General features: G+C 47.2%; 1 protein-coding gene across 1 annotated transcript; it reads left to right on the top strand.

Annotated features, from left to right (window-relative positions):
* Positions 1–25,716: 25,716 nt before the first annotated feature.
* Positions 25,717–57,715, top strand: LOC136610287 (NXPE family member 3-like). Its single transcript, XM_066589519.1, has 9 exons — positions 25,717–25,750; positions 28,995–29,238; positions 36,178–36,352; positions 41,702–41,800; positions 45,830–46,345; positions 47,558–47,778; positions 50,715–50,785; positions 52,785–53,000; positions 57,141–57,715. Exons 1-9 carry the CDS (start codon positions 25,717–25,719, stop codon positions 57,713–57,715), a joined length of 2,151 nt encoding a protein of 716 aa, XP_066445616.1.
* The last annotated feature ends 14,374 nt before the right edge of the window (positions 57,716–72,089 follow it).

Genomic DNA, 72,089 nt, shown 5'->3' with positions numbered 1-72,089 from the left:
CTCATCTTCCTCCTCCTCCTCCTCCTCACCGCGCTGAGATATAGACAGGAGGGTGCTCTGACTATCCAGCGACATACTGTCTTCCCCCGGCTCTGTTTCCGAGCGCAAAGCGTCTGCCTTTATGCTTTGCAGGGAACTTCTCAAGAGGCATAGCAGAGGAATGGTGACGCTAATGATTGCAGCATTGCCGCTCACCACCTGGGTAGACTGCTCAAACTTTCCAAGGACCTGGCAGATGTCTGCCAACCAGGCCCACTCTTCTGAAAAGAATTGAGGAGGCTGACTCCCACTGCGCCGCCCATGTTGGAGTTGGTATTCCACTATAGCTCTACGCTGCTCATAGAGCCTGGCCAACATGTGGAGCGTAGAGTTCCACCGTGTGGGCACGTCGCACAGCAGTCGGTGCACTGGCAGATTAAACCGATGTTGCAGGGTGCGCAGGGTGGCAGCGTCCGTGTGGGACTTGCGGAAATGTGCGCAGAGCTGGCGCACCTTTCCGAGCAGGTTTGACAAGCGTGGGTAGCTTTTCAGAAAGCGCTGAACCACCAAATTAAAGACGTGGGCCAGGCATGGCACGTGCGTGAGGCTGCCGAGCTGCAGAGCCGCCACCAGGTTACGGCCGTTGTCACACACGACCATGCCCGGTTGAAGGCTCAGTGGCGCAAGCCAGCGGTCGGTCTGCTCTGTCAGACCCTGCAGCAGTTCGTGGGCCGTGTGCCTCTTATCTCCTAAGCTGAGTAGTTTCAGCACGACCTGCTGACGCTTGCCCACCGCTGTGCTGCCACGCCGCGCGACACCGACTGCTGGCGACGTGCTGCTGCTGTTCACACATCTTGATTGCGAGACAGAGGTTGCGTTGGAGGAGGAGGAGGGTGCTTTAGTGGAGGAAGCATACACCGCCGCAGATACCACCACCGAGCTGGGGCCCGCAATTCTGGGGGTGGGTAGGACGTGAGCGGTCCCAGGCTCTGACTCTGTCCCAGCCTCCACTAAATTCACCCAATGTGCCGTCAGGGAGATATAGTGGCCCTGCCCGCCTGTGCTTGTCCACGTGTCCGTTGTTAAGTGGACCTTGCCAGTAACCGCGTTGGTGAGGGCGCGTACAATGTTGCGGGAGACGTGGTCGTGCAGGGCTGGGACGGCACATCGGGAAAAGTAGTGGCGACTGGGAACTGAGTAGCGCGGGGCCGCCGCCGCCGCCATCATACTTTTGAAGGACTCCGTTTCCACAACCCTATACGGCAGCATCTCCAGGCTGATAAATTCGGCTATGTGCACGTTTAAAGGGGTTGTCCCGCGCCGAAACGGGTTTTTTTTTTTTTCAACCCCCCCCCCGGTCGGCGCGAGACAACCCCGATGCAGGGAGGTAAAGAAAGCTTACCGGAGCGCTTACCTTAATCCCCGCGCTCCGGTGACTTCAATACTTACCGCTGAAGATGGCCGCCGGGATCCTCTTTCTCCGTGGACCGCAGCTCTTCTGTGCGGTCCATTGCCGATTCCAGCCTCCTGTTTGGCTGGAATCGGCACGTGACGGGGCGGAGCTACACGGAGCCTGCATTCTGCACGAGCGGCTCCATAGAAGACTGCAGAAGACCCGGACTGCGCAAGCGCGGCTAATTTGGCCATCGGAGGGCGAAAATTAGTCGGCTCCATGGGAACGAGGACGCTAGCAACGGAGCAGGTAAGTAAAAAACTTTTTATAACTTCTGTATGGCTCATAATTAATGCACAATGTATATTACAAAGTGCATTATTATGGCCATACAGAAGTGTATAGACCCACTTGCTGCCGCGGGACAACCCCTTTAACGCTTGAGCGTGCGGGTGCGTGGCGGCATACTTGCGCTTGCGCTCAAACACTTGCGCTAGCGACGGCTGGACGCTGCGCTGACAGACATTGGTGGATGGGGCCGAGGACAGCGGAGTTGAGGGTGTGGGTGCAGGCCAGGAGACGGTAGTGCCTGTGTCCTCAGAGCGGGGTTGGATCTCAGTGGCGGGTTGGGGCACAGGGGGAGAGGCAGCGGTGTAAACCGGAGGCGGTGAACGGCCTTCGTCCCACCTTTGAGCACCTCGGCCTCTGCAGGGTGGCATGGCGCGAGGGGCGCTTTGGGAAACAGTTGGTGGATTATTCGGTCTGGCCCTGCCTCTACCCCTGGACACCGCACTGCCTCTTGCAACCTGCCCTGCTGCTGCCCTTGCCTCCCCCTCTGAAGACCTGTCCTCAGTAGGCGTAGCAAACCAGGTGGGGTCAGTCACCTCATTGTCCTGCTGCTCTTCCTCTGAATCCTCTGTGCGCTCCTCCCTCGGACTTACTGCCCTTACTACTACCTCACTGATAGACAACTGTGTCTCATCGTCATCGGCCTCCTCACCCACTGAAAGGTCTGGAGACAGTTGCCGCAAGTCCCCAGGCTCATCCCCCGGACCCCGGGAACTTTCCAATGGTTGGGCATCAGTCACGATAAACTCCTCTGGTGGGAGAGGAACCACTGCTGCCCAATCTGAGCAGGGGCCCGAGAACAGTTCCTGGGAGTCTGCCCGCTCCTCAGAATGTGTCATTTTCATGGAGTGAGGAGGCTGGGAGGAAGGAGGAGGAGCAGCAGCCAGAGGATTCTGAGTTGCAGCAGTGGACGGCGCAGAACTGTGGGTGGACGATAGATTGCTGGAAGCACTTTCTGCCATCCACGACAGGACCTGCTCACACTGCTCATTTTCTAATAAAGGTCTACCGCGTGGACCCATTAAATGTGCGATGAATGTGGGGACGCCAGAAACGTGCCTCTCTCCTAATCCCGCAGCAGTCGGCTGCGATACACCTGGATCAGGAGCTCGGCCTGTCCCCACACCCTGACTAGGGCCTCCGCGTCCTCGGCCGCGCCCACGTCCTCTAGGCCTACCCCTACCCCTCAGCATGCTGTATTACCAGTAATGCAGAAACAGAACGATGTAATTAAATGTGCCGCTTATTGGCCTGTGATTGGAGGCTGACTTCGCTTACGGAACGCCAGGAAATAATTTGGCGCAAGCCTGCTGTAACACTTAGCTGGCTGCGTATGATTTTGTAGAACTACTACACCCAGCACACACAGACCCAGAACACTGAGCACAGTGACAGGCAGGCCAAATAGATTTTTTGCCCAATATTTTTTAGAAAAGGTCCACTGCCTATATTCAATGAATATGTCTACTGTCCTTGCCTCCACACTTCTGGCCCTGGAGTATGTCACAGAACTGCAGAGTGTTGCACTGTGGACTGCAATACAGCAGTGATTTCACAGCCCAGACAGAGCCAGGAAATAATTTGGCGCAAGCCTGCTGTAACACTTAGCTGGCTGCGTATGATTTTGTAGAACTACTACACCCAGCACACACAGACCCAGAACACTGAGCACAGTGACAGGCAGGCCAAATAGATAATTTTCCCACAAATTTTTTTGCAAAGGACCACTGCCTATATTCAATCTATAAGATGTCTTCTGGCCCTGCCTCCACACTTCTGTCCCTGGAGTATTACTGCAGGGCGCAATGCTCTGCACGGCCGATATACCAAAAAAAAAAAAAAAAGTGCAACACTGCAAAAAGCAGCCTCCACAGTACTGCACACGGTTAGATGTGGCCCTAAGAAGGACCGTTGGGGTTCTTGAAGCCTACAATAACTCCTAACACTCTCCCTATAGCAGCTCCAACACGACAGCACTTTCCCTCAGCTATGTCACAACGCATCTGAGGCGAGCCGCGGGAGGGGCCAATTTTTATACTTGGGTGACACCTGATCTCGCCAGCCACTCACTGCAGGGGGGTGGTATAGGGCTTGAACGTCACAGGGGGAAGTTGTAATGCCTTCCCTGTCTTTCAATTGGCCAGAAAAGCGCGCTAACGTCTCAGAGATGAAAGTGAAAGTACCCGAACATCGCGTGGTACTCGTTATGAGTAATGAGCATCTCAAACACGCTAATACTCGAACGAGTATCAAGCTCGGACGAGTACGTTCGCTCATCTCTAATTATAACAGATCAATTGGTTAACTTATATTATAGACTAATTATATGAAATTATGCTTTTGCCATTTATGATATATATACGTTAGACAAATATAGAATAACGCTTCATTGTCAATAATACAGCCACTATTTCTGTGTAATGATAATTTATTGATGTATTCTGTATTATATATATCTGCATAAATTTAGGTATCCATTTGTAATATAATTAAGTGCATTTCAAATGAAGTAACTCTCACCCGTGGGCTGCATTCACACAAACGTATATCGGCTCGGTTTTCACGCCAAGCCGATATACGTCGTCCTCATCTGCAGGGGGGGGGGAGGATGGAAGAGCCAGGAGCAGGAACTGAGCTCCCGCCCCCTCTCTGCCTCCTCTCCACCCCTCCGCACTATTTGCAATGGGGAGAGGCAGAACGGGGCGGGGCTATTTTGCGTAACTTAGCCCCACCCCGTCCCACCTCCTTTCATTGCAAATAGTGCAGAGGGGCGGAGAGGAGTCAGAGAGGGGGCGGGAGCTCAGTTCCTGCTCCTGGCTCTTCCATCCTCCCCACCTGGCAGATGAGGGCAACGTATATCGGCTCGGCGTGAAAACCGAGCCGATATACGTTTGTGTGAATGCAGCCTTAGGGAACGGGGTGATAGATCCTTGAAAAAGTTAATAAGGGCTTAATGATCAGGTGATGTTTTTAATTAGTTTAGTTATTTAAATAGATTAGTAATGTTATTTGTGAGAGGTGATCAAGGCTCAAGGCGGGCTGAAATGCGTCCTCTGGACCTGTCATTTTTATATGCACGGATTACAATAAAAAGGAGTTTTTTTATTCACTACACTTCAAGTTTCCACCTGTTTGAAGTTGTTTTTCCCCAGAAAGGGCTCGAAACATACAATGAAAAAGGGGCAGAGACTGGAATGCAGCTATGTACATATTCCAGCACATTGTCCAAGGCTGTCAGGAAGGCACGTTCTTGTTTCCACAGTAATATTTACCCATAGTAAATGGCGGACTCTTAGCTACATTATTTTTGAAAGACTCTGATGGGCGCGCCCATGGGGCAGTCGTGTCACTTCTGGCTTTATGAATTGCTTCATACACACTCCATGGCGTTCCAGCCTTCACACTCCGTGCTACAGAGTTCAAGATACAAGTCAGCATCAGTATGTCCCTGTTGCTAAAGTGTAAATTCTATGTGTTTCCAATAGCGCTTATAGGCGCATTAGCCACGCCCAAAATGTACGCAGCATCGGGCGTTTAAAACAAACCATGCGCATTTAGCCACGCCCAACATCAATATGTGCAATCCCTTTCAGCTCAAACCCAAACTCACACTCGGCTTACCTCCTTCCCGACAATGAAGTTCTTGCCGGAGCACCTGCGGACAACGAGGGTCCTTTAGTTTGAGGTCGCTCCACCTCTTTTGCAGTTGGATCCGGTTCTGCACAATCCCATACTTCCTGGCCATCGGCCGTCGGATCTTGCGTAAAATATTTTTTTTTGTGCTTGTATGGGTGCAGGTAGGGCTCAGGTTTCCCATCATAATCCAGCCGGTCCATCATCTGGACCAGGAGACGGGTTTCACGACGCCCCAGAGATGATGTTCGTCCGCTCATGTTTTTTTTTCATTTTGAAGAAAACAAAATGGCGCTGCCCAGCCACTATACTGCGTAACAGGCACACAGGGGACGCAGGTTTGTGCGTGGGGTGGGGCACGCACATATGACGCGAGATGCACATTACTCTTTACAAAAAAAAATATGAGCGGAGAAGATAAGGGCGAATAGCCTACAAGGCGAAAAGTTCCAAACAAACGTGACTCAACAGTTGGCACCAAAAAAAAAACAAATAGCCTTCATGTGCGGGCACGTGCATAGACGCAGGTGAATAACACCGGCGGACCACAACAGCCTTGAATAATGGGATTTGTGTTTGTTTAAAAAAAGCTGAGTATTGGACCATGTGCAAAGTATCCCACAGCTCTGCATACAAGACTGATCACTCTGGTTTGTTGTGTGAACATAATATATTGTTGGCCCCATATGCCTAAACTGTTGCAGTAGGAAAGTTTGTCCAAGGTTTGTGAGCAAACATTCATGTAAGGCTTGCTTCTTACACATAACACAATGACTGTAGGTGTGCGTTAACCACTGCGCCCCCACCTGCTGCTAGGAAAGACAAAGAACTAGAGATGAGCGAGCGTACTCGTCCGAGCTGGATGCTCGTTCGAGCATTAGGATGTTCGAGATGCTCGTTACTCGAGGCGAGCTCCATGTTCGAGTCACTTCCATTTCCTTCCCTTAAAGTTTTGCGCCATTTTCTGGCCAATAGAAACGCAGGGAAGGCATTACAACTTCCTCCTGTGACGTTCAAGCCCTATCCCACCCCCCTGCAGTGAGTGGCTGGCGAGATCAAGTGACCCCTGAGTATTTAAAGTGGGGCCGCCCGCGGCTCGCCACAATCACACACTGGGAGAGATCAGGGACAGTGCTGGTGCTGCTATAGGGAAAGTGTTAGTGTAGGATCCTGTGTACAAGAACCCCAATGGTCCTTCTTAGGGCCACATCTGACCATGTGCATTACTGTTGTGGCTGCTGGTAGCAGTTTTGCAAATTTTTTTTTTTGTATATCGGGCGTGCAGCCCCATTACAGCTATAGCGTTCTCAGGCTGCAGTCTGTACTACATAATATAGGGACAGTGTTGCTGAGATAGGGAGAGTGGTGGTGTAGGATCCTGTGTACAAGAACCCCAACGGTCCTTCTTAGGGCTACCTGTGACCGTGTGAATTTTACAGGTTGTCTGATGGGAGTTGTAGTCCATCACTATTGCACAGCTAGGCCGGTTTGCAGCCTTCCGTATAACTTTTTTCTGGCTGCAGTTGATGTTACATAACCGCTGTCAGCCTCCAACTGTACGCCAATAATTTCAAAAATTTTTACACCGCTCTGTGTCTGCCGTCAACTTCACGCACAGCGTACGGCCACAGCCCCTGATAGAGGGAAAGTCATATACACGCTAGATAGCCGGTATTCTTTTGCAAAAAAAAAAAAAGCTCTTTTCTAGGGCTACCTGTGACCGTGTGCATTTTACAGGTTGTCTGATGGGAGTTGTAGTCCATCACTATTGCACAGCTAGGCCTGTTTGCAGCCTTCCGTATAATTTCTTTCTGGCTGCAGTTTGCGTTACATAACCGCTGTCAGCCTCTGACTGTACGCCAATAATTCCATAATTTTTTACACCGCTCTGTGTCTGCAGTGAATATAACGCACAGCATACGGCGACAGCCCCTGATAGAGGGAAAGTTAGATACACGCTGTATAGCCGGTATTCTTTTTCAAAAATTTTTAAAATAAAAGCTCCTTCTTACAGCTACCTATGACCGTGTGCATTTTACAGGTTGTCTGATGGGAGTTGTAGTCCATCACTATTGCACTTAGGCCTGTTTGCGGCCTTCCTGAATATTTTTTCTGCCTGGAGTTTGCCTTACTATACCGCTCTCAGCGACAAAGTCTACGCACATAATTCCAAGATTATTTACACCGGCCTGTGTCTGCAGTGAATTTGACACTTAGCGTACGGCCAACACAGGTACTTATAGAGGGAAAGTGATATACACAGTATACAGCCTGTATTCTTTTTCAAAAAAACCCCAAGAAACTCCTTCGTTGGGTTACCTCTGACCGTCTGCATTTTACTGGGTGCCTGGTGGGAGTTTTGGTGCATCACTATTGCATTGCTAGGCCTGTTTGCGGCCTTCCTTCCATTTTTTTCTGCCTGGAGTTAGCGTTACGATTCCGCTCTCTGCGTGAAAGTGTACGCATATAATTTCATAATTTACAGCGGTCTGTGTCTGCTCTATTTGTAATCCACCATGCTGAGGGGTAGGGGTTGAGGATGTTGAGTCAGCTCTATGCTCACGATTGCTGAGGGTGTGTGCAGAGGCCTATGTACTCGGCACAGTGAAAGTCTGGCATGTTTGGCACTACCATTTCTTCATGTTTATTACTGTCTTTGGGTTCCTTCAGCTCGCCTATGCTGTGGGTGCACAAAGACTTCCCATAGTGGTGATTTACCTGGCCGGCACAAAGTCACTAACTAACTTGGGTAGGGTGCATAGTGCAGATGGCTTTCCATTTGCGGTGTCGATAGAGCTATCCGACACCTAGACAAGATGAATACTGTGTGGGCACATGGACTTCCCATTGCTATGTCAGTCACAGCACCTTGGTTCGCACAAGGTGTTTGCTGGGACCAAGCCTGGCCAAGGGCCCGTTCACATCTTTCCCACACAGGCTACAGCGGGCCCTGGTCATGGTGTTTTGGCCTTGTAAGGCCACCTCCTCCTCCTGCTTGGGGTCAGGGGATCAGCAATGCGCATCATGAATTTTCTGTCGTGTTACCACAGTTATCTGAGAAACTCGTTTGGGCCAAAGGAGAGGAGCGTAACTGTATTAATGCGCATCTGAGTCCGATCTATGCCCGCGATTGCTAAGGGTGTGGGCAGAGACCTATGGCCTTGGCGCACTTTAAGTCTGCCATGTTTGGGCAGTCTGATTCCTTCATATTTAATGCTGTCTTTGGGTTCCTTCGACTCGCCTATGCTGTGGGTGCACACAGACTTCCCATAGCGGTGATTTACCTGTCCTGCACAAACTGACTGACTGACTGACTTGGGTAGGGTGCATAGTGCAGATGGCTTTCCCCTTGCGGTGTCGATAGAGCTATCCGACACCTAGACAGAATGAATACTGTGTGGGCACATGGACTGCCCATTGCTGTCAGTCGCAGCACCTTGGGTCTCACAGGGTATTTGCTGGGACCGAGACAGGCTAAGGGCCCGCTCACATCCTTTCAACACAGGCTACAGCGGGTCCTGGTCATGGTTTCTTGGCCTTGTAAAGCCACCTCCGTCTCCTGCTTGGGGACAGGTGATCAGCAATGCGCATCATGTATTTTCTCTCGTGTTACCACAGTTATCTGAGAAACTTGTTTGGGCCAAAGGAGAGGAGCGTAACTGTATTAATGTTACTGGGGTCTGCCTATACTTCAGGTGCAGAAATGTTACAGGGGTCTGCCTATACTTCAGCTGCAGAAATGTTACCGGGGCCTTTCTATACTTCAGCTGCAGAAATGTTACAGGGGTCTGCCTATACTGCTGCTACACAAATGTTACAGGGGTCTGCTTATACTGCTGGTACACAAATGTTACTGGGGTCTGCCTATACTGTTACTACAGAAATATTACTGGGGTCTGTCTATACTGTTACTACTGAAATGTTACTGGGGTCTCCCTAGACTCCTGCAACATAACTGTTACTGGGGTCAGCTTATACATTTGCTACAGGAATATTACAGGGGTCTGTGCATACTATGGGTGCACTAAGTTTTCCCATCGCGGTGTTCTACCTATCTGGCCCCCAAAAAAACACTGACTGACTAGAGCATGGAGTGTGGGCCGAAGCCAACATGTATTTTCTCTCACGTTACCACAGCTATCCGGGGCATTGGCATTGGGACAAACTAGAGGATCGATACAGCACTAATGAGATGTTCACAGCTACGCTAGCATTGGAGTCCGCTCTATGCCCGCGATTCCTGAGGGTTTGTGCAGGTTTGGGCGCAGTGAAAGTCTGCCATGTTTGGGCACTCTGATTTCTTTATGTGTACTGTCTTTAAGTTCCTTGGGCCCACCCATGCTGCGGGTGCAAACGGACTTCCCATAGAGATGTTTTACCTGTCTGTCCTCAAAAGACTGACAGACTCGGGTAGGGTGCAGAGTGCAGATGGTTTACCCCTTGCGTTGTCGATCAGGTATCCGACACCCAAACAGAATAAGTAGTGTGTGGACGCATAGATTCCCCATTGCTATGTCACTCGCAGCACATTGGGCCACACAAGGTGTTTGCTGGGACCGAGCCTGGCCAAGGGTCCGCTCACATCCTTTCAGCACAGGCTACAGCGGGTCCTGGTCATGGTTTCTTGGCCTTGTGAGGCCACCTCCTCCTCCTGCTTGGGTCAGGGGGTCAGCATTGCGCATCATGTATTTTCTCTCGTGTTACCACAGTTATCTGAGAAACTCGTTTGGGCCACAGGAGAGGAGCGTAACTGCATTAACGAAATCTTCACAGGTGTACTAGCATCGAAGTCCGCTTCCTGCCTACGATTGCTGAAGCTGTTGGCCGAGGCCTATGTCCCGGGGGAACTGCAACAGCGCCATGTTGGGCCTGTGGAACTTTTTCCTAGCTAATCCAGTCTTTGGAGTGGTGAAAGAAAACGTAACGGATTTACTGAGACCTTCACAGGTGTACTAGCATCGAAGTCCACTTCCTGCCTACGATTGCTGAGGCTGTTGGCCGAGGCCTATGTCCCGGGGGAACTGCAACGGCACCAGGTTGGGCCTGTGGTACTTTTTCCTGGCTAATGCAGTCTTTGGAGCGGTGAAAGAAAACGTAATGGATTTACTGAGACCTTCACAGGCGTACTAGCATCGAAGTCCGCTTCCTGCCTACGATTGCTGAAGCTGTTGGCCGAGGCCTATGTCCCGGGGGAACTGCAACGGCACCAGGTTGGGCCCGTGGAACTTTTTCCTGGCTAATGCAGTCTTTGGAGCGGTGAAAGAAAGCGTAAGTGATTTAATGAGACCTTCACTGGTGTACTAGCATTGAAGTCCGCTTCATGCCTACGATTGCTGAAGCTGTGGCCCGAGGCCTATGTCGTCGGTGCAGTGTAAGTCTACCATGTTTGGCCACTCTGATTTCTTTATTATTCATGTCTTGCGTTGCGTTGAACCCACCTATACTGTTGGTGCACAGAAACTTCCCATCGCGGTGTTTGACCTGTCTGGCACAAAGACACTGACTGACTTGCGGTTCCTCCTCATGGCAGACACACTTAAAATAGACATGAGGGTGGTGTGGCTATGCAGCCAGCGTGTGGCATGAGGGCAGCTGAAGGCTGCACAGGGACACTTTGGTGTGCGCTGCGGACGCAGGGTCGTGCGGGGGGTGGGGGTGGGGGGTTGGGCAGCATGTAACCCAGGAGAGGAGGCAGCGGTGTGTCCCGCAGGCAGTGCTTATGCTTAGTTGGAGGTAGTGTGGTGCTTAGCTAAGGTGTGCCTTGCTAATGAGGGTTTGTCCGAAGTAAAAATTGTTAGGGGGGGGGCCCGCTCTTGCCGCTATTGTGGCTTAATAGTGGGACCTGGAAACCTGAGATGCAGCCCAGCATGTTGCCCCTCGCCTGCCCTATCCGTTTCTGTGTCGTTTCCATCACTTTCTTGGGTTTTCCAGATTTTCACAAATGAAAACCTTAGCGGAGCATGGGTCATATACAAAAATGCTCGAGTCGCCCATTGACTTCAATAGGGTTCGTTACTTGAAACGAACCCTCGAGCATCGCGGAAAGTTCGACTCGAGTAATGAGCACCCGAGCATTTTGGTGCTCGCTCATCTCTACAAAGAACCCTTGATTAGAGCCCTGAACTCAACTAACATTCACATGATGAAGGCTATTGTCCGCTTGGACCCTCATCTTTAATTTACTTTTACTATTGAGAGTATGAAAAGCAAACAAGACCAGAAACTTCCTTCAAGGAAAGTATTCAAGCTGGGCTCACTCTCTGCCGTGGACCCTTGCTACATAAGTGCTGAATTCTCCAACTTTAAATATGAGACCTGAATTGAACACACAATACAACCACGTAGACTTGGAAACATAATTATAATTTTTTTTAATTATTTAAAGTATAACAAACCAAAAATGCAGACAAAATTTTGAAAATCAGGTTCTACTGCGGCCTGTTTTTTTTCGCCTTGTGGCCGAAGCGCTCTCAGCCTGCGGAGGGTGGCCACGGTGCCTGGTCGGCCCCGAAGAGGGAGGAGATATGGTTTCTGGGGTCCACTGACCCTCCAAATGTGTGGACCTGGAGCCTTCTGGTGGCCCAACAGGCGATGTTGTAGTGGGAGTGTGGCGGTGTCGGCCCGAAGGGGATCCGACCCGGGCAGCCTGCCCTCCAGAAGACTGCCTTGGGAATAAGTGGCTGCTGCCTTCTCCTGTAGATAATTCAGCCTCACTAGGTACCCTAGGGGGGGGGGGGGCTGCCTGCAGAACCCTGCGGCTGAGAGACAGGCTCAGTGGTAGGGACTTGAGGGGAAGTCACTATATTTGCGGGCTCTCCCCTCGACGGCCGCCTCCACTCTGGCAAGCTGCAGAATTGGGGAAAACGGGACCCAGCCCTCGGATATTCCATCCTGCTCTCATAAATAGCACTATCGGGGTGCCTCCTCCTACCATGGAGACGCCAGTGGTCTGAAAATCAAAAAACCTCCATAGCTGGACACTAATCGAGCGTGGCATCAAGCACCATCTCCACAGCAACCCTCACTCTGCCCTGTAGCCGCGTGGGCACCTGCCGCAAGCGGCAGGCGATCAAATGACCAAGTACATCTGCACAATCATAATCTGCCCGAGATCGCTAGTATTGCAATGCTGCACGCTCAATATCACCAGGCAGATAACGAGGGGGATGGTGTGATCACCGATGCTCAGGGGTAGTCGGAGGGGGATTCCTTTGGGGCCTACTACGCCTCCACCTAGGGGAATTCTGTCATGAGTGACGACTGGAATACCAAGGTGGTGTCAAAGCAGGAGATCTAATGGGACTCATGGATTGACGGCTAGGCGGAACCATAGGGGGCCGTCCAGAGGAATCCCCAGGGGGAGTCCAACCAGGAGACGTAAGGGGTCTTCAGGTTGTCTCCTTGGGGGATCCTGAGGGGGCCCTCTAGAGGAATCCGCAGGGGAAGTTTAACCAGGAGACCTATGGGGACTCCGGGTTGGACTCCTTGGGGGATGCCTCCGAGGCGCACTCCGTCGGGGAGAATTGGATGCAATATGCGAGGCTTGCCGCTGAGTCTGCCTCTCAGGCACAGGGTGCTGCTGCTCCCGAGACGGAGGTGGGTGAGGTGGGGTTGAGTTGCTATACAATTAGCCTGCCCCAGACTATTGTGTCTCCTCTATAAAGCTATCTGCCTGGTGGCACCATATAAGGTTAAAATGGGAAGTGAGCATTTTCTAGAGTTAATGCAGACTGGCAAGAAAGTTGGAATTGGGATTACTATTTTGAAAACACCACAAAAGACCGCTAGGGTGTGATATGTAGTCTGTGGCTGTTTTTTTTTTTCCAATTGTAAGTGGGACGTTCTAATGTTAAAAACGCAACGTGACGCAATGCAACTTGCGTTTTTGGTGTGTTGCATTTTTAACATCAGAAAGTCCCAATTGACAATTGGAAAAAAAAAAACGCAGCAAATTTGCAGTGGAAAAAAACGCTAGTGCGAGCCCCGCACAGAAATAGAGCATGCCGCGATTTGTTTGCCGAAATCGCGGCCGTCTGCATGGGATTGTATTTGTTAATGCAATCCTATGGCAGCTTCCAGCGGCGGAAATCCCACGGGAAATCCCGCCGCGGAATTTCCGCCCGTCTGAAGGCGGCCTAAGACACATAAAAAAACCTGCATGCAGTATTTAAAGACCACGTAAATTATAAAGGAGCTGTAGACACTATTAAAAACTGCATGTGGTTTAGATGCGTTTTTTTATTGTGTGTAAAGTGTGAATACAGTAAATCCAGGGAGATGTATGATGATAGATAGGTAGATAGATTACATAGATACACACATACACTTACCTGGGGGCCCGGACGACTTCTCCATGTACCAGCAGCAGGTGAGGCAGACACTGCAGCTCCCCGTTCAGCAGGAAGCAGGGGGCAGCACATGATCACAGTTCCGGTCCATGTGACTTCCTCCCTCCTTCTCCTCTCCCCTCCTTTGCCGGGCTTGCACTTAGGCTGGCCGTTCTGCCTGCAGCGTGATGGGAATCTTGCTGCACACAGAACAGCCAGCCATTAATGCACTGAATGTGCAGATGGGAATGGCAGAGGGCTACGCCTATGACTGGACCTCTTCCGGACACCCCCAGCATGCGGATGGCCAATAAAAATTTGGACAGGTAAAAGAGTTGTCACGAGTGATGCCACCATTCCAGTTCCCACCGGCATGAACTTGGGCGAGGAAATAAATGAGCCACAGACATTAGTATAGTATCCCAGCCCTTGGGAATAGTCAGGGCTTGGAATAACTTTTAATTGAAAATTCAATAGTACAAGGCACAAATGACACGTTTAGACCGTGCAGGAATGAGCTGAATTCAAGTACCTCCACATGGTAGACCCAGACTTTAGGCCACTGTGTGTGATTTAAATAAGGATGCGTAACTCCACTCAGCAGAACTCTGACTTTTGAATGCTTGAATGTGAACAATGAGACTGAATTACCTCCACCAAGCGATCCCAGATTGTAGGACACGCGGGTGTGAATTAATTAGATAAGAGTACCTCTGCACTAGGCCTTGCTACAACAACACATACACTTAACTCACGCTCTCTCTTTCTCTTTTGGGGGGCCTCACTCCTCTAGCAGCATTTCTGGTGGTGTGCGGGAAATCTCTCTTCCTCTTCCATTTTTTACTACATGAGGGCCAGGAAAGCATGTACTGGGCCACTACAGTTCCCCCCTTCTTAAAAATAAGCCAACCCTGAAGCCTCCAAAGCATTTTGCCTTACGAAAAAACGCAATAAAAGGGATCAAATAAGCCGTATGTACCCCAAAATGGTACCAAAAAAAAACTTCAGCTCATCTCTCACAGAGCTCCGTCCATGGAAAAATAATTTATTTAAAAAAAAGGATTTTCAAAAAAAGGGGTTTTATTGCAGAAAAATGGAAAAACCTAAAAAAAAAAAGTATTTTGGCATCATTGTAATCATACTGACCCACATAAAAAATGTATTGTGTCATTTATGCTGCATGATTAATGCTGTAAAAAATATATAAAAATCTATGGCAAAATGTATGCGTTTTCTCTCCGTGTTATCATAAAAAAAATAATAAAACTTTTTACAATATAGTCTATGTACCCAAAAATGGCATCAATAAAAACAACAGTTTGCTGCGCAAAAAACAAGCCCTTATACGGCCCTGTTGATAAAAAAATAAAAAAGGTTATGGCTTTTGAAAAATAGAGATGAAAGTCCTCCAAAAATCATTGCGTCCTTAAGCCCAAAATAGGCCGTGTTCTTATGGGGTTAAAGTCCTTTTCTTTTATAAGAGCTTAACTGGGAAGAAAAGCATGTCTCTTACAAAAAGAGTCTCTGATTTAAAGTTCAGTTTGGGAAGTGAACAATAGGCAACAACAGTCTGCAAACTGGGAACCTCTCACTCCCCCCGCTGACACGGAACTGACAGACGGGGATCAGGTACTCACTGGAACCTCCACTACGGACCCTTCTGACAAGCCACAGCGCAGGGTTGGGTTACTTTCCTCATCTGATACTGCCAAGGAAGGAGGAACTTGAGTGGAGCTTCCACTACAGGATGAAGTGTCCACAAGGGTAATAGGAGACGTGGCAGGTCTTCTCAGAGGTGACCACAATGATGGGCCGGGCGCCTGACGCTTGCCAGTGAAGTGGAAGGCAAAGTCGGAGTCTCCATCCTCTATATTAAAAGCCCTTAAGAGTTCTGGCATACAGTCTCTCACGAAAGAGTTCCGGTGGTGGATCAATATCCACGGCGGGTATTCCGCTTGGGCAGTCACATTGTCTCTCCTGAACGTGTAGAGAAGGTGCGGGGACTCTGCGGCATCCCAGGTAGATACATTAGGTCCCTGAGCGGTAGTGGCAGAAGACGTAGAATTGGTGGGCAACCAGATTACCGATCTTCCTCCCAAAAGAACGGTTGTCTCCGGGTAGACGGTCCAGCTGCAGCCTCAGGGGTAGGGTATTGCTCTAGGTGCCTGTGCACTGAATTCATCTTGTTCCCTTGTAGGTTTTTGAAAGTCTGGCATAAGAAGTCTGCAGCCGCAGGTAACTCCTCACCTTTTGGGTTATTGCAAGTCACTTTAGTGAAGGGGGGTCCTCCCCTACTTTGCGCTTGGCCAAGATGTCTTTTTTTCGTGCAAATACTTGGCGGGAGTGAGCTGGAGAACGGAGAGCTTTTGGGTGCCATTTACGGCAGTCCCGGGTGGAACATACAGTGAAAACACCCGAAAACTATTAACACATTTCTTCTTTCTTGTTAGTACCTCTGCATCATCGCAGGCATGTCTATGTGGCACAGGAGATTCAATCCTGTTTCTAGTGATGACCAAAAAGAGTAGGCTGCAGCGTCCCTTAGGGTGATCCTGGACACATGGCATACGCTGAGGAGCTGGGAGAGCAAGATGTTGGCTTGTCACGGTGGCACTTACCACGCTCCCTCCCGGCGGGACACACGCAGCCAAGGCCAGGGCAACGCTGGGCCTCTTCTGGACGCCTCGGCGTGGGGATGCCCAATAAACATTAGGACAGGTGAAAGGGTTGTCACGGGTGACGCCACCATTCCAGTTCCCATCGGCATGAACTTGAGCGAGGAAATAAACGAGCCACAGACATTAGTATAGTACCTCTGGTCTCCGGGAATGTTCAGGGCCTGGAATAACTTTTTCTTGAAACCTTAATAGTACAAACCACAAATGACAAGTTTAGAACGTGCAAGAATGAGATGAATCCAAGTATCTCCACATGGCAGACCCAGACTTTAGGCCGCCCGTGTGTGCTTAAATTAAGATGCGTACCTCCACTCAGCAGAACTCTGACTTTTGGACGCTTGAGTGTGAACAATGAAATTGAAGTACCTCCACATAGAGATCCCAGATTATAGGACACTCGGGTGGGAATTGATTAGATAAGTGTACCTCTGCACTAGGCCTTGCTACAAGAACACGCACACTTAACTCACGCTCTTTCTCTTTTGGGGGGTGCTCACTCCTCTAGCAGCATTTCTGGTGGTGTGTGGGGAATCTCTCTTCCTCCTCCATTCTTTACTACAAGGTGCCCCCATGTAGCCGGGGGTCTTTGACAGGAACCCAGAAGACATGGCCCTTTTCCCGCTCTCAGGCAATCTCATTTATACCTTCTCTCACTCCACGTGACAGAACAGAATAGTTACATTTGCAGATAGTCTTTGCAGACACTTAACCCATTGTACGCTGCAGCTGTGCAATACTCATAACAGAATAACATGACAGTTTTTCACACAGCATCAACACTAGGCATACATGTATGACATTAATGGAGGGGGCCAGAAAAGCTTGTACTGGGCCACTACAATGTAGTCCGCAGACAACCCGAGCGCACGCAAGGTATTATGAATGTTCCTCTAGAAGCTCTCTGTTGACGAGTTCTGATCCGCACTGGTATCAGATATAACTGCTTATAGTCCTGTTGTATTAATAGATCTCACAGCGCAGACCAAACACAGTAGGACTATAAGCAGTTACTGTATATACTTGAGTATAAGCTGAGTTTTTCAGCACAAAAAAATGGCTTATACTCGAGTGAGGTTAAAAAAAAAAAACAAAAAAAAAACCTCAATACTCACCTATCAGCCAGCGTCTGTGTCTCCAGCGCGATGCTGTCCCCGGCGGTGCGACCAGCAGCTGCAGTCTTCTCCCCGTTGTATTTGCCCTGGCTTACTTTTGAAATCCTCGCCGTCAGCGCTGTGATTGAATCGAGCGTCGGCCAATCACAGCCGGCACTCGATAAACCAATCACAGCCATTCAGTGATGTCATTCTGAATGGCTGTGATTGGTTTATTGAGCGCCAGCTGGGATTGGCTGGCACTCAATCCAATCACAGCGCTGACGGTGGGTATTTCAAAAGCAAGCCAGGGAGAAGACTCTTCATCCTGGGCATAGAACCTTTGGCTATTAAACTTTGCAATAACCCTGATACAAAGAGGATTGAAGTCGTGTCGGTTCACCACAAACTCTCAATGTTTGCAGATGATCTTCTAATGTTAATCTCTTCCCCTTTCACTACCATACCCAACCTAATAGTAGAACTGTCCAGATTTGGGACTCTCTCTGGTTTAACAATTAATCACACAAAATCCAAAGAATTTAACCTCACACTACCCCCAGAGTCGGTTGCATTGCTCCAACACAACTTTTCCTTTCAGTGGGCAATTGGCTCGCTAGGCTCCCTGGGCATCCACTTGACGAACAACTCCTATGCATCCTTACATTACCAAAATTATATCCCCCCTTCTCCACAAAACAAGGCTACTCCTGGAAGGTTGGAGCCAATATCACATTTCCTTGATTAGGAGAGATAACTCCTTAAAGATGACACTTCTTCCTAAGCTTTCAGAGCTCTGTCGATACAGGTACCTGGAGATATGCTGAAAACGCTTCAGCAGATGTTCCTTTGATTTGTCTGGAGCGACTCAGTTCCAAGGGTTTCGCAATCCACCTTGCTTAAACACAGAAGGAAAGGTGGATTGGGAGTTCCTAACTATTTAAAATACTACCAGGCGGCCCAAGTGGCTCAGCTAGTTCTTTTACGCTCCACCTCTAACACCCCTCTCTGGGTATCCTTGGAGGCAACAGAAATTCACCCCCTTAATACTGACTCCAGCTTATGGATATCGCCCAATCATAGGCCCCCAGTCAAGAATCCCATTACTAGCCACTCCCTTCGTATTTGGGACTCCATAAAGTATTCAGAGAAGCTAATATCCCCTCACCTGCCTCTTATGCCACTCCGGCGAAATCCTATGTTTCCACCGGGAATGGAATAACCCCAATCATTTGAGAATTCAATGAAATTATGCCTCATCAATCTATACCATTTGCTTTCAATAACTGGACCCACCTCTTTTCCTACCTTACAGGAAAAATACAACTTGTCACCTTTGGAAGTGTTTCGATATCTAAAACTAAAACACTTTACATCCACTCTTCTTAAGAATACGTGCTCTCTATTGACTTTAACCCCATTTGAAAGATATTGTTTTAAATACCCACACGCAAGAGGCCTAATTTCGAAATTATACTCAGGATTGGTGCATTCCCCTATATCGTAAACAATTACCTTACGTTACGCGTTGGGAAAGGGAGCTGGGTGAAATGCTTTCAGAAGGAGTGGACCCATATGGGAGATATTGGTTTCTAATAACAGCAGCGCCAGAAATATATTAATTCTAGAAACTTCCTTTAAAATCTTATTCCATTGGTATTTAACCCCAGACCAAGTAGCCCATGCAATACCCGAACACTCTCCCAACTGTTTCCATGGATGCTCGGCTCCAGAAGATATGATATATGTTTGGTGGACATATCCTCAGGTTAAGAGACTATGGATTCAAGTATACTCCCTAACATATCTCCCTGCTGGAGAACTAGCTGCCTATTTCAAAGAAAAAAAATCTACAACATCCAAAAAGAAAAACTGCACGGCTAGCCCCAATCCCCGTCCCCTCAGCACTGCATCCAGCACCTACTCACTTTCTATGTTAAAACCAATGACAGAGGAAGAAGTCTACAGGCTGCTTTCCGCTGCCCGCCCCATCACTTGCGCTAGCGACCCTCTCCCCTCTCACCTCCTCCGGTCCCTTTCCCCAGCTCTCATTACTCACCTCACTACAATCTGCAACCTCTTCCTAACCTTTGGCACCTTCCCCTCCTCATTTAAACACTCCGTCATATCCCTTCTTCTTAAAAAACCAACCCCGACTAATGCCACCAACTACCGACGTGTCTTAAAAGTCCCCTTCATCTCTAAATTACTAGAACGTGTGGTCTACTCCCACCTCACATGCTTTCTCTCTGACAACTCACTCCTCGACCCCCTCCAGTCTGGTTTCCGTTTTCTACACTCGACCAAAACTGCCCTCACAAAAGTATCAAATGACCTGATGACGGCAAAGTCGAGACGTGACTACTCCCTACTGATACTCCTTGACCTCCCTGCTGCATTTGACACTGTCGACCATGACCTCCTTTTCACTATGCTTCGCTCTATTGGCCTAAAGGACACTGCTCTGTCCTGGTTCTCCTCCTACCTTTCTGACCACTCCTTCAGTGTCTCCTTCGCTGGCTCTATCTCCTCTCCACTTCATCTCGCTGTTAGGGTACCCCAGGGCTCAGTCCTTGGTCCCCTTCTCTTCTCTATCTATGCAACTCCAATTGGACAAACCATCCACAAATTCGGCCTCTCTAATACTATGTCCTCCCTTTTTCTCAAACTTAACCTCTCTAAAACTGACCTTTTCGTTTTTCCGCCTTCCAACCGACCTCCCCTCAACATCTCCATTCCAGTGTTTGGTGCTACCATGAGGTCAGTCACTAGGCAGCATAGGGTCAGAGTTGGTGGCCTGGACGTGGCCACCTTTGGGGCTATCTCCAGGAAGGGACATTGGCATGGGTGAAGGTCAGGGAGCCCCGCGCCGTTTGTACCTGTGCATTCCACTAGTACTGTAACATCCGGCATCTTTATAACCCCCAGACAGCATACCTGCTGTCTTAGGGTCACACTGAACTCTGACCTCTCCTTTACCCCAACATCCAATCTCTGGCCCGAACATGCTACCTGCACCTCAGGAATATTGCTAAAATATGGCCGTTACTCAGACGCCTCTGCACTATTCCAGTCGTTGTATTGGCTGCCAATCCACTGCAGAACTAAATTTAAACTCCTCACCCTCACCCACAAAGCTCTCCATGGCGCCGTGCCACCGTACATCGCCTCCCTTCTGTCCGTACACCACCCAGCGCGCTCACTCTGATCCGATAAAACTCTTAGACTAAATACCCCTCTAATACAAACCTCACATGATCGCCTCCAGGACTTCATCAGAGCAGCACCGTTCTTCTCAAACGCTCTGCCACAAGGCATCCGGGCAATTTCCGATGCACAAAATTTCAGACGCGCCTTAAAAATGCACTTCTTCAGGGAGACATACCAAATCTCCTGACCCAGTCCCCTGCCCCTCCCTATGGCTCCCCATATCTTCCACCCTGCCTATCACATATGACCTCTACCCTGCAACTCCTTATCGCCCTACCCGGATTGTTTTCTAATTAACTGATTTCCACATGAAATCCCCTACTGTGTTCCCCATGCCTTGCTCTCCCCTTTGTACCTCCTGTCCCACCCAAACGCCATTAGTTTTAAACGGATTGTATTTCGCATTGTAATTGTTCTATTGTTTGCATTTCTCCCAGTGCTTGAAAGCGCTGCGGAATAAGGTGACGCTATACAAATAAAGCTTATAATTATATATTCAGACACACGTATAATATACACAAAAACCATTGGCATGCTATATTAAACAAACGTATAGAGAATATCCCCTCCTACTGCAGGAAACTAATCTCCTTCCTTTTTCTGGCCACGAAACAAGTTATTGCCCACTCATGACGCAAAGCTTTCTTGGACTTTACCAAGGTCAGGTGTAGGATGGATCGGTATATAATAAATGAAAAGCTGACTTCTATTCTAGCCGACAAACATGGAAAATTCTTGAAAATATGGACCCCATGGCTGGAATACACTCTCCACCCATGAAGTAATAAATCTTAAGCCTCCCTTTGATGATAACAGAAACAAAAAATGCCTATAAAATATTACCCCTACAGCCCGAAGCTGCCCTTCATAGCGTCCACCCATGGGAAACACTCCCCTTGTCTCAGGAGCCCCCCTTTTTCCCATCCCTACTCTCACCCATACCTTCCCTATTTCCATTTAATTTAAGTTAGGCCCTGGCCAGGCCGATGGTATTCTGGTTGTTTCCTATAACAGTCCAACTTCAAGATTGGACCAGGACTCAAAAGGGAAGATAATATTATAACTTGCTATTCTGCCATGTTTTCTTCTCTGTCTGTCCCCAATCTGTATAATTGTGAACAGTTTGTTTTGCCGTGATACATGCTAGTCATTGTTTACTGCATTATTGTAAACCTCGTAAATTTTTAATAAAAATTACAGTTAAAAAAAAAAAAAGAATGTAGACCCCGCCTCTGGAACAACTCCTTCTTAGACCACGCCTCTGGAACAACTCCTGCTTAGACCACGCCTCTGGAACAACTCCTTTTTAGACCACGCCTCTGGAACAACTCCTGCTTAGACCACGCCTGTGGAACAACTCCTTCTTAGACCACGCCTCTGGAACAACTCCTTCTTAGACCACGCCTCTGGAACAACTCCTTCTTAGACCACGCCTCTGGAACAACTCCTGCTTAGACCACGCCTCTGGAACAACTCCTTCTTAGACCACGCCTGTGGAACAACTCCTTCGTAGACCACGCCTCTGGAACAACTCCTGCTTAGACCACGCCTCTGGAACAACTCCTGCTTAGACCACGCCTCTGGAACAACTCCTTCTTAGACCACGCCTCTGGAACAACTCCTTCTTAAACCACGCCTCTGGAACAACTCCTGCTTAGACCACGCCTCTGGAACAACTCCTGCTTAGACCACGCCTCTGGAACAACTCCTTCTTAGACCACGCCTCTGGAACAACTCCTTCTTAAACCACGCCTCTGGAACAACTCCTGCTTAGACCACGCCTCTGGAACAACTCCTGCTTAGACCACGCCTCTGGAACAACTCCTGCTTAGACCACCTACCACCATCATGACTAACAAATGCAAATCCCCCAGTTTTAGACCACTGTTGTAGCCACACATTAGACTCTGAGATGTGAAGGGCCGTGTTCATCTGATTACTCAGTGATATTATCTTACAAAGGCGAAAATGTTTGAAATATTTTTGCACGGAAACAAAATTATTTTGAAACCCATCATTGGTTCCAGGATGCATCACAAGATCAACTTCACCATCTCTACTAGCAGCCTTGACAATATTTCACAATTTGTCTTTTATCTGTACTGACTGTGGCACCTGGAAAACTTCTCATCACTATCAGCACATCCAAATTCTGTCCCCAATCAACACCTCTAATGGTTGAATCACAACAAGGACGTGTTTTCTCTTCTTGGTTATTCCATTATCTTCATCAGCTGGTTAATAACACTTTATACAGAACAACCTCTCCCTTTAACCTACAGTAAGCCACATCCCCTCTGCAATATGGATGGTCAAGACTATTCAGCTATCTTTATGGATAGGTCAGACTTCTGTTCTATTAGGCCACCTGCACACAGGCAGAAATTCCGCGGCGGGATTTCCAGCAGAATTTCCACCCGTGGAAGCTGCCATAGGATTCTGTTAGGCAGACGGCCGTGATTTGTCCGTGCAAAATGACGCGCGGAAAACAAATCTCGCCATGCTCTATTTCTGTGCAGGTCTCGCAGAGCCCCACACAGAAATGTCACTCCCCGGCTGCCGGCTCCACTCTGCACATGCGTCGGCTGGCCGGCAGCCGGCACATCAAAGAGCCGGAGCCGCGGGAGAGGTGAGTGCCGCGCTGGTTCCTGCAGAGGCTCGGGTCCCGCTGCGAGAATTCTCTGGTAATTAGGTGAAATCTCTTCTCTGCGTCGTAGAGGCGTCTAGTGGCCAACAAGCTCTACAAGCGGAAGAAGAGGTCACTATACACAAGGAGCCTCCGAGCAGTGGCATAGCACAGTGGGTGCCGGAGGTGCGGAACGCCCCGGGTGCTATCAGTAAGGGGGGGGTCACAGCTCAGCCAGTCAGCTGTCCTGGCGCGCAACAACTTGGCAGCGGCGGGTGGAGGAGCTACTATTGGATTCTGCCAGAAGCCCCTCTCAGAGCCTGCACTGCCCCCTAGCGCTGGTTAACCCTCCTCCGGCAGTCCTGTCATGAGGGGACACACAGACCTGCACGGTGAGATCGGGGGTGCCGTGCAGGTGTCATGGCAACCTGGGGCCTAATGAAAGGCCCCAGGGCTGCCTTACCAGACTGCCTATCAAGCCGTCCCCGTGGGGTGGCTTGATAGACTGCCTGGTAAATTTCAGTATGACGTAATGCTATAGCATTACGTCACACTGCAGGAGCGATCAAAGCATCGCATGTTAAAGTCCCCAGGGGGACTTCAGAGTAAAGTAAAAAAAAAAAAATCAATAAAGTTTTTTTATTTGTAAAAAAAAAGAAAAAAAGTTATAAAAGTTTAAATCACCCCCCTTTTGCCATATCTATAATTAAAAAATCTAAATTATAAAATAAAAATATGTATTTGGTATCGCCGTATCCGTAAAAGTCCGATCTATCAAAGTAGCGCATTTTTTTCCCGTACGGTGAACGCCGTCCGAAAAAAAAAGAACGAACGCCAGAAATGCACTTTTTTAGTTACCCTGTCTCCCAGAAAAAACGCAATAAAAAGCGATCAAAAAGTCGTATGTACTCCAAATTGGTACTATCAGAAACTACAGGACATCCCGCAAAAAATGAGCCCTCGCTCAACTACGTCGACGGAAAAAATAAAAAAGTTATTGCGTGCACAAGATGACCGCAGGAAATAATTGAAAAAAATTAAATGCCTTTGGAAAAAAAAAAGAGTAGTATAGTTACTTCCCTACTTGCGAACAGGTTCCGTTCCAGGAGCCCGTTCGCAAGTCCGTTTGTTCGCAAGTCGAACAAATGGTAGTATGGAGCGGGATCGCGGGTGGATCCCGCTCCATACAACGTCGGGTGCCGGCTGTTCTTACAGCGGGCACCCGGCTGCAGCAGTTCCGACGAGCCGCGCCGCTTGTCAGAACTGTTAACACTTTAAATACCGCTCTGACAGCGGTATTTAAAGTGTTAACAGTTCTGACGAGCAGCGCGGCTCGTCGGAACTGCTGCCGCCGGGTGCCCGCTGTAAGAAACAGCCTGCACCCGATGTTCAGGGGGCCCGTACAGCGTCCCACGATGAGGTCGCGGGACGCTGTGCGGTTGCTAGGCAGCCGGGGACCTCCTGAAAGGCCCCAGGGCTGCCTATGCAGAGTGCCCATCAAGCGCACGGCTTGATAGGCGCTCTGCATAGACAGCCCTAGGGCCTTTCAGAAGGCCCCCGGCTGCCTAGCAACCGCGATCTGACCGGACAGGCTTCTATCAGCCTTGATAGAAGCTTGTATTGTCCCTGCGCAGTATGATGTCATGCCATAGCATGACATCATACTGTGCAGGACAGATAGTTCGTATCTTGCGAAATTCGTAAATCGAACGTTCGCACGTAGGGGACTATCTGTATAGTAAAGAAACCCTATACAAGTTTGGTATCGTAGTAATCGTACCGACCCATAGAATAAAGTTATCTGGTCGCTTTTGTTGCCGTTTGTGCGCCGTAGAAACAAGACGCACTTAAATATGGCGAAATATTGGGTATTTTTCATTTTACTCCACTTTTTAAAAAGTTTTTCAGCACATTATATGGTACTTTAAATAGCACCATTGAAAAATACAACTCGTCCCGCAAAAAACAAGCCCTCATACAGCGACGTCAATGCATAAATAAAGGAGTTATGATTTTTTTGAAGAGGGGAGGAAAAAACGAAAATGGAAAAAGAAAAAGGGGGCCGCGTCATTAAGGGGTTAAGAAAAGCTTTGGGTGGAACTTCTCTTTAGGCCTAATTCCCTATTGAACCTAATAGCGCAGTGCTCACGGTGCAGAATTCCGCAGCGTGAAATCACCCATCCTCACCCGCGGCATGTTCTATTTGCTGTGGGCGTACACGCGGACATTTTCCATTGCAGTCAATGGAAGCCGTCCGTCAAACTATCTTCCGCTGTAGCACAGCGGTAGATAGCGTGAAAACGCTTCCCCGCCCACGTCATATGACATGGCCGGCGTGTCATGTGACGCTGTGGGCGTGTCATGTGGCGCTGCGGGCGCGTCACATGACACTGCTGGCGCATCATGCGCTGTACTGCGCATGCGCGCTGGCATGGGATGCGGGACGTTGGCCAGCGGATCCGGAGGTGAGTATGGACCTGTGGGGGTGCCGTGACGGACTCTGCTTGCGGAGCCCGTCACGGCTGTGGGCACAAGGCCTTAGGAGTGACTGAACATCGCTGCAGTTCATCATTGCGATGTCATTAAATAGAGTTTTCAATTATTGGATGATGCTGTATATAAAATCAGCTCTGGCTGTGGGTCTTTACAGTATATATATGTGTATATATAGTGTCTTGCGAAAGTATTCAACCCCTCACATGTATTAGCATTTACCACTGTGTGTAACTTCCAAACAAGAAGCAGTCGAACAGTTAACAAACTATGTGAGCGTACGTCATGTCCCTGTGTGCCACCTGAAATGCGGGGAGCTGTGCTCCTATCACCTGCGCACCCATCAGGAGAGCATGAGGTGTGTCCTGTGTGGTTATAGCTCAGTCCTCAGGGAGTCACTGCCATATCAGCAATGTGGACTAGAAAGCAGCAGCTGCTCCTACTGTGCTGTGTGGGGTGTATCGGAGGGGTGAGTACACGGGGGTCACACACGGGGGTCACACCGGGCGATGCTGTAGGACCACTTTCCAAACTTCACAAAAACTTTTCTTTTCTTCTAAATGAAGAGTCCTGTTTGGTTGGAGGGAGTGTGATGATCGCTGGCTGCGGTGGGGGGCGCTGATGTAGAGCTTGGACTGGTTCAGGTTTCTATGTGATGATTTAGAGTTTATATTGATCGGTGCCATCATGTTCTTATGTAATATCTAAATGCTATAGTAACCAGCTGCACCATCGGGGGGCGCAGTGCTGCCACCAGCAATACAAGTACCTCTTATTTCTTGGGGGATGTTGTAGAATTTTTCATTTTTTTTTGTTAATGTATTTGAAATTCTATATTTTTTTAGCATTTTGTCAATTTTTATTTAAAGGGGTTGTCTCGCGAAATCAAGTGGGGGTATACACTTCTGTATGGCCATATTAATGCACTTTGTAATGTACATCGTGCATTAATTATGAGCCATACAGAAGTTATTCACTTACCTGCTCCGTTGCTAGCGTCCCCGTCGCCATGGTTCCGTCTAATTTCGGTGTCTTCTTGCTTTTTTAGACGCGCTTGCGCAGATGGGTCTTCTCCCTTCGGCTCCGCTCGGCGTTTTGGCTCCGCCCCCTTGTACGCGTCATCGCGTAGCTCCGCCCCATGACGTGTGCTGGTTTTATCTCTGGTTTTATCCTGCAAAATAAAACCCCTCCCACGGCTCCGTTGATAAAAAAAAATAAAATGCTAGGGATCTTTGAATGCAGCGATTAAAAAAAAATTATATATATATATGATTTTTTTTTTGTAAAAGTAGTAAAAAACTCTTACAATTTGGTATTGGCATAATCGTACCGGCCTGTAGAATGACTTTAATACATTATTTATACTGCTCAGAGAATGCAGTGAAACATAAAAATAAAAAACATGCCAGAATTACAGATTTTGTTAATTTTGCCCCCAGAAAAAATGGGATAAAAAGTGATCAAAATTTTACATTTTCCTAAAAATTAGATAAATGAAGACTGGAGTTCATCCCGCTATAAACACGGCCGTCTAGAGCGCTGGCAATGGGAAATAACATTACTACGGCTCTTGGAATGCAGCGACCCAAAAGCAAACCTTTAAGAAAAAAAAAATGTTTTAAATGTACAAAAATAGCAAAACATAAAAAAACGGTATAAAGTTGGTATCACCAGAATCATGTGACTCAGAGAATAATGATATCACACTATTTATTCTGCACGCTGAACACCGTAAAAATGAAATCCAAAAAACAAATGGCAGAATTTCATTTTTTTCCCCCAATCTCTCTACAATTTTTCTTACAAACGTTATACAATACATTATATATACCCCAAAATGAGGCCATCAAAAAGTACAACCTGTCCCGCAAAAAACAAGCCGTCACATGGCCGTGTCAATGGAAGAATGAAGAAGTTATGGCTCTTGGAACGCGACTGCAAAATTAGCTGAAATTACCCGCCACTGAAGGGGTTAACAATAAAGGAGGGTCAGGAGCGGCATTTACCAAAACATAACAGTCATTTAGCCTTTTTTGCTTTTTATGGTATAGAGGCGGTAATATTGTCCATCCGGGGAGGAGATATAGAAGCCAAGGTATTACGGAGAGAAGCATGTTGGATAATAACCCCGGACAGGAGACATCCAGAAGGTCCCCACCATAGAATGGACCCACATTACATCTACTGAGAAGGGGAAATCAATCAGTAATTAGGGGGGAGGGGGGTTAGTTTTTTTTTTTAAAAACCCTTTTGCATATCATAAATGACTGTCCGGTTATTGAGCACCAAAATTTGTTCTCTTTTATTGAAATAGAAGCAAACTGATAATAATAAGAAGCCATGGGCGTGTTGAAGCTGCTTACCTCCTCCGTCTGTTTGTATACTCTCCCGTGTTTGTGTGGGTTTGCTCCGGGCGCTCCAGCCTTCTCCCACCCTCCATATACATACTGCTCGGCTGATTTGGATATTGTGAGCCCCAGTGGGGACGGGCGTGATGGCGGTCTCTGGATAGCACTGGGGTGTATGCGGTATATACATAAATGTGGACAGTTTATTTTAATTCCCTGGGTCTGAAGAGGGATATAGCTTTGGAGATACGTAGAGATGACTGCCTTTAGCATGGACAGTCGATAACATTGGCACCCCTCTCTGGGACTGCCAGTTATTGTAAGCAGCAAGCCACGCACATACAGAGCAGAGATGCAGCAGAGCTGGGATTGTTGGAAGCCTGTGCAGCTCATCAGACATCACAGCACAACACTGGGGCTATAATCTGTGGGCCAGAGAGAAAAGCACAAGCTCATATTTGCAGCCTTTTCTTTGTTTCACAGCCCACAAAGTCTGCTCCACTTGCATCTATCCATCGACTCTTGACCTGCTTTTGACAGACTATGGTGTGCGTGGTTCCAGTTCTCTGGCATCACTGCATTATGACTATTCCTCAACAGTTATGCACTAACCACTAAACTACATGTGAACTCCCCCTGCGATACGTTACAAGCTCGGGCCAACGGATAGCTCTGACTGTACCCCTCTGGCGAGATGGCACCCATTAAACAAAATAAAATAGCCAACAAGCTGCAACCGTATGCCTGACCCAGCGGCTGAGCGGACACCCGATCTAATGAGCCCTGCAGCCACAGGGCGCATCCCACGTGGAGGCCACACCATCTTCACCTCCTGTGCCCATCCCAACCATTACTGATGTGTTGAAAGCAATCACGGAGTCCCGCTCTGCCCTCACCGAGAAAATCGATGCCTTGCAATCAGACTTTAGTCTGCTGAGAGCGGATGTTCAAACGCTGCGGGAACGCACGACCGAGATTGAGACCCGAGTCTCTGACCTGGAGGACACCACTACACCGCTCTCTGACCAGGTACAGACTCTAAGCACCAGTTTTGCAGCGCAGCAGAAGAAAATTGACGACATGGAGAACCGGTTGCATCGATGTAATCTCAGGTTCGTGGGACTGCCGGAGGGAGCAGAGGGCAACAATTCCTGTGATTTTTTTTGGAATCGCTCCTCAAACAGGCATACGGCCAAGATTCCCTTTCACCTCTGTTTTGTGTGTAAAGAGCCCACCGTATTCTATCTAAAGCCCCGATGCCTGGAGGAGACCCTCATACCTTCATAGCTAAATTACTCAACTATAGGGACAGGGACAAAGTCTTGGCGCTTAACCGCATGAAAGGTCGGAGGGCAAACAGTCCGTATCTTCCCAGACTTTTCCTTGGAGGTGCAGCAGAGGCGACAAAAGTTCGCAGAGGAGAAGAAAGAAAGGCGCGCTAAACAGCTTGTCTACGCCATGTTGTACCCTGCTAGGCTAAAAGTGATTAAAGGGGTTGTCTCGCGAAATCAAGTGGGGGTATACACTTCTGTATGGCCATATTAATGCACTTTGTAATATACATCGTGCATTAAATATGAGCCATACAGAAGTTATTCCACTTACCTGCTCCGTTGCTAGCGTCCTCGTCTCCATGGTTCCGTCTAAATTCGCCGGCAGCTTGCTTTTTTAGACGCGCTTGCGCAGTCCGGTCTTCTCCTCTCAGCACGAGCCGCTTCAGTGTGCTCCCCGCTACAGCTCTTCTGCGCATGCGCAGACGAGCTGTCACTGCTCGGGAGCGCGCTGGAGCGGCCATTCTGTACCATCCTCTGTTAGAGGAAGGTGCAGAGCTGCCGAGCTGTCCGGAGAAGCCGCCCAGCTGTCCCGCCGTCCAGCCGTCCTGGTAAGTGATGGGCCGGGGGGGCTGCCGCTGCGCCGGGGGCTGGCTGCCGCTGCGCCGGGGAGGGGGCTGCCGCTGTGATGGGGGGCTGTCGCTGCGATTGGGGGGGGCTGTCGCTGCGATTGGGGGGGCTGTCGCTGTGATGGGAGGGCTGTCGCTGCGATGGGGGGGGCTGTCGCTGCGATGGGGGGGCTGTCGCTGCGATGGGGGGGGCTGTCGCTGCGATGAGGGGGGGGGGCTGCCGCTGCGATGGGGGGGCTGCCGCTGTGCCGGGGGGGGGGGGGCTGTCGCTGTGATGGGGGGCTGTCGCTGCGATTGGGGGGGGGCTGTCGCTGCGATTGGGGGGGGGGGCTGTCGCTGCGATTGGGGGGGGCTGTCGCTGCGATGGGGGGGCTGTCGCTGCGATGGGGGGGGCTGTCGCTGCGATGGGGGGGGGGGGGCTGTCGCTGTGATGAGGGGGGGGGGCTGCCGCTGCGATGGGGGGGCTGCCGCTGTGCCGGGGGGGGGGGCTGTCGCTGTGATGGGGGGCTGTCGCTGCGATTGGGGGGGGCTGTCGCTGCGATTGGGGGGGGCTGTCGCTGCGATGGGGGGGGCTGTCGCTGCGATGGGGGGGCTGTCGCTGCGATGGGGGGGGGCTGTCGCTGCGATGAGGGGGGGGGCTGCCGTTGCGATGCGGGGGCTGCCGCTGTGCCGGGGGGGGGCTGTCGCTGCGATGGGGGGGCTGCCGCTGCGATGGGGGGGCTGCCGCTGTGCCGGGGGGGGGGGGGGCTGCGCCGGTTACCTGCTGCCTGGCGGTGGGTGACTGGTCGGCCGTGTTCACTTCAGGGGTCCGGTCGGCGGCTGCGGGGCGTCTGGTTGCCATGGAGACACAGCTGGTAGCGTCTCGGGAGCGCACACGTCGGGCTACAGCAAGCAAAGGGAAAAGAGCCGGCGGCCATCTTGGGAAAATTTTTATAAGTTGCTGGAACGGTAAGTACAAACCAGCTAGAAAAGTCATTTACAGGGGGGCTTAGTAATGTATGCTTAATTAGGGGGACTGGGCAAAAAAAAAAATCCACTCCTGCCTCGAGACATCTCTTTTAAGGACAATTGCTCCCATTTCTTCGAGAGTGCAGGAGATGTCCTAAATTGGCTCGAGCAAAAGTGAATCCTGTTTGTGAGACATTACAAAATTGACGCCGTGGCTGGCCTACTCTTTCTTCCGTGTGGCAACAACTGAAGGAGATTCCTCCCCTCTTCCCTACCACTCCCTGTCCTATCTTGCTTTCTTTCCCCTTTTTTGCTTCCTTTCCCCCTTTTCACCTCCTCTCCCCTACTCACCTCCTTAGCCTCTTGGGCCAGCCACTTATGATACAATCGTTTTTGGTATGTGATGTGGGTTGTTGTCAATTATGCTATTCCTCTCCTCTGATTTTCCCGGTGATTTGGTGATATTACTCTCTGTGGCCCTTCCCTGGTGGACCGCTCCTAATGGCCAATGGCCTGAGGGGGCTCCTCTCCTAGGGCAATCAGCCCACATATCAGTAGCCCATATTATAGCCGGGTATATGCGAGCTGTGGTGATACAGCCCACACCTACACAATTGTGTCTCATACTCTTTTGCAGGGGGACCATATGACTATATTTGCTCTCTCTGTCTTAGGTTTCTCTGTTGGTTTGCTGGGGCAGGCCTAACGGCCCTCACAAAGTTTCGTATTATGGGATCCAAACCTGTCCGAAGTTTGGGAGGATGGGTAGGGTGGGAAGGGGTTTTTGTTATGGTTCATACATCTAGGACAGTGATGGCGAACCTTTTGGAGTCCGAGTGCCCAAACTGCGACCTAAAACCCACATATTTATCGCAAAGTGCCAACATGTCAGGGGGCGGGGCTTATCACGACGTATGATTTTACCTCCGTCGTTCTAAAAAGGACAGGGCCGCTTCAAAATAGACAGCGTGCAGATTTTAACTGCTTTTTGGATGCGCGTCCATCAAAGTAGCACATTATTTACCCCACATGGTGACCGTCATCCGAAAAAATTTAAAAAAAAGAACGCCAGAAATGCACTTTCAGTCACCCTGTCTCCCAGAAAAAAATGCAATAAAAAGCGATCAAAAAGTCGTATGTATTCCGAAATGATACTAAAATAAACTACTGGACATCTCGCAAGAAATGAGCCCTCGCACAACTACGTTGATGGAAAAATTAAAAAGTTATTGTGCGCAGATGATGGCGGCAGAAAATAATTTTACAAAATTAGATGTCTTTACAAAAAAATAAAAGTAGTACAGCAAAAAAAACTATACAAGTTTGGTATCATTGTAATCGTACTGACCAACTCGTCCCGCAAAAAACAAGCCCTCATACAGCAACGTCGATGGATAAATAAAGGAGTTATGATTTTTAAAAGGGAAAAGGAAAAAACGAAAATGGGGAAAAAAAACGAGTCCACGTCATTACAGGGTTAAACGTGAACTTTGAGCCACCTGCACATAGCCGGGTCAGATCCCGCAGCGGAATCAACCCTGTGCCTCGCCAGTGATCCCCGCGTACCTATCCGGGTTCTTCATAATCTGTATTGCGGCTCTACCAGCCAGCATGCATGCGCAGTACAGATTATGCCGCGCTGACGCAGGTCCTGCGGCCATTCTGTAATTATGACTGCGGAATGGCCGCAGGACAAGCTGCTTCCATTGACTTCAATGGAAGCCATCCGTGCGTAGCCCTCACAGAATCGCTGCATGCTGTGATTTCTCTTCCGCGAGCGGAAAATCGCAATCAATTTCTGCTCATGGAAGTGAAACCACGTATTTCCCCAGCGTGCTATGGGGCGGTATTTGCTGTGGAGTTCAGAGGTGGACGCCCGCTGTGGACTCCACAATGCAAATCCACCTGTGTGCGTTCTGCCAAAGGCCGCCTGCACATGAGCGGAAATTCCGCGGTGGGATTTCCCGCGGAATTTCCGCTGCTGGAAGCCTGCATAGGATTGCGTTAACAAACGCAATCCTATGCAGACGGCCGCGGTTTGGCCGAGAGAAATATCGCGCAGCAAACAAATTGCGGCACGCTCTATTTCTGTGCAGGGCTCGTAGAAATGTCACTCACCCGCTGCCGGATCCGGTCTGCCCAGCAAGCCAACACATCAAACAGCCGGAGCTGCGGGGCGCGGGTGCGTACGCACTCGTCCCTGCAGGTGCTCGGGTCGGATCCCGCGGCGAGAATTCTCGCTGCCGGATCCGACCCGCCCGTCTGCAGGCGGCCAAAATACAACATGCTGCGATTTTCCATCCGCGAGCGAAAAGTCGCAATTGATTTTCGCTCGGCGACATGGAAAACTGATTTCCAACAGCATGTCTATGTGCAGTATTTGCACACCCGCTCCGGATTCCGCAGTGCCAAAACGCCCGTGTTTATGTGTGTAGCGGTGAACTGAAGTGTTTAGCAGTTATCTTTGCAGTAACTGCTGTTCGCTTCTTACTTTAACCCAGGCAGCAAGGATCTTCTTTTAAACCTCTTCTTTACTGCTGCAGCTCCGCTCTGCTTCTCTCACCACGGGCACTCACTGAGCGAAGGCTGTTGTCGGCTCTGCATTGGAAATCCCCGCACTACTTCTGACATGGGAGGTAGAAAGCGCTCCCATTGGGCTGCTGTGCGGAGGGGCGGGGATATGAGGAGCAGACAACAGCCTGCGCGTGCCGGCATCTCCTTCACCTCCGCTGCCGTCTGGGCTTTATTTAAATCTCCCGCTATAGGAGTGACAGGGGAGTAAGGAAGCGCTCCCATTGGCCTGATGTGTGGAGGGGCGGGGGGGGGGGGGGGGGGGTACGAGGAGCTGCTAGAAGACCGCGCGTGCCGGCAATCAAGTTCACTCTGCAGTCAGCGCTGCCCTGCCTTACGTTTGACAGGGCAGGAAGCTCTCTCTGCAGTGCCGACGGCCGGGTGATATCAGCGAACAGCACGCGTGCCGGCAGAAAGGACTCCGCGTGCCCTCCCCGGCACGCGTGCCATAGGTTCGCCAACACTGATCTAGGATAACTATTCTGCTTTATTGCACTTTTTTTTGGCACGACTCTTCTTTCGGTGTTATGCGGGTGTCCTGTGCAAACAATGTCCAACTCTATAGCAATGGCTCGTATGCATCTCAAGCTGATCTCCCGGAATGTTAGGGGCTTGAATTGCAAATTTAAGAGTGCTTTAGCTTTCAACTTTCTAAAAGTCCATTCTCCCCACATCCTACTATTCCAGGAGACACATCTACAGGGCTCAAAGATACTGGCTCCTAAGAGGGCCAATATAGGCTCTGCGTATCATGCTACTTACTCCAACTATGCCAGAGGAGTCAGTGTCCTGGTAGCTAAATCAGCCCAATCAGGGGCGTGCCTAAAGGCTCAGGGGCCCGGGTGCAAAAGTTCAGCTCGGGCCCCCCCCAGGTGCTATTTCCCCCTTGCCCTGTATCTATGCCTGAGGGCCAATGTCCACGTGCAGATTTTATTTATAAAATCCGCACGGGAGATCCGTGCATCTTACTGCCCATAGGGATGCATTGGCATCGGTAGGGCAGCTAAAAGCATGCAGATGGGATTCCTTCCCGGCGTGCGGGTCACACGCACAGGAGGAAATCGCAGCATGCTCCATTTTCCTGCGGATCTGCCACACGGACGGCTCCCGCGGCTTCCATTGAAGCCTATGGAAGCTGTTCGTATCTGCGGCACAGCCGCAGCTGTTTTTGTACTGTGCCGCGGATACGCGGGAGAACAGAAAATTTTTTTAAATATTGGTGCGCGTGCACGCGGCATGCTGCCGGCGTGTCAAGCACATCCGCCGACCGGAAGAAAGAAAATCCGGCCAGCACAGAGAGGAGCCCCGCAGCGTCAGGAGAGGTAAGTATAATGTATTTTCTCTCTCCATGTCCACGGGCATGTACGGATTTCACTGCGGGATTCAGCAGTGAAATCCGTCCGCGCAAGTGGGCATGAGGCCCGAGAGTGAGATGGATAGATACTTAGATATGAGAGCGATTCAGAGATACATAGATAGATAGATATGGGGATGGATAGATAGATATGATAGATAGATAGATTAGATAGATATGGAGATAGATAGATAGATAGATATGAGATAGATAGATAGATTAGATAGATATGGAGATAGATAGATAGATATGAGATAGATAGATAGATAGATAGGTAGGTAGATATGGAGATAGATTAGATAGATATGGAGAGAGATAGATATGGAGATAGATAGATAGATAGATAGATAGATAGATAGGTAGATAGATATGGAGATAGATAGATATGGAGATATATAGATAGATAGATTAGATAGATATGGAGATAGATAGATTAGATAGATATGGAGATAGATAGATATGGAGATAGATATAAGACTAGGCAAGATAGTTAGACAGACACATAGAAAGACAGACAGATAAATAGATACATACCTTGGTGCCCGGACTACGAACTACTTCTCTGCTCAGGAGAGCAGGTGTACGCAGTGTCAGCAGGGAGATGACATCATCCCTGGGCCACTCCATACCTTGCTGTGCCTGTGTGCCGGTAAGTCCTCTCTGCTCCTTCCCCCACCCCCTCCTCTTCCCCTGTCCTCTCTCCAAGTCCCACCCCTCTCTTCACCTACTCTCCTCCTGGCTTGTGCTGTCAGCTGGACCGCACTAACTTAGCATGCGGCCGCCGACAGTACAAAGTGAAAGTAACCTGTATATGCTGGAGGGCGGCCTCTGGGCCCCCTAAAGCACAAGGGCCGGGTCGCCGTTGCGACCCCGGCACCCCCTACCGGTACGCCTATGAGCCCAATTTGTACTCCGACAAATCCGCATTGATCCTGGGGGTTGGTTTCTGATCCTTCAAGGCGCCTTTCATGGCCGGCTCCTCACGATAATCAATATCTATCTGCCGCCCCCCGCTGATATTAAAATCCTCTCTTACGTGATGGCCCAGGTGGTTTTGCTTGAACCTGCTCCAATAATATTTATGGGGGACTTCAATCTTATTTTGGACCCCATGCGGGACCTTTTCACTCCAGCTGCCTCGGTATCAACCAGATAGCTTACATGGGCAGACTCCTACTTGCTGCAGGAAATATGGCGTCTGTGACACCCGCATGGCACTGCCTATTCATGTCACTCCTTAACACATAATGCCTTTTCCCGTATCGACCTATGTTTCAGCTCCCCAGACTGTCTTCCTATGGTGCGGGATGTTTCCTATCTGCCCAGGGGCATATCGGACCATTCCCCACTCCTGTTGGTCCTCGACCTTGGTGTGAAGGGCTCTTGCTTTTTGTGGAGACTCATCCCTTTATGGCTGGCGCAGGGAGAGATACATGAGTATGCTCAGCAGGAAGTAGAGATATATTGGGAGGTCAATAAGGGGACTGCCTCGGAGCTGACTGTGTGGGATGCCTTTAAGGCTTTTACTAGGGGGTCTTTCACATCCGCTATTGCTGAGTATAGAAGGTCTCTGCAGGCTGCCCGATTGGACCTGGAGCGCCGCCTTGTTGCGGCGGAGGCCAGGCCCATAGCAGATCCTTCCCCAAAGGCCTACCAGGACTTAATTAACTTACGGCGGGAATAGAAGTTACTACTCACTGAGTATACCAAAAGGAAACTTCTTTACACTCGTGACCAGGTTTTTGACCAGGGAGATAAGAACGGTCATCTGTTGGCCTATTTAGCAAGGGAGGATCAGACTTTGCCGCCTGGTGGATAATCCAAAACTGATCAATCAAACATTTGCCCACTTCTATAGTAATCTTTATACTACCAAGCTTAGCTGCTCAGATGAAAAGCTAACAGCTTACCTTGGTGATATCCCCTTCCCTGCGCTGAGCCAGAGTAGTGCCACTTATTTGGATGGGGACTTGAGTATAGAGGAGGTAATGGATGCTATCAAGTCACTCCCCAATAGAAAATGCCAGGCTGTTTCCCTGAAAATAAGACATACCCTGAAAATACGACATAGCATGATTTTCCTGAATTTTTGAGGATGCAAAATGATTTTTCAGGCTTTTTGAGGATGCTTGAAATATAAGCCCTACTCCAAAATTAAGCCCTGCTAACAGTTAATTAAAAAAATCAATTTAAATAGTGTCCAGGCAGCTATACATGTAAAAATGTTAACCTTTTTGAACAAAAATTAATATAAGACACTGTCTTATTTTCGGGGAAACACCGGTAGTCCAACTACACCCCATACAATACAGCAGCAGTCATGCCTTGTAACAATCACATGATTATATGATTTTTTTAATCTTTAAATGGCCAGGCCTGGGGTGTATCTAAAGGCTCAGGAGCCCGGGTGCAAAAGTTCAGCTCCCCACCCCTATCTAAATCGTGCTGCATACAGCTGCAACATGAATGATCTAGTTCCTTGGTGTAATCTTTCCAAACATGACTTCTTTCCAGCACTTTATGAAAATTTGTTTGCAGCCCCTCAGGCCACTCGCACACACACACCACTATCTACCGCTATTGGTGCAGCATTCCGAGTGCCGTACAACTTCCTCATTGATTTCAATGGGGTTGCTTAGGTCTGAGCTTAAATGCAGTGTTTCTAATACCGTGATTTTTGATAATTGTCTGTTCTATTTTTGCTTTTTCACATTTAATTTTTCGTATTAAAAAGCACCATTAAAAACCATCATTCGAAATTGCAGTAAAAATGCCATGATTTAGAGCTGCGTTTTCTAAATGCAGGTGTGAGAGGGGCCTTAGGGTGGTTCATGTTTTTTGTCCGTAAGTAACGGCCATTTTCTGTGATTGTTTTAAATTTTATATTTCCCCTTCTGTGACGCATTTATATTAGTGTAGGGACCCACTACAATGCAAGGAACCGTGAAGTGGTTAGTGGGCTCATGTATCTTGGCCAACATCCAACCAATGCCTTGCATTTATTATCTATCATTCACATGCAGCGTGGCTTTAAGACTCCAGGGGGAGCCCAGGGTGGCAGTACCAACGTGGTTCACTGATGGAAGTGCAGGGCAACCCGCCGAAATTATCATGGCGTCATTAATAGGTTGCTGGTCTGCATGGTGAACTACATATATCAGAATAGTCTGGCACCCTGTGAAAAAAATTGGTTTCTGTTAAAGTATCAAGGAGGAGCAGGAGTAATAATATCCGAGAGTGACTGACAAAGCTAATTCCCCCTTTTTTGTGGTGAGAGAGGATGCATTTTTCTCCTGTTGCAGCGAAAAGAATCATTAGGTTCCGCTTCTTTCCGCCGGTGGAGAAGAAAAGTCTGGGGAAATCCAACCTTTGTTCATCTTTATGAATGTAAGTATATCAGCACTGGCAGTTGACAGGTGGATACGCTTATCCATGAGGATTCCCCCAGCTGCACTAAACACCCTCTCTGACAAGATGCTAGCGGCAAGGCAGGCCAGCACCTCCGGGGTGTACAGCGCAGGTTCGTGCCACGTGTCCAGCTTTGACACCCAATTGTTGTATGGAGCACTGGCATCATGGAGAGCAATGGTACGATCAGCTACGTACTCCCTCACCATCTTTTTACAGTGCTCTCTCCAACTCAGCCTTGACTAGGTAGTGGTGACACAGTCTTGCTGGGGAGCCATAAAGCTGGCAAAGGCCTTGGAGAGTGTTCCCCTGCCTGCGCTGGACATGCTGCCTGATCCTCCCGCCTCCCCTGCTACTTGGCCCTTGGAACTGCGTCTTCTGGCACTAGTGCTGTCAGATGGGAACTTTAGCATCACTTTTTCCGCCAGGGCCCTGTGGTATTGCATCACTCTCGTATTCATTTCCTCTTCGGGAATGAGAGTGGAAAGGTTCTCCTTATACCGTGGGTCGAGAAGGGTGTACACCCAGGATGGGTCTAACGCGAGGGTCATGGGAAAGGCCGCCTAACATGAAGTCAGCCATGTGTGCCAGAGTACCATACGCAACACATTGCTGTCCTCACTAGGAAGATGACTTTCAGGATCATCCTCCTCCCCCTCCTCTACAGCCCATACACGCTGAACAGATGAGAGGCAAGCAGCATGGGTACCCCCTGCAGTGTGGCCAGCTGTCTCTTCCCCCTCCTCCTCCTCCTCCAAAACGCGCTGAGATATAGACATGAGGCTATATAGTCTGGCTATCAAGCGACATACTGTCATCCCCCATCTCCTGTTCCCACCACAAAATGTCGAACTTTATGCTTAGCAGCGAACTTCTCAGCAGGCAAAGCAGCGGGATGGTAACACTAATGATAGCCGCATCGTCGCTCACCATCTGGTTAGACTCTTCAAAGTTTCCGAGGACCTGGAAGATATCTGCCATCCATGCCCACTCCTCCGTAAAGAATTGCAGAGGCTGACTACCACTCCGCCGCCCATGTTGCAGCTGGTATTCCACTATTGCTCTACGCTGCTCGTACAGCCTGGCCAACATGTGCAGCGTAGAATTCCAGTGTGTGGGCATGTCGCACAGCAGTCGGTGCTCCGGCAGCTGAAACCGACGTTGCAGGGTCCTCAGGGTGGCAGCGACCGTGGTGGACTTGCGGAAATGTGCGCAGACGCGGCACACCTTGCCGAGCAGGTCAGAGAAGTGGGGGTAGTTTTTCAGAAACCGCTGAACCACCAGATTGAAGACGTGGGCCAGGCATGGCACATGTGTGAGGCTGCCGAGCTGCAGAGCTGCCACCAGGTTACGGCCGTTGTCACACACGACCATGCCCGGTTGGAGGCTTAGCGGCAAAAGTCAGAGGTCGGTCTGCTCTGTCAGACCCTGCAGCAGCTCGGGGGCCATCTGCCTCTTGTCACCTAAGCTGATTAGTTTCAGCACGGTTTGCTGACGCTTGCCCACCGCTGTGCTGCCGCGTTGCATGCTACTGACTGCTGGCGACGTGCTCACACTTCTTAATTGAGAGGTAGAGGTGGCAGAGGAAGAGGAGGAGGGGGAGGGTTTGGAGGAGGTGGCATAAAACTCCGCAGATACCAGCACCGAGGTAGGACCCGCTATTTTGGGTGTGGGTAGGACGTGAGTGGTCCCAGCCTCCACCAAGTTCACCCAATGTGCCGTCAGGGAGATAAAGTGGCCCTGTCCGCCAGTACGTGTCTGTGGTTAAGTGGACCTTCCCAGTATCTGCGTTGGTGAGGGCATGATTTATGTTGCGGGAGACGTGCTGGTGTAGGGCTGAGACGGCACACCGGGAAAAATAGTGGCGACTAGGGACCGAGTAGCGCAGGTCCGCCGCCATCATGGTTTTGAAAGCCTCCATTTCCACAAGCCTGTACGGCAGCATCTCCAGGCTAATTAATTTGGCAACGTGCGTGTTTAAAGCTTGTGCATGCGGGTGGGTGGCGGCGTATTTGCGCTTTCGCTCCAACGCTTGTATTAGCGACAGCTGAATGCTGCGCTGAGAAACATTGCTGGATGTAGTAGAGGACAGTGGAGGTGAGGGTGTGGGTGCAGGCCGGGAGGCGCTCGTGCCTGTGTCCTTGGAGGGGGATTGGATCTGTGTGGCAGGTTGGGGCACAGGGGAAGAGGCAGTGGTGTGACCTGGAGCAGTGAATGGCCATCGTCCCACCTTGTGGGGTGCTTGGCCATCATATGCCTGTGCATGCTGGTGGTGGTGGCTCCCCGGCTGATCTTGGTGCGACACAGGTTGCAAACCACTGTTCGTCGGTCGTCCGTGCTCTCACTAAAAAACATCCACACCTTTGAACACCTAGCCCTCTGCATGGAGGCTTGCCGCGAAGGGATGCTTTGGGAAACAGTTGGGGGATTCTTCGCTCTGGTCCTGCCTCTACCCCTGGCCACTCCACTGCCTCTTCCAACCTGCCATGCTGCTGCACTTGCCTCCCCCTCTGAAGACTTGTCCTTAGTAGGCTAAGCAAACCAGGTGGGGTTAGTCTCCTCATTGTCCAGCTGCTCTTCCTCCGAATCCTCTGTGTGCTCCTCCCTCGGACTTTCAGCCCTTACTACTACCTCACTGACAGACAACTGTGTCTCATCATCATCATCCTCCTCACCCACTGAAAGCCCTTGAGACAGTTGCCGGAAGTCCCCAGCCTCATCACCCGGACTCCGGTAACTTTCCAAAGGTTGGGCATCGGTCACAACAAACTCATCACGTGAGAGAGGAATCGTTTTTTCCCACTCATGGCAGGGACCCGAGAACAGTTCCTGGGAGTCTGCCTGCTCAGAATGTGTCATTTTCATGGAGTGAGGAGGCTGGGAGGAAGGAGGAGCAGCAGCGAGAGGATTCAGAGTTTCAGTCCCTAGGCAGGGAGTACTGGACTGTGTAGAAGACTGCGTGGTCGATACCCTGCTGGACACGTTTTCTGCCATCCACGACAGGACCTGCTCACACTGCTCTGTTTGTAATAAAGGTCTACCACGCGGACCCGCAAATTGTAAAATGAAGCTGGGGAGCCCAGAAACTTGCCTCTCTCCTAATCCCGCAGCAGCCGGCTGTGATTCACCACGACCAGGAACTCAGCCTGTGCCCACACCCTCACTTGGACGTCCACGTCCACATCCACGTCCTTGACCCTTATCCCTACTCCTCATCATGGCAGATTAAGAATAGAGCAGGGCCCAAATAAATTACCCCACTGTACAGCATTGACAACTGTGGCTTAATTCACCGCACACAGAGACTTGTAGATAGCGGAGGCTCTATGCTGTGACTTGAAAAAATTAACCCGCTGTCTTGCGCTGATACCTAGGGGTAATTTACCACTCGCAGAGACTTGTAGATAATAGAGGCCGTGTGGAGTGGGAGAAGACTCTAAAGCCAGTGGATAGTGCTGGTAACTACGGCTATTTCAATGCCACCAAGGAAAGGGTATTGTGAGACGCTCTGCGCAGCGGCAGAGCTGAAATACTTTGCAGTGGCCCCGGTAATATTAGAGTACTGTTTAGCGGTGAGACCGCTGTCTAATGCACTGCAGACACAGAACGGTATAACTGAAGTCGTTTGCAGCAGGCTAGGAAATATTAGAGAGCAGTTTCACGTTGAGAGCTGGTTATACGGCACTGCAGGCTGAGAACCCTATTACTGAAAGGCTGGGAACAGGCCTAGATGCGTAATACAAAAATGGATGCACTACTACTCCCAGCCAGCCACAACTATAATGCCCCCGTCAGATGTAGCCCAAAGAAGGAGCTTTGGGGTTCTTGCACAGAGGATCAGGAGGACTGTATAGTGTATATAACTTTCCTTATAGAAGTGGCTGTGCCCCAACACTCTGTGTTATGCGCTGCAGACACAGAACGGTATAACTGAAGTCGTTTGCAGCAGGCTGGGAAATATTAAAGAGCAGTTTCACGGTGAGAGCTGGTTGTACGGCACTGCAGCCTGAGAATGCTATTATGGAAATGCGGGGAACAGGCCTAGATGTGTAATGCAAAAGTTGGTGCACTACTACTCCCAGCCAGCCACAACTATAATGCACATGGTCAGATGTAGCCCTAAGAAGGAGAGTTGGGTTTCTTGCACGGAGGATCAGGACTGTAAAACTTTCCCTATATAGGTAGCTCTTTCCCTAAACTCTGCATAATACACTGCAGACTGAGAACGCTATAGCTGAAATCGCCTGCACAGCCTGAGATGCTTAAAAAAAATAAATTGGTGCACTACTGCTCCCAGCCAGCCACAACAGTAATGCACACTATGAAGAGTAGCCCTAAGAGGGACCGTTGGGGTTCTTGAAGACTGGATCCTACTCTAACACTTTCCCCATATCAGCAGCAGCACTTTCCCTAACCTCTGCCAGCATGCGTCTGAGGCGAGCCGCGGGCGGGACCAGTTTAAGTACTTGGCAATCACCTGATCGGCCCAGCCACCAACTACTGGGGAAGGGGGCTGGCACATCACAGCAGGAAGTGGTAATGCCTTCCCCGCATGTCTATTGGCTAGATAATGGCGCTAAACATGCAGGGAAGGAAATGCAATTGACTCGAGTACCGCGTGGTGTTCGTCCCAAGTAACGAGCATCTCGAGTACCCTAATACTTCAATGAGCATCAAGCTCGGACGAGTGTGCTCGCTCATCTCTACTAGATAGAAATGAAATAGATACATATGAGATAGCTATGATGATGGTAGATAGCTATGAAATAAATAGAAAGATAGATAGCTATGAGAGATACATATAAGAGAGATGGAAAGATATGAGAGAGATACATATAAGAGAGATAGAAAGATATGAGAGAGATACATATGAGAGAGATAGAAAGATATGAGAGAGATACATATAAGAGAGATAGAAAGATATGAGAGAGATACATATGAGAGAGATAGAAAGATATGAGAGAGATACATATGAGATAGATAGATATGAAATAGATAGATACATATGAGATAGCTATGATGATAGATAGATAGATAGATATGAGAGGGATATATGAGAGATATATATAGAGATATAAGATTGATAGATTTATTGATATGAGAGAGGTAGACAGATATGAGATACATAGATAGATTTATATAGATAGATATGAGAAAGAGAGAGAGAGAGATAAGAGAGAGATAGGTATGAGAGATAGATAGATAGATAGATATGGTGATAGATAGATAGATATATATATGAGATAGATAGATATGAGATAGATAGATAGATAGATAGATATGAGATAGATAGATATGAGATAGATAGATAGATATGGTGATAGATAGATAGATAGATATGAGAGAGAGATAGATAGATGTGTGAGATAGATAGATAGATAGATAGATAGATAGATATGAGAGTGATAGATAGATAGATATGAGATAGATAGATAGATGTGTGAGAGAGATAGATAGAAATACATATGAGAGAGAGAGATAGATAGATATGAGAGATATAAATAGATAGGCAGACAAATATAAGATATATAGATAGAGATATGAGAGAGACTGACATACGTGTATGCTATAGATAGATAGATAGATATGAGATAGCTAGATAGATAGACACAGCCATGAGATTGATAGATGTGAGATAGCTAGATGTGAGGGACAGAGATAGATAGAAAGATAGATATGAGAAAGATACATAGGAGAAAGATAGATAGATATGAGATAGATAGAGAGATATGAGATAGATAGATAGATAGATAGATAGATAGATAGATAGATAGATAGATAGATAGATATGAGATTGATAGATGTGTGTGTGAGAGAGAGATAGAACTATAGGTATGAGACAGATATGAAATAGGTAGATAGATACATATGAGAGTGATAGATAGATATGAAGTAGATAGATACATATGAGATAGCTATGATGATAGATAGATAGATATGAGAGAAAGAGATGAGAGATAGAGAGATATAAGATTGATAGATTTATAGATATGAGAGAGATAGGCAGATATGAGATAGATATGAAACACATATAAAACAGACATGAGATAGATAGATAGATAATGAAAGAGATAGATAGATAGATGTGAGATAGATAGATATGAGGGAGACAGATATGAGAGATATGGATAAAAAGATAAGACACATAGATAGATATAAGAGAGAGACATATCAGAAAGCTAGATATACGATAGATAGGAAACAGTTATTAGATAGATAGATAGGTATGAGACAGATATGAAATAGATAGATACATATAATATAGAGATACATATGCGAGAGATACATGTGAGAGCGATAGATAGATATAAAGTAGATAGATACATATGAGATAGCTATGATGATAGATAGATATGAGAGAGATATGATAGATAGAAGATTGATAGATTTATAGATATAAGAGAGATAGACAAATATAAGATAGATATGAGACACATATAAAACATAAATGAAATAGATAGATATGAGATTGATAGATGTGAAAGAGAGAGATATGAGAGTGATAGATATGAGATAAATAGAAAGATATATATCAGATAGATAGATAGCTATGAGAGATACATATGAGAGAGAGATAGATAGATAAATAGATATGAGAGATAGATATGAAATAGATACATATGAGATAGCTATGATGATAGATAGATATGAGAGAGAGAGATGAGAGAGCGAGATAGAGAGATATGAGATTGATAGATCGATAGATAGATATGAGAAAGAGAAACATATGAGAGAGATAGATATGAGATAGATAGAAGGATATGGTGATAGATAGATAGTTATGAGATAGCTAAGAGATGGATAGATAGATAGATAAGAGAGAGATGAGAGAGAAATATAGCTATGAAAGAGATAGACAGATAGATCTAGATAGATATGAGAGAGATAGATAGATAGATAGATATGAGCTAGATAGACAAATATGAGCTATATTGAAAGTGCGACTGCCTCCCTCCTCTTCTTCTCTGCTTCATCTTTGGCTGGTCGCACTGCCGGCCGTGTAATTGGTACGGTGCGGCTGACAGTGCCTCTTCGGCCAATAAGAGGCCAGAGCATCATCTCCTGGTCTCCTGGCATTATTGCTCAATATCTTGGGTGCCATGATGCCAGCAGTTTGGGATGGGACGCTACAGCTTGATTGGCCAAAGTGGTTTTCTGCCTTCCGGCCAGTGCTGACAACAGGAAATTTACCAGAGACACTCTGCTGCTTCCAGGGTGGAGAAGAGAGGTAAGTTATCTATTCTTTAGTTGGTTATAGCATGCTCAGCTGTTTAAAAGAAAAATATATATATACTCAGACAACCCCTTTAAGGAGTTACAGGAAATGAATAGAAAGTAATTTTAAAACCATAACTGGATGATTTTTAAAAAACAGTTGGATTCATTATTCTCTTCGTGTGCCAGCAGTCATGTGAGTAGAAGCATGATGATAGAGCTGTCTAGCCAGAGCTGTCTCTTGAACATGTCTTATAACCTCCTCTAAGATTGCGTATTCTTACTGCTAATGAGTCAATGTTATCAGCTTTTCTACAGGTTCTTAGTGATGGATGAGTTGGATGATTGGACGGAAATACCAGCCTCTTTCAAGGTCTTCCTACAACCCAGCGCCAGACAACCCTTTACACCAGTTGTTCCTACAAACTTAAATCTATCAGAACTTCTCCAGGTCATTGAGTGGCCTAAGCCTCCATCGGTTGTCAATCATTCTAGTTTCTCAACAAGCCCCCAAAATTCTCATTACCGCTTGTTGAATCTTCGGGATACATACAGGGTCGGTGAGTTTTTGAAAGTAGTTATCACAGCTCGGGATCACCATGGACAACCAAAGAACTATGGTGGAGACTTCTTCCAGGCCAAGCTCCACTCTTTAAAAGTGAAGGCCGGAGTGACCGGGCAGGTGAAGGACCACAGCAATGGTAGTTATTTAGCCACATTCCTCCTTCCGTGGTCTGGGGAAGCTCAAGTGCACATCAGACTCATTCATTCAAGTGAGGCCGTGGATGTTCTGAGGAGGAAGAGGGAGAGTGATCCTGGAAAGGTGATTAATGAAACATGGAGTTCAGGATTACTGCATTTTTTCTGACTATAAGACACAGTTTACAGCAAGATAAAATCTTACTGTAAAGCATCTGCACCTTATCACCCAGAGGCAGGGGGGTCTGACAGATCCAGAGACTCCTGACCTTTGCTTAGTGTGCTGATAGATCATCAGGAGAACTCTACAGCCATACATACCACGACTGTACAGCCCTCCCTCTCCCCACCCGATCATTCCCCTCCAGCAGATAACACTGGAGATCACTCACATATCTCTCCCATGGTGTAGGTCCTCCTCTGAACACAAAGGCATAGACAATAGCAAAGATCAAAGGTCTTGCAGTAGCAGCAGGACCATAGATGATGTCATAACCATGTGACCAAAAAACAGCTAGAGCGGTCATGTATTACTACACTGGTATGCAGGGTTAATAAAATCAGTGTTTAACATGCCAACTGTGTGTGTGCACATGTAGCAAAGCTGTATGCATGTATGTAGCAGAGCTGTGTGTGCATATATGTAGCAGAGCTGTATTTGTGTATGTAGCAGAGTTGTACATGCAGCAATGCTGTGTGTGTATAATGTGGATCTTATGTGCTTGCGCCATTGTTTGAATGGACACACTAGGTTTAATAGGAGCTAAGTGTTATCCCCCTTTTCTATACTAGAACACCAAAGTGAATGCTGGTAGCTCCTCTCCTTTATAAGACCCCCAGAAATGTTTAAATTAGTCTGAATTTTTTTTTCATGTTTTCTATTGTCTAATCCTGGGGTGCGTCTAACGTAAATATGCAGTGGATAGAGCCCATTGTTTTCAGTGGCCGATAGACAGAAACACGCAGGAAGTCATTGTATTCTGGTCCGTGAATACACTGCATACTCGCAGACTTTGAATGTTTTTGAGAACGTTTACAATAGACCATTCACAGGTTTGCTCAGTATATGATGTAGTGTAGTCCTTAATACCTCAGCCCCATAAGATCACAGAGAAGTCTACAGACTGGCAAACTACTATCACAACCTTTTATACGGCCCAATGGTGAATGAGCATTTACTTCAATGAACCTGAGATGCAATACCAGCTACAACCCATGGATAGGTTCAGTGTAGTTTCTGGAAGAAAGCAGCCTTGTTTTTCTAAACATGTGCAACTCAAGCTTGCCTTAATGTTCTTTCTCAAAAGTTTTATGACTTGCAGTTTTTGACTTCCAGGTCTATTTCAGAGGATATTTCCACTATAATGGCAGCAGAGCCGAGGTGGAGTGCAATGTGCAGGTTGCAGGAAATGACCTTTGCACATATACAGATGCCGTCAGTGGAGATACGTGGCAGTGTGTGAGACCACAGAAGATGCCATGTAACTCATTGATCTACCACTCTGTGAGCGGATACCGCAAAGTGACGAATGCTCTGGAGGACTCTCTACTTAGAAGGTGAGCGATGCCCCTTTGCATTCATTATTGATGAGGCCTTTATAAGATATTACTAAGGAAGAAGTAGAATTCTCAGAGGATGCCTGAGGGTTGTTTTCATCTTCAGCACTCAACAAAAATTAGGGTGGCTTAACATCTGTGTCTGAACCTCCGGCCGAAGGTTCCCTCACAGACCTGGCTGAAAATGAAAGCACTGCGTCCAGCACTTATTCTTCAATCTAAAAGCCAGACAGCTGGGTGGGAAGCGGGCGGACACTACTATAGTTAATGGGGTTCGCCCGCTGTTGTTCAGTTCCATTCAGAGACAGAACCGTTCTGTTGCGGGGATTCCCACTTCCTGCTTCTTGAATGGAGAAGGAAAGTGGAATCCCTGCTGCAGATCTGACATCAGCCTTACATAAACTTAGGGGTTTTCCTGGAAGACAAAGTTTAGCAATCCATGCCAGGCAGCTTCCGCTAAAGGAAATAAAGTCATATCATGCACCAGATGCATATGATGAGAATATGCACTACTCAAAAAAAATTTGGAAACACTTGCACATCCCAGTATCTCCCCAAGTCATTTCCACTTCATGGAAATCAATCTGTCCTTCACAATGACCTCCAGCGGCTACTTACCAGACTACGCTGGGCAGCCTCCATGATGGCCTGACGTCCTGCAATGGAACCGGCACTTACAGCCCAGCACCGTGCTGTCAAACGGCATTTGCTTGCAAACATCAAAATTGGCAGGTCCACCATTGACGTCTCATCACAGATGAAGGCTGGTTCCCACTGAGTATGTGTGAGAGCGTCTGGAGACACGATGGTGAATGTTCTGTGAGGTGTGATTTAAAGGGGTTGTCCCGCGGCAGCAAGTGGGTCTATACACTTCTGTATGGCCATATTAATGCACTTTGTAATATACATTGTGCATTAATTATGAGCCATACAGAAGTTATAAAAAGTTTTTCACTTACCTGCTCCGTTGCTGGCGTCCTCGTCTCCATGGTTGCCGTCTAATTTTCGCCGTCTAATGGCCAAATTAGACGCGCTTGCGCAGTCCGGGTCTTCTTATCTTCTCAATGGGGCTCCGTGTAGCTCCATGTAGCTCCGCCCCGTCACGTGCCGATTCCAGCCAATCAGGAGGCTGGAATCGGCAATGGACCGCACAGAAGCCCTGCGGTCCACGGAGGGAGAAGATGCCGGCGGCCATCTTCACCGGGGGGGGGTTTGAAAAAAAAAACAAAACGTTTCGGCGCGGGACAACCCCTTTAACTGTTCCCTGAGGTTCCTTTTGCACAGTGTAGTTTTACCTGTATACAAACCATTTGCCCGTCTGCACATGGAATACTGTTTACGAGGCGGAACAGGTTCAGAAGTGGACGATAACAATAGGCAAAGGAATGAGCGGTGTAAGGAACCCAGAAAATACAGCTATGGGATAATTTAATCACTATGTACAAAGGAGAACACAGAGATCTATCTAATGACCTTTATATACCTCAGCCCACAACTATAACAAGAGGCATCCACTAGGCAGAAGGTCTCACCATCAACATAGACAGCACTCTTTACTGTAAGAGCAGTGAGACTCCTCATCTATCCGCCACCGGATGTTGTGATGGTTGAGCTATTAAATGACAGCCGCATTTGGAGTTGGGAAGAAATTTTTCCCTTGAATCGGGGATGATATCAACTACCTTATGGCAGTTGTTTTGCCTTCCTGGTGGGTTCATGTTATGATTTGGCCCCAAGGAGTCCGGCAAAAGACTTGGAGTTTGGATTGCCACTTTCTTCACAAAATAATACCGGGGACGTAGTTGGGGCATGATTTATCATGAAATATGTTTTTAACTCCATTATTCTAGTGGGCTCTGTGGTAATAGTTAAACTATTAGTAGCCCCAGTAGTACTAGAGACCCCCACAGTGGCCCTGGTAGTAATAGTGACCCCCAATTGTGGTGCTAGAAGTAATAGTGGCCTACATTAGCAGTACTAGAAGTAACAGTGACCACCACAGTGGACCCAGTAGTAATAGTAACCCCCATTAGTGGCCCCAATAGCGGTGCTAGAAGCAATAATGGTCCCCAATTGGTAGTGCTAGAAGTAACAGTGACCCCCACAGTGGCCCTAGTAGTAATGGTGACCCCCATCCCATAGTGCAAGCCCATGGCTGAGAAGCAGCCAGACCAGCCAGCGCATTCACCTGAGGTTTCATTCTGGATGCCACCCTGGACTCCATCCTCGCCCTGACGTTTCCATTCCAGATGTTGCCCGCTATACTCACCCAGGGCGCTGGACTACTCCTCTACCTGCGTTCATACACTTACTGTACATAGTGCAGATGCCAGGGGGCAAGATCTGAAACGAGACCTCAGTTAACTGAATGTGCTGGTTGGTCTGGTTGCCACCTGGCCAGAGTGGCTCAATGCAGGATATTATTTTTTACGGGACTCTAATAGGACCAGTAAATAAATACAGGCAGCGGCATTCTGGACAGATTACCGGCTGGGCCTGTGGTTCATCGGCTGGGGGCAACCTAACTTGGACTTCTTTCAGAATTTTTTGGTGCCTTGGTAGACTTACACTGCATAAGTAGGGAAATCCCTTTGAATCATTGCCTCTGCTGGGTCCTATAGACCCCATCCAATCTGGTATGATTAACCCCATCTCTTCTGACTAGTATAGATAAAAACCCCATAAATGTCATCAACTATGGTCAGGAAAGTTCTGGATATCTAATGTAAAACCAACTGATCCATCACTGATCCATGTAGGTGGGATCCATAAACATGTTACAATTTCCACAGTTGTTCTGCAGTGTTGGTTGGTAATTTGGATGTATATCTAGAGGTATAACACGAAGAATGGAGTATCTTTGGCTTAGATGGTGCTGGATCAGACCGTCTCAGGGAAGATTTGTCCCTATTCTGATTTCTGATTTCCCTCCTCAGCTCCGTCACTGACAAGACAATATCTGGTTCAGTTCCTCCAATCAACGTTAAGCCAGATCCGCACTTCTCCAGTAAGGATGTAGATGACAACATGTTCTGCTTTTAGATATTGTGCTCAATTGTTTCAGTCAATTTCTCAAGATATTGAAGATCTCTGCTTGATGTCAGAGAATGGAATCCATAAATCCGGCATAAATCTCTTTCCTGTCCTGAGACAATGTATCGGTGCATTAAAAATGTATCAGTCTGGAGTCCAGAGGATTGTTTAGACTAGATACAATGGTAGCAAACTCTCATCTGTGAATAGACTTCAGGTTTGTACAGGTTTACAGCCTCTGGATCTATAGGCAATTGATTTTTCTATTCACTGATGGAAAACAGAAGTCTTGAAAATGTTGAGGCACTGAAACAAAGTAAATAATAGGGATGCAAAGCTTTTCATTATAAAGGACTTATATGAGACTGCTAAAAAAACATCTGCACCTGAGCTGCAATACCAGACATACCCCACAGAGGAGAGTGGCGCTGTTGTAGCAAAAATATCAGCCCCTTTTTTCTAATCTTGTAAAACCCTGTCTTGTGTTCCTGCTTGTTCATATCAGCATCAGAGGTTCTATTGCTGATTTCCACTGAAAAACCGGATGAAATAGCGCAATTTTGTCCTGTCAATTTCAGCAAAATGCCGGACTGCTGGCTGTAAATTCAACGGACCCCATTAGAATCATAGAATCACAAAATGGTAGAGTTGGAAGGGACCTCCAGGGTCATCGGGTCCAACCCCCTGCTCAGTGCAGGAATCATAGAATGGTAGAGTTGGAAGGGACCTCCAGGGTCATCGGGTCCAACCCCCTGCTCAGTGCAGGATCACTAAATCATCCCAGACAGATATTTGTCCAGCCTTTGTTTGAACACTTCCATTGAAGGAGAACTCACCACCTCCTGTGGTAACCTGTTCCACTCATTGATCACCCTCACTGACGGAACCCCCGAACACTGATGTGAACGCACACTTTCCTTGTAGAAGCATCTATATGTATTTTCTTATACACGGTGAACCCTGTATGACTTGCATTTCTTTCTACCTTTGAATTAAGTTTCGTCCAGCGATTGTTATACTCCCTTAAATTAAAGGGAGTCATTAGGGGTAAAATGTACCTGAGATCCTGTTCAGTCCCATTTAGTTCATCTCCACATGTGTCACAGGTAGGGTTGCCACCTTTTTCATCAGTGTAAAAAGGGGTAATTATTTTTTTTCCTGCTTTATTTCACCAGGCAATATATGAATAAACGGACAACTGGCTGTCACCATTCTTATATTGTGGCGCTATGCGTTGAGGACCCTCGTATTAAGGTGCCAGCCACCAATGCTTCCTGTATAGTGTCAAAAGCTGGCAATGACCCCATTATGGGGTGCCAGTCACAGTTGCCCCCCATGTCGGGGCACTAGCTGTTGATCCTTGATAAAAATCCTCAGGTTGTAGACCTACTCTATCCAGGGACTTACACAAACCTCACTGGGCCCCCCTCCAAAAAATGTATATATATTCTATAAGACAAGTTTTATAACAGAGCAGGCTTAGATACAGCAGCTCAGCTCTAGTAAACATATATAATAGTCAGAGAGCAGCTCTACACACTCATTCATATCCTCCTACGTTACAAGGATATGCCATGAAAGTCTGATAGATGCATGTCCTACCTCTGGGATCTGCACCTATCTCTAGTTTTGGTCCCCTTTGCCCCCGATCTGGCTGAATGCAGTGAGATGGTTGGTAATTACAGAAACAGTCAAGTGAACATAGAAGTCTATGGGAGTTTCAGAGACTGTGTAGCACACACTGCGTGCTCCACTGTTACCAAACTCAGGAGAAGCAAAATCAGCCATTGTGATTACAGAGCTCAATCATCCTACCCTAGAGAAAAGTGCTGGTGACATCACTGGAGTCTATGATTAGGTCATCCTTGGTTGCATCATGGTGTCCACATTAACTATCACTTGTCTTGTGAGTCACAGTCACTTGAGTAGACCTTACCTCCACTATTATCCTTGATCCTTCCATCCTCTTGCAGGACTCGCCTCCAAGCTCCCCTTCTGTAGACCTGGACAAGAGTCTCCCCAACCTTCTGGATTCTATTATAAAGACACTTGGACATCATTAGTGTGCCAGGGACGTCATTTTCCTAAGCCTTCACATGCCCGTAGCTGCCTTAAAGGAAAAGATATCCATATGTTTGGAGACTCCACTCTGCGGCAGTGGTTTGAGTACCTGATATCATTCATACCAAGTAAGACCTATATGTTGCTTACAGTAAATGTTACAGAAATGATCCAGAAATGTCCATCTGTAAAAGGGTTTCCTGGATTTTTACATTTTTTTGCTGAAGGCTTGAACCTAAATTACTTATTACCTAATTTCTTATTTTATTAAATTAAAATTTCCCTTTTCTTGTTCGCAAAGGAGTCTACAAGCTACAATCCCTTTACCTTCTTTATCATGCTTTGGAATGCTTCCATTGCATTATTGCCTGTGTAACCCTGACAGGCAAGCTATTAGGCCAGATGCCACTGTGAGGCCCATGGAAACCCATCATCGCTCGGCTATTGCTTTGCAAGGCACCCATCAGCTGACGAATGTAGTCCATTTGTTCAGGTGCCAATGGATTGACAAATGTAGCCCTCTTCCTATGTCTAACCATAGTTATTACTGACCATGGCATCTAAAGGATTCAATGACCGGGATTAGTATGATGTTTGCTATATATTACAACCATCACCCACTGTGGATGACGTGGGGTCAACTCCTGTGCTGAGTTATTCACTGGACATACTGTTGCATCCATTGGTGGTAAGAACAATTTGGATAAAGAGAAAAAGTTTGGTACCATGTTAGCCAGTAGAGCGAAATGTGATTGTTCTTAGTAAGAGAAACCAAGTAATCTTGTAGATATGATACCTTATAATAGCTTACAAAAATACATGATGTTATAGTGAGCTTTTGAACCTACTCGGGGTTCTTCCTCATACACATGCATATGGCAAGACACAGACATGATTAGTTTTCACTTAAAACAATACCAGAATCACATTTTCTCATAATCGCGTGACCCCTCTTGGGAAATTGTCTCCAACATAGAAACAGAACAAAAACTGAAAACGAGGTTAAGATCTCACCGCCATACAATTAACGGAAAAGAAGGCAGAATTACCTGGGTCAGGACATTTTTCTAGTCACGGACACAACATAGAACATATAAAAGTTACTATATTAAAAGGCAACTTCAAATCTCTACATCATAGAAGAATCTGGGAGTACAAGTTTATAGCCATCTTTGACACTTTTAACACAGGCCTACATTTCTCAAGAGGGTTCATCCATGACTGGAGAATATGAGAAATCTATAGCACAGATAACACTCTGGCCTGGTGACCCCCTTGCACCAATATAGGGACCATAAAACTTTCACATCCCTTAACAGTGGACCAATTAAATATTTGCTCCTCTGCTCATCCTGTTCTGGTATTGTTTTAAGTGCAAATTTATCACGCCATGTCTGTGCCTTTTTATATGTATGTGTGTATACAGTATATTCGGGTGTTTCATTTTTTCAAAGATGTGATTTTCATTTGACTTTGCTTATGCCCCGAGTCTCAGTGATGTAAAAGATATATATGCCAAATGTTTAAGAAGATTGGATACTATTTCGGGGTTGCACACATTGATCACTTTTTTCTCAAACTAGTGAAATTTCTAATATTGAAGTGCTTTGTATTAATACTTCACTGAGGCAGTGGAATCCAAATGTACTAGAGGATGCCTTCACAGTTTTGATCCTAAAATATAACTTTTATTTTTTTTTTTCTAAAATTAGAAGGCTAAAGGACAGACAAGCGAACACCTATGTGGCTGTGTCCCATGATGCACCTCTTGAAAAAATGTATAACAAAGTGTGTGCGCTGAATATCTGTCCTTGTGTGGGGAGTAAGGCGCTAAAAAATTAGGTCCTACCAGAAGTTCAGTTGGAGAACCAACTGAGAAATTACTAGATTGGTAATCTCAGATGATAAAACAAGGGGGTAGGCTAACAGCCCCAAAATATCAACGGGTAATAGCCAACAGAAAGGATATTGGCATTTATTTAGTTCAAAAAGGATTATAGAAGATTTTATGGTTCTGTGGTTTGACACGTTTATTCGGGAAGTGGACGATTTGGGCTATGTGACAATATCATCAGTATGTCTTTTGATACTACAGCATCTAATACAGGACTGATCCAAGGGGCATGTACCAGAATGAAAGGGGAATTTGGACGAAAATTGTTGTGGTTGGCTTGCTGTCATCACTCCCATGAACTAATATTAAAAGGAGTGTTTGAGGAGTGTTGTGGCATCCCATCAAGTGGTCCTGACATCCAGATTGTTCACAAGTTCCAAAGTCTGTGGGCTTCACTAGATAAGACGTCATATACGACAACGCTGGATGAAGAAAGTCTTGTTCAAGGCTTTCTAGAAGAACAACTAGTGAAAATGGTTAACTATATCCAAAATGCCCTAAAAGACGGAAGTCATCCAAGAGAAGACTACAAAGAGTTATTACAACTCTCACTCCTGTACCGAGGAGGTTGGTCTCAAAACGACTTCAGTTTCAGGATCCCAGGGGCTCTGCATCAAGGAGGTGGATGGCAAAGCAATATAGGCACTAAAAATTGTCCTCTTCACTAAACAGTTGAATATTCCTCAATGAGAATTGAAAGGAATGAAACGGGTTACACATTTTGTCAGCCTCGTGTATATGTTCACTTTTGGCACGAGGTAATTGTAAGTCGATGGGATCCGAAGAGTGATTTGGATATGCTACAGCTTCTGAGCACTTACCCAGATGCAGACGTCAAAAACAGGGCTCTCACCGTTACCAAGAGACACCATTGGTATCAGTCAGAAACAAACGTAGGATTGGCTTTTTTGGACGAACGTATTACTCAGGCTTAGAAACCAAACCTGCGAAGAAAAATAAAATGAAACGATTAGGGGGTAAAAACCTAGTTTTTGAGGAAAAGACCTGAGCCATTTAGTCACCAATAAAACAAAGACGTTCTTTGAATTGTTTGGGATCCTCGACACGACAGATTACTGCAGTGATTCTCTAAGAAGCCATGGGAACGCTCTTAGGGTGGTCAATCATACCGCAGAAAGAGGAATTGCTCTCATAATAAAGTTTAGCGAATCTGTCAGGGACGAACAACAAAAACAATCCTTGTTGAGGGTCGAGCATCACAGAAAAGTCGTCACCAAGCGAACAAAAGAAGGGATTGCATCGTTCACAGTTGATTACTAGAACACGTTTTACCTGTCATACCACCTATTCATCTTACTGTCTAGTTTTAGTATTATTTTAAGTTTGTGATTTCTAGTTTTCCCAATAAAAGTAATTAACATTGAAAAATCATATTTTTTGCCTACTTTTACAAAACTGATCAAAGTGTGCAACCTCTACATATTATCCAATCTTCTTGAAATTTGGCATATATATCTTTTACATCACTGAAACTCGGGGGAAGCAAAGTCTGCAAAAATGTTACTTTTTTTTTTTTTGCCTTCTAAAATGAAACACCGAACAGTATATTCGTCTTCGGATCTATTCCATTTAAGCCTGAGGAGGAACCCTGAGAGGTTTGAAAGTTCGCAATAACATCATGTATTTTTTGCTAGCCATTAAAAGGTATCACATCTGCAAGATTACTTGGTATCTCTTGCTGGGAACAATCACACAACACTTTGGATGTAATGGCATGTTTATCTGCAGGAAGGATTTAATAGCCTAACCTAAGGATAAACCATCAATGTATGATCATTGAGACCCCATTTTCAGTGAAACCATCAGCAGAACAAACTTGCAGAAGAGGTCACTCATGCACTGCAGCCCCTTCACTTCGAGACCCAACACAATGAAGTCTATAGGGACTTTGCCTGATTCTAATTATGGTCCAGTGGGACTTAGCTGTACCAGGCATGGCCATACTTGTATGGACATTGCTGTGCAGGGTACTGCAGTAAAGGGGTTGCAGTCATCCATCAAGTTTCTTTACCACCTCAGTCTGTTGATCAGTGGGGTTGAAGGTAGCTGGATCTCCCCACCAACATTTTTGGAAAACCCTTTAACATAACCTTTGGTGTAGAGCTCAGCTTGGGTAATGTTTTTGTGGAATGTTATTATACAAATGTCACATCTATTCAATTGACCACATAGCAAAAAAAATCTTCTAAAACATCACAAGTCCCAGTAGTCTTTCTTCAAATCTGTTTTTAGGAACACCTAATTAAACGCAGAATGGTTTAATGTGGGCACTAGATGAAACCTAAAATAAGTCTAGTGGTAGAAGAGAAAGTATGCTACAGTCACTGTTTCTAATGATATTTGTTCTCTGTAGGCCTCAAGAGGATAGACCTTCATGTTAATTACCAGTCAGGACCTCTGATAGTCGTAGATGCTGATGCCGGTCTGGTCATGCGATGGCGCGCCCATGGATTACCTTTAAGGACCACCAAGACCATGATGTCCGACCTCCACTATGAAGCAGCTCATTTGGCTGGGATTGGTGGAGGACCCCACACTGTGATTGTACTTACCCTGTGGGCTCATTTTACTTCCTACCCTGTGAAGGTTTACTTAGAGCGACTGGAGAGAGTCCGTAAAGCAATCTTATCTCTGCTTTTTCGAAGCCCTGAAACGACAGTGATAATTAAATCAGCCAATACGGGTTATAAGTCAATATATGGCAGTGACTGGTTGTCTCTTCAGTTAGACATATTACTGAGGGCGGCCTTCAAAGGAATGGGGGTCATAATTCTTGATGCCTGGGACATGACATCCTGCCACTATCTGCGCGATAACATCCACCCAGGAGCTCCAGTCATCAAGAACGAGGTGGACCTTATGTTGTCTTATATATGTCCACACTCATGGAGAGAAGACCTTTTTAGGACTGATCCACTACAACCTTAAGTGAAGGTAAATGAACCATCACCTAGTAACTAGGGTATGTTTACATCTTAGTAATTATTGTATACTTCTTATTTAAGAGGGAATTGTCATACGGGAATATATTTGGATTACTTCATGAGGTCTCCTCAAGTCCCTCTTGCCATACAAAAACAGAAGATAAAACAAACAGTCTTTCCAGTATTCTCCTGACTTGCTTCCTGGACCTGATACCTCAGCAAGATCCTCCTACAACAAGACTTTGTAGCATGGGAAGGCAGCCTTTCATGAAACAAACCATATTGGCAATATCCAATCTTCTGGGTTGCCTAAGCATCTCTCGAAAAGCGGATATGCTTTGGACCACATGGTTGGGAGAAGCCACTAACTACTCTGCAGAATGGAAATCCTTTATGGTGCAGTTAGTGACCGATGCTGGAAGAGAAAAAGACTTGTACATGCCCAGTTGTAGGTTTCTTAAGGGTCATGCCTTGAAGCACACAGAGGGAATGGAGTGAAGGGAAGATGCAATGTTTTGATATTGGATTGTTTGTGGGTTCAGCATCTGACTAGCACTGTCTTATGGGACTACGTTGGTTCTTTTATGAGGCCAGCCTTGTACTGATTCTAGGGGCACTTCAGCTTTATCCATGGGGAAGCTTAATAATTGATACTGTTTTTAGGGGTGCTGTAATTGGTAACGGTCACACCCTGTAGCTGACACTCTCTCAATGTTCATGGAATCACCCTCGCACTGTTCATGGAATCACCGTCACTGGGGGGCATTCTGGTCAGAAAGGGAAACGTTGCTAACTGTTCAGTAACTAAAACTCCATGTAACCACATCCGTGCGTGTAACAAGATGCAGTGAAATGGTTGTCGCCAAGACGTGAGGAGAAATGGATGGCGGGCAAATTGTGCTACGGGATAAAATGGACGAGGGCTTAGATTTGTAATCCTGATGACCAAAATCTCAGGAGGCTGCGACTAGCAAATGGGAGTATTTTATTAAATATTATTTTTATAGATTATTATTGAAATGTTGTTTTTTTTTGTAATTTAATACAAAGTTGTTATGAACTTTTGACCATGGAAACCATGAGAGATATAGGTCATGAAATTGAGAGATCCCTGGATTTTCGACATGGGTTAAGATAGTCATGGGTGGTGGCATGGTGAAATTTCAGGATACGATGCTGCAGAAGGAGTTACAAAACGATGCAATGTTTATTCAGAATAATGCCAACTAGTAATGAAATGAGAATGAGCAAGCACTTTACCTCTCACTGTAAATCTATCTCACGGCCGTTTACATGGGACGGTTATGGCTCACAATTCGTTCGAACAAACAAATTTGAGCGATAATTGTGGAGTGTAAATGCACAAAAATCACTCACCTTTAATTGCTAACTTTCAGTCAGCTTAACCCTTTCCAATCCAATGTCGGGCCTGTCCCGACATCATAATTTCCCTCCACAGCTCCGATGTTGGGGCAGGCCCAACACTGCAGTGCAGGAGTGCATCTGCACCAGATCATCAGACACATCGGATGCAGATGCACTCCCGCACTGGTCCTCATCGAGGACCCCCGAGGAGAAGGCTGAAAGGATTTTTAACCCTTTCTGCCTTCTCCTTTACACATTATATAGCGCTCAATTAGTGCTATGTAATGCACAGAGATTCCGGCCGGTGATCATGTGACCGCCAGTGTTACCTGACCCCCAGCGGTCACATGAATGCCGAGCCGGGAGCCTGCACCGTGGGGGGACCTGCTTACCTGTCCGGCGTCTTCCGCATTCTCCCTTCTGCCTCCCGGCCCGGCGATTATGTGACCCCTGGGTGCCACCTGACCCCAGCGATCACATGATCGCTGAGGCAGAAGGGAGAATGCGGAAGACGCTGGACAGGTAAGCAGGTCCCTCCATGGTGCGGTGAGCACCTGCACCCTCCTGGACTCTGTCAGTTCAGGAGGGTGCAGGGAAAATTTATTTTTTCTCATCCATTCTCCCCAGCTCCAATTTATTTGGAGTTGGGGAGAATGTATGAAAAAAAATAAATGGATTGGAAAGGGTTAAGGGCTTATTTCGACGTGTGTATATTGGCCGGATTTTCACGCTTGTCCAATATACGCTGTCTCTCTCTGCCGGGGGAGGAGGCGGGCCGGGCCGGGAGCAGTGCAATGAGCTCCCGCCCCATCCCGCCCCTCACCACTATTTTCAATGGGAAGGGGGCGGGACAGGGGCGGAAGTTGGCTTCGCCCCATCCCGCCTCTCCCATTACAAACAGTGGAGAGGGGAGGAGAGGGGGCGTCAAAGCCCGGCCGATATACGCACGTCGGTATAAGCCCTTTAATCCATCGCTGTATCGTGGGCTTCTCGTTACGGGTAAACACTCCCTGCACAGCGCTTCAAAGAGAAGATGAAGCTCTAAGCAAGAAGCCCACGATCCAGCAGTGAACTCTACCTGCCTAAATGCTCTGCACAAGCGCTGATGACCATAGAGGTGATGTCAGCGCTCTGCAGTCGTTTACCAAACTGTCATCCCATGTAAAAGGGAGATCACGCTGACTAGGATCAGTAATACTTTATGTACAATACAAAACAACAGAAATGCGGAAAACCGTGGGAAATAGTGCTGTAAGGGGATCCGTCTGATAAATAGAAATACCAATCTTTAATGGCCCATTGCTACGTAACGATTATTGCTCAAAATTTGTTCAAGTGAGCGAATTTCAGCGATAATCGTTCAGTGTAAACGCGGGAAAAAAAATCGTTCAGTGTTCGCTGGTTGCGTGTAAACGCTCCCCACATAGCACTTCACATAGAAGGTGAAGCGCTAAGCGAGAAGTGAAACCAGCAATGTCTTTTAGTCTAAACGCTCTGCACGAGCGCTGACGACCTTAGCGATGACATCAGCGCTCGTGCAGTTGTTTAAACGGCTGCTGGTCTCTGTAAAAGGGCCATACGTGGTTTACCGTTTATTACTAGCAACACAATCCACCTGAAACCTAGCTGTAAATCCCAGACCATCTGTCTCAATTGTGTAGGCTTGCATTCCTGTGGCCTTATCTTAATTCCTAACCACAAGCCGTAGAACAGTTCAAGTCCTACACAACAGCCCTGTTGGTTACCAAGTCCCTACAGTGTGCACATCTGTTGTCAGGTTGAAGCCGGCCTCACTTACAGTACGTCGCATGAGAGTTGTCACTTCTACTGGCCGAGGCTATCCCAGTGTCAGGAGTGCTCCTCTACCAGGGGTTTCAGAAAACCTTGTCATTGTCCAGTTGCTTACTCTAGCTAGTCTCCAGTTGCTAGGTCCAGAATATACTGCTTCTCCCCTGCAGTTGCAATGTAGCGACCAAGACATAGGAGGTGTTAAGCAGTGAGGACAAATGAAATGGTAGTCACAATGGCTCTGCTACTCCTCCTGTCAGAGTAGAAAAATGCCGGTCCTAGGGTCAAGCTACAGCAGTGGTAAAAAATATAATAAAATAAAGTAATAAAAATAAAATAAAAATAGGTAGTTGTTGTAACCTGCTACCCACATAGTCTGATAGGGTAAGATGTTAGTTTGTCATGACACCAGGCCATAGATGGGTAGGGACCCATTCCGGACAAAAAGAATGAATACAAAAATTGAAGAAACAAACAATAACGGGGTAGTAGTTCCTGCAGTGTTGTGTGGTACTCCAGTGCAGTATGTCAGTGATGGGAAGGAACTCCAGGAAGCAGACTTTAGATTCAAAACAATTCCAAACTTTATTAGGAGAGTATTCTTCATCTAAATAGCAGTTACACCATTTGCATTACATTGCAGTTATTCAAATCACAGAATCCACGCGCATCATTCACTAGAGATTTGGTTAGCTGATTGGAATTTTAAAGGGTTAACTGACGACTTTCTTTCCCTTTCTGTACTTTTGTGCTCTCTTCTTCTCTCTCCTTTAGACAGTGCTTGATGTTCGGGTACTCACACCTAGGGCTCTTTCACACGGGCGCTGTCCGCCCGCAGTGTAGCTGCGTGCATAGCTCGCGGCTACACTGCTATAAAGATAGCATGAATGGGCTAATTCAAGCTGTCTCTGAAAGATCTTTACTCCATTAGCTCCAGGACTAGACTAGCTAACCCCGCCCACTCTCTGTCTTTTATATCTTTCTTACTCACCAATCCTGAGCTAGGGGAACTCTGACTAACCAATCCCCAGCTGACTAGGGGGGATTAACAGGTGTGAGAGCAGGTTAGGGTGTCTTATGCATAGTCATGCAGTGTTAGGTAGTGGGAACACCAGTAATTAACTCCTTACTAACCATTTAAAGTCATAAACACATAATTACACAGTTGTATATATATTCATACACATTTTACATGAGGTAGCTATAGCAATACTGAGGGACTAAAACTCTGGGATACCACACAGTCTCCAGCTCCTCTTTCTGCAGGCTTTTGTGCCTCTACTGGCAGCTCCTCTGCAGACTGTTGCACCTTTCCAGCAGCACCTCTGATCCCTGTTGCAGTCCCTGTGCTCTCCTTCCTGTGACACAGCACCAATTTCTTTTATGACACTTGTAACTTTTAGAGAGTTTGGGCCCTTATAAGAGAGGACGGGGCTTTCTACTTCCTAAAGCGCTGTAACTTTCTGGCACTTCAGAAATCTTCATGATTCTGGTGAAACGCCAGGTCTTCCTCACTCTGCTCTGCTGCCCTGTTTGGCTTGGAGAGGAGCTTAGTATAAAGCAGGAGCCGCTGTATCAGTATTAGGGGAGTGGGCTACTCCTCTCCCCTCTTACGGAGAGTCTCCAGCAAGTCTAGGAGTAGTTGTGTCATGATAGAAAGTGTCCGACTACTAGGACCCCTGTCAATCTGTAGAATAGGACTCTAGCGCAGCCTGAAGTGGGGGCATTGGCAACCACACCATTCATTTCAGTGGGACTGTCAAGCACTCGAACTTGGCGATCACTGGTGGTCTCAGTCAAATGAATGGCACTGGTAGCCGGCTTGTGATGAGGGATTAAGCAGAAGGTCGTTTGTTAGGTACAAGGGGGTATAAACTCTGCTTGAAAAGGATGCTGATAATGAGGTAAGGTGTAAAACAAAGTGGGCCAGGTCCTTTAGGCATGAAAAGAGAGGTGGCCCGGGTAGAGGATGTCAATCAGGTCATTGTTGCCCCACCCAAGGCTTTGCTTTAAGTACTATGTTTTCGGACATGTTTTTGTTTATACGAGGCTGAATTGTGGCACTTCTCCTGGGTCAAAGCGACGTGATGGGACCCACAAAAGGCTTATAGTATTGTTCATGCAACAGGGCAACTGTAACATAGTAACATAGTATGTAAGGCTGAAAAAAGACACGTGTCCATCCAGTTCAGACTATTACCCCATGAAGTTGATCCAGAGGAAGGCAAAAAAAAGCACCCCAATGAGGTAAAAGCCAATTTTCCCCATTTAAGTGGACACCCACTTGCGGTTTTTTTCCCCCTTGCGATGCGACAGCGCTGATTATGAAACCAATGATTTTCAATGTTTCCTACTCATTTGTGATGTTTCAGTAGAGCTTCGCATTGCAGAGAAGAAATCTGCGATATCGCTCAGTGTCTTCAATGGAGCCAGCGGCAGGAGTTTCCTTCATTCCCGTGGGGACCGCGGGGATCAAGGAATCCTCTGCCACAGCTGTGACAGCTGTGGCAGAAGTCCAGCATGCTATCCCATTGCTTTCAATGGGGTCAGCGCTGCTGCTGTCGGCCCCGTTGAAAGCAGTGGTTTTGTGGCAACCCCCGCAGCATGATTTTCAGGGAAGGGCTTGAAATATAAGCCCTTCCTTGAAAATCATCCCTAGCTGGTTAAAAAAACAAAAAAATCTTTACTCACCTCTCCGCCGCTCAGGCGCTTCCTCCGGCTGGCTCCCATGCACTGTTGTCCAGCACTTTCAGCAGGAATGGGCAGTACTGATTGGCTAAGCGCTCAGCCAATTACAGTCCTGGGCATAAACACATGATGGGAGAGATCTCTGTACTGACCCCTGATATATCTATACATAGTTATTAGGTCGCCCCTCAGACTTCTTTTTTCTAAACTAAATATCCCCAATTTTGATAACCTCTCTGGGTATTGTAGTCCGCCCATTCATTTATTACTTTAGTTGCCCACCTTTGTACCCGCTCAAGCTCTGATATGTCCTTCTTGAGTACCGATGCCCCAAACTGTCCACAATATTCCATGTGTGGTCTGACCAGTGACTTGTAAAGAGGAAGAACAATGTTCTCATCATGCGCCCCTAGACCTCTTCTGATGCCCCCCATGATCCTATGTGCCTTGGCAGCAGCTGCCTGACACTGGTTTCTACAGTTAAGGTTAAAGTTAACTAAAATCCCCAAGTCCTTTTCCATGTCAGTGTTACCCAGTGGTTTCCCATTTAGTATGTAATGGTGACATGTATTTCCTACCCATGTGCAGAACCTTACATTTATCAGTGTTAAACCTCATTTGCCACTTTTCTGCCCCTAACATACCAACATCCTCTTGCAACTGCATTCTGTCCTCTCTTGTGTTAATTACTTCACATAGTTTTGTGTCATCTGCAAATATTGATATCTTACTGCATTAATAACTATATTAAAAAGAATATACTGCCCCTGTGGCACCCCACTAGTAATGACCCAATCAGAGTATGTACCAATTATAACCCCCTCTGCTTTCTATCACTGACCAGTTACCTATCTTGTCCAGACCAAGCATTCTCATGTTATATTCCAACCGTTTATGTGGCACAGTATCAAACACTTTGAAAAAGTCCAGATACACAAGATCCAGTGACTCTCCCAGGTCCAGTCTGGAACTTACCTCCTCGTAGAAGCTGATCAAGTTGGTTTGATAGTGGTGATCTCTCACAAACCCATACTGATATGGAGTTATACTGACATTGTTCTTGAGGCATCTAGGATAGCATCTCTTAGAAACCCTTCAAAAATGTTATCCACTATAGAAGTCAGACTTACCGGCCTGTAGTTTCCAGGCTCACTTTTGGACCCCTTTTTGAACAGCGGCATCACATTGCTTATGCGCTAATCCAGTGGAACAAACCCCGTTACTATAGAGTCCTTAAATATAAGAAACAAAAGTCTGTGTATCGCATTACTTCATTGCCTAAGAACCTGGGGATGTAAGCCAGTTTTAATCTTTTTAATACAGCTGTGCACTTCTTCCTGGGTTAGACTGGTGACATTTAGTGGAGAGTTTACTTTATCCCTCTGCATCGCATTCACTTTCCTCTGTGACTACACTGGAAAAAACACTATTTAATAGATTTGTTTTCTCCTCATCAGTCTCTACATTTCTCCTGCATTATTTATTAAAGGACCAACACTTTCGGGGGTGTGGTTTAGCAGCCAAGAAGATTGGATGCAGGGCTCCATCACGCCTGCTACCAGAAGCAAATAAAAGAGGATATACTCTCTAAACTGCAGCTATCAGTGCTAAATCTATTACCAAAGGTCATTCTAACCCTCCCTGACAAGGTGGGTGTCCTCACAGCCACGTCGTTGACCGCCCGATAACTTCTCCCAGCGGCCCGCTCCGGAGTATCCATCCTGTATCCTGCCTATTACATTGGTCCTCCTGCGCTAGTTGGCATCCCTCAAGCTCCCCCGCATACCTCTCCACGGCAGGTGCCGCTCCTGTTCTTCAGCGCTGAGGTGAGAGAGACTCCTCCGCAACACCCGAAGCCTCCGCTGTATCGGGGCTCCTGGCCGCGGCACCACTGACAGCCGACGATGCATAGAGGGCTCCCCGCGCTGTGAGCTACTGCTGGAGGCGACTTGAAAGATACCAAGAACCGCAGTGAGTACTACTCTGCCTCTCCCACTCACTGGAGTATACTCCAGTTTCCCAGGATACCATACAGTCCGAGGTGAGCGGGCTCCCTGTACACGAGGCACCCGCCATCTTAGGCCTCATGTCCACGGGGAAAATCAGGCCCGCTACGGATTCTCCATGGAGAATCTGCAGCGGGTCCCTCCTGCCCCGCGGACATGAGCGCTGAAAATAAGAATAAATCAGAATAAACTTACCTCTCGCACGCTCCGGATACTTCCTTCGATGCGGCGTCATCTTCTCTGCGTCGCGGCCGGATCTTCTTTCTTCGGCCCGGTGGATGCGCAGGATGACGTCGGTGACGTGCCCCGCGCATGCGCCGTCCCGAAGCAAAATGATCCGGCCGCGACTGAGAGAACATGACGCGGCGGCGAAGAGAAGAAACGGAGCGGGTGAGTAAAATCTAATTTTTGTCTCCCGCGGATCCGGACGGCTTCCATAGGCTTCAATAGAAGCCCGCGGGAGCCGTCCCCGCGGGAGACCCGCATGAAAATGGAGCATGGTCCAGATTTTTTCATGCTCCATTTTTAAAAAAATCACTTTTATTGACCATCCGCGGGTATTTATCTACCCGCGGGTGGTCAATGCATCCCTATGGGATGCGGATCCGCGGGCAGGAGAAGAGTTAAAATCTGCTGCGGATTTTAATTCTTCTTTTGCCCGTGGACATGAGCCCTTAAAGTGGAACACTAACTAGCGGGATCTCCCTCACAGCCTTCAAAAATGCAGAAGAGAGTGCAACTGAGGAATATAATAGAGGAGATAAGGGCTTATAGCACCAACATCAAGTTTCATTTATTGCTCTTCTCTCTCCCCCAAGTATAGGTAGCTTTACGAATCCCACTGGGAATTGAAAATCCCAGGACCACCATTTTAGGATTTACATTAAAGGGGTTGTCCCGCGAAACAAAGTGGGTCTATACACTTCTGTATGGCCATATTAATGCACTTTGTAATGTACATTGTGCATTAATTATGAGCCATACAGAAGTTATCAGAAATTTTTCACTTACCTGTTCCGTTGCTAGCGTCCTCGTTTCCATGGAGCCATCTAATTTTCAGCGTCTAATCGCCAAATTAGACGCGCTTGCGCAGTCCGGGTCTTCTTCTTTTCTCAATGGGGCTCCGTGTAGCTCCGCCCCGTCACGTGCCGATTCCAGCCAATCAGGAGGCCGGAATCGGCAATGGACCGCACAGAAGCCCTGCGGTCCACCGAGGGAGAAGATCCCGGCGGCCATCTTCAGCAGGTAAGTAAGAAGTCACCGGAGCGCGGGGATTCAGGTAAGCGCTGTCCGGTGTTCTTGTTTAACCCCTGCATCGGGGTTGTCTCGCGCCGAACGGGGGGGCTGTTGAAAAAAAAAAAAACCCGTTTCGGCGCGGGACAACCCCTTTAAGGAGCTGCCTCCCGTGAGCTAATACTCAATTCCTCGATTTTATGCCACTCTACTGCCACCTTGTGGCTAAACCACATTATATCACATCAGTACTGCCATACACCAGTATAGCTTAAATTGTAACCCACAATTTCAGAATCCTTCCCGCTGGTTCTAACAATTAAATCAACATATTACTGCCTTTAGTGAACAACATTCACCAATCACCAATTTATCTTTGGGTTGACCACTCTCCCTTATTACTCAACCGTAAAATCAACAAAGTACCCGCATTTTCCCACAGAGTGAGTTCAGGACTCACCTAAACTGACCACCCACAATAGGGTACAAGTTACAAACCCGAACCAGCAACCTCAGTTTGGATACCTCTAAAACTGCTTCAGGCGACACTTGGCCGCACGGGTGACCATATGGCCCCAATGTAGCCGTACTGAAGCTAGGTGCTAAGTAGAGGAATTCAGCCTAAGGAGACCCCTGATTCTCTCCCCTCCCCCTCCTCACCAATCTACTGATACCTTTAACAATCCTTCGAAACCATGCGCCCCATCCAGGCAAAGTCCTCCTGTTCATCGACGGAAGGTACTCCAACCGCTCAGATCTCAACACCTACGGGCCCAACACAGCCTCAATATCTGATTCTCTCTTGCCCCAAATACAACTTATGCTAAAAAGAACCTCTGATGACATTACGTCCAAACTCACTAAAGAGATCCGAGACCTCGGCTATCGTACAGCAGCATTGGAAGACCAGATGGACAAAGCAACGACGGTCCTCGAGTCCCATGAAAAAGAGGTAGAGCATCTCCACGAGGAAATCTTAATCCTCCATGACAAATTGGAAGATGCCGAAAATAGAGCCCGTAGGGGCAATCTGCGGATCTGCGGCCTCCCGGAATCCATCCAAGACCTCTAATCTACCACAACGGCTCTGTTTCAAGAACTTTGCTCCAATATACCTATAAAAAGGCTGGAAATGGACCGAGTCCAGAGGGCATTGCGAGCCCGTAAATCAAGAGGTCCCCCAAGGGATATGGTTCTTAAAATGCATTTTGACCGCACTAAAGAACAACTTCTCCGAGCAGCTCGTTCTACACCAAAACTAACCTTTCAGGGACACGAATACCATATTTTCCCGGACCTAGCTCCCTCAACACTAGCAAAAAGAAGAGCCCTCAAGCCCTACTTGGAGATTCTTCAACAGAAAAGAATACAATACAGGTTCTTTGTTTACCATAACTCCCCAAATACCCTCCCATGGATTTAAAAATAATCTCACACAATGTGCAGGGTTTCAATTCCCCCAACAAACGATCCAAAGCCTTCCGTTATTATAAAAGCATTCATGCTGATATCGTATGCCTACAGGAGACCCACTTCTCGGACCACTCCTCCCCGCGTTATCTTTCTCCTCATTACCCTATCTTCTTTTCGGCAACAGGACCGTCTAAAACAAGGGGAGTGACGATCTGTTTTGGTCGCTCTGTCCCTTTTACTCACACATCCACTATATCCGACCCCGAGGGTCGTTTTCTAATTCTAACAGGTGTTATTTAGGACGTCCTGATTACTATTGCAGCATATTATGCCCCAAATTCCAGACAAATTAATTTTTTTTACAAAACTACTAGAAACAGTAGAAGCCAACAAAAGTGGTAGAGTTATCTTATGCGGAGATTCCAACTGTATATTAGACCCGAGCCTGGACAGAAACGCGGTAATTCTCCTGACACCCCATATAAACCCACAACACTCCATTTCATATAGCTTTAAAAAGCTCCTTTTACAATACCACCTCGTAGATTCCTGGCGGGAAGCTAATCCCACTGTTAAAGACTTTACACACCACTCTGCCCCACATTCTCTATACAGAAGAATTGATCACATATTAGTACCAGCGTCATTTTTACCACAAATATCACACTCTAAGATTCTTTCGGTTCCCTGGTCTGACCATAGCCCAGTATCCATCCCCTGTGATTCTCTAATGTCAAAGCCAACTAATACATCTTGGACTATTACCGACTCATTACTAGCACGCCCTGATATAGTGACCTCAATAACGCCTCAACTCGGGCAATATTTTAACCTCATCAGCCCTTCAGCCGCATCCCCTATCTCCCTATGGGAAGCCCATAAAGTGGTACTTCGTGGCATAATGATCCAGATATTGTCACGGGTAAAGCGAGAACGTTTACAAAGACAATCGGACTTAGAGAAGAAAGTGCTACAATTAGAAGAAGTCACTAAAAAACACCCATCACGAGATAATATTAGAGTGCTTACGCAAGCTAGGACAGAACTAGATTTATGTATCACGGACATAGCTGAAAGAAAAATACGTTCGTCCCAACAACGATACTATATACTAAGCAACAAACCGACAACTCCGCTAGCTCAAAGACTACGCACAAACCCTATAGTAAGCCCTTTTGTACGACTCCGCACAAAGCATGGTGTAGTCACGGCAAACCCATTGACTATTATAACTGAATTTAGACAGTTCTTATCTAAACTATATTCCCAACCACAAAATATGCCAATAGAACAGGTACATACATATCTAAGAGAAACCACATTCCCCACTCTCCTAGAGACATTTTTAGTACATCTGGCTGCAAAAATCACTCCAGAAGAGGTTAAAGACGCGATAAAGACACTGAAAGTGAGCAAACGCCCGGGGCCGGACGGCTTCACTGCCACCTACTATAAAAAATTCTCTCCGTTTCTCCATACCCATCTAGCAAATTATTTTAATGCAATACGAGATGGTCAACAAGTGGGACAAACATCACTTTGGGCAGCTATCTCCATGATCCCCCAAGCTTGATAGAGATCCGCTAGACAAACAAAACTACCACCTATCTCCTTAATCAATATTGACATAAAACTCCTCACTAAGATCCTAGCCTCAAGACTAAATACAGCCTTACCATCCATAATCGGAAAGGACCAAGTAGGCTTTATTTCAGGCCGCCAAGCCCCAGATAGCATTCGTCGGATAACAGACCTCACACATATTTGCCAAACTAGGGGCATCCCTACAATGTTACTTTCCCTGGATGTTTACAAAGCCTTCGATACCCTGAGCTGGTCATACCTGTTCTCAGTACTAGTACACTGGAAGTTCCCTACAGAATTCTTATCTTGGCTACGAATCCTGTATAATTATCCTAAAGCCTTTGTCCGCTATAAGGGCTTTTGCTCTGATAATTTTACAATCCAGCGGGGCACAAGGCAAGGCTGTCCACTTTCCCCACTCCTTTTCATTTTAGCTTTAGAGCCACTAGCCATAAAAATCTGCAATAACCCTGATATTAGAGGAATTGAAATTGCTGGGGTGCACCATAAAATCAGCATGTTCGCAGACGACATACTTGTTATAATATCATCCCCCCCACACTATGATTCTGAATCTCATGGCGGAGCTGTCCAGGTTCAGGTCGACCTCCGGCTTGAAAATTAACGAAACAAAATCAAAAGCCTTTAACCTTACCCTGCCCTCACGCACACTCTCTCTACTGCAATCCAACTACTCATTCCAATGGATGAGGGGGTCACTGGACTACCTGGGAGTGCACCTGACTAACTCTTACGACTTGTTGTATACGCAAAACTATATACCACTACTCCGTAAACTACATCAACTATTGGAAAGTTGGAACCAATACCATATATCATGGATTGGAAGGGTGAACTCCTTGAAGATGTCGTTCCTTCCTAAACTCCTCTATTTCTTTCGAGCTCTTCCAGTACAGGTTCCTGGGCATTTCTTGAAAACACTTCAACAGATGACCCTCCGCTTCATCTGGAATAACTCAATCCCCAGAGTATCATGTTCCACTCTGTATAGGCATAGACAACAAGGAGGTTTGGGAACCCCACATATAACAAAATACTACCAGGCAGCCCAGGTGGCCCAGTTAGCCTCCCTACATTCCACTACAAATGCCCCTCTTTGGCTCTCCATAGAGGCCATGGAAATTCACCCCCTCACGCTAGATTCACTATTGTGGATCCCCCCGACTTACAGAACCAGTATGTCTAATCCCATCATAAAGCATTCCCTTAAAGTTTGGGACTCCGTTAAAAACTCAGGGAACCTGATCTCTCCTCACCTACCTCTCCTGCCACTCCTGCGTAACCCTTTATTCCCACCGGGCCAAGACTCCCCATTAGCTTTTCAAAATTGGACAAATAGAGGTATTACCAAACTTCACCATTTACTTTCAAAAGAAGGTGTGACGGCGTTTCCCATCCTACAGAAGAATAAGGACTTACCATCCGCAGAAATATTCCGCTACTTACAGTTAAAAAATTGGTCAACTTCCCTATTGAAGAACACAAAACCTCCGTACTCCCTCACCCCCTTTGAATCCTACTGCCTTAAATACCCACAGGCGAAAGGCTTCATCTCCCAAATTTACTCGAGCCTTGTTCGCACCGAATTCCGCATACAATTACCTTATGTAACTAAATGGGAGCGGGATCTAGGGGAGGTTCTGAGCGAGGAGGAGTGGTCTCAGATATGGAGATCTACCAACAGTGGGGCCTGTAACATATTAATGCTGGAAACTTCATACAAAGTCCTTCTACGTTGGTATCTAGCCCCCACCCGAATTGCACATGTGGTCCCCGGTTATTCAAAAAACTGTTTCTGAGGTTGTTCGTCCCCTGGGGACATGCTCCATATATGGTGGTCCTGCCCTAGAGTCAAACGACTATGGATTAGGACGTACTCTCTAATCTATTCAGTAACGTTTCATAACCTGTGCAAAAATCCATGGGAGGCTCTGTTGAACAAAAAAATCGAGAATATACTCCCAAATTCCAGAAAATTCATTTCATTTATCTTCCTAGCACCAAAACAAACTATCGCTCATTCCTGGCGTAAGGCGACTCTGGATTTTTCCGAAGTTAAACGCCGAATAAATTGGTATCTCATAAATGAAAAACTAACCTCGATAGCGGAGGATAAAAGGGATACATTCATTAATATCTGGACTCCCTGGAGAAACTATACCTTTCCCACAGCGGGGTTGAGTCTACTGTGTTTCCCCGAAAATAAGGCACCCCGTGAAAATAAGACACCCCCTGAAATTTGCTGAAGTCCGAAATATAAGGCACCCCCCGATAGTAAGG

This window comes from Eleutherodactylus coqui, chromosome 2 (assembly GCF_035609145.1).
Source record: "Eleutherodactylus coqui strain aEleCoq1 chromosome 2, aEleCoq1.hap1, whole genome shotgun sequence".
Classification (NCBI taxonomy): Eukaryota; Metazoa; Chordata; class Amphibia; order Anura; family Eleutherodactylidae; genus Eleutherodactylus; species Eleutherodactylus coqui.
The sequence above is the reverse complement of the archived record's forward strand: the minus strand, read 5'-3'. Positions and strand labels throughout refer to the sequence as shown.

Bases quoted from the DNA above. Each gene is read 5' to 3' on its own strand.
- LOC136610287 (XM_066589519.1), top strand. From the start codon at position 25,717: ATGGGATGCGGGACGTTGGCCAGCGGATCCGGAG. The intron at 41,801-45,829 runs GTATTGTGAGAC...CAATGTTATCAG, and splicing joins TCAATGCCACCAAGGAAAGG to CTTTTCTACAGGTTCTTAGT. The intron at 53,001-57,140 runs GTAAGACCTATA...TGTTCTCTGTAG, and splicing joins CCTGATATCATTCATACCAA to GCCTCAAGAGGATAGACCTT.